The 58,292-nt window shown below is 52.7% G+C and overlaps 1 protein-coding gene across 4 annotated transcripts; it reads right to left on the reverse strand.

Moving 5' to 3' along the window:
* Positions 1-15,051: 15,051 nt before the first annotated feature.
* NKAIN1 (sodium/potassium transporting ATPase interacting 1) lies at positions 15,052-57,661 on the reverse strand. Of its 4 annotated transcripts, none has more exons than XM_045859181.1 (7): positions 57,279-57,661; positions 22,406-22,543; positions 20,486-20,566; positions 18,777-18,974; positions 17,816-17,876; positions 17,123-17,204; positions 15,052-16,973 (listed from the first exon to the last, which is right to left on the reverse strand). In XM_045859181.1, exons 1-7 carry the CDS (start codon positions 57,330-57,332, stop codon positions 16,964-16,966), a joined length of 624 nt encoding a protein of 207 aa, XP_045715137.1. In that variant the 5' UTR covers positions 57,333-57,661; the 3' UTR covers positions 15,052-16,963. The 4 variants fall into 4 exon arrangements, with proteins under 4 accessions (XP_045715137.1, XP_045715139.1, XP_045715138.1 ...); XM_045859183.1 differs by having other exon boundaries at positions 22,406-22,578; positions 57,279-57,319; XM_045859182.1 differs by lacking the exon at positions 57,279-57,661 and adding an exon at positions 56,809-56,861.
* Positions 57,662-58,292: the final 631 nt, after the last annotated feature.

The following is a 58,292-nucleotide window of genomic DNA, read 5'->3' on the forward strand; positions in this document are numbered from 1 at the left end:
GGGGAGGGGTGGGGGCTGCAGGCAGAGCCCCCTCACAAGTTTTCAATGTCTTGCTCTTCCTCTGCTCCTTCTGGCACCCCTATGATTCGGGTGTTGTCACTTTTGGAGATGTCCCAGAGTCTTCTTATACTCTCCTCATTTTTCTGAATTCTTGTTTCTTCATACTGTTTTGGCTGAATGTTTAGTTCTTCCTTATGTCCCAAATTATTGATGTGAATCCCAACTTCCTTCTCTTCACTGTTGGTTCCCTGTGGATTTTTCTTTATTTCACTTAGTGTAGCCTTTATTTCTTCCCTTATGTTTTTGCTGTACTCAATGATTTCTATGAGCATCCTCATCACCATTTTGAACTCTGCACCTGATTTTGGGGGGAGTTGTTCTGTTCTTTCATTTGGGCCATATTTCTTTGTCTCCCCAACTTGGCAGCCTCCCTTTGTTTATTTCTGTGCATTGGGTAGAACTGCTTTGACTCCCTGCCTTAGTCCACCAGTTAAAGTGTAAGGAGCAGAGCCTTAGGTATTTTCGAGGGCAGGGCAACACACCTCACTGCTTTGTGGTGCTGTGTGGTGGGGAGGGTCAGAAAGGGGACAATGACCCTGCCTGGCCCCTGGAGGCTTGCCCGGCACTCACCCTGTTTTGAGTCACTTCACCCACTTCCCGTATGCAACTGGTGCCCTTCTAGCTGCTGCCCTGGTGATGATTCCCAGAGGAGGTGGGTTTGCATATGTTCTAGGATTGTGCAGGCCCTTTAAACAGACTATCCTGAGAACCTGGCACTTTCTACCACTGCCCCAAATCCTACTGTTTTTTTTTTAAGATTAAAAAAATTTTAAATATATTTTTTATATAGAAGTTGGGAAGGAGAAAGAGGGGGAGAGAAACATCAATGTTTGGTTGCCTTTTGCATGCCCCCTACTGAGGACCTGGCTGGCAACCCAGGCATGTACCTTGACTGGGAATTGAGCCAGCGACCCTGTGTTTCTCAGGATGGGACTCAATCCATTGAGCTACACTAGCCAGAGCCAAACCCTACTGGTTTTTACAGCCAGCTGTTTTGAGGTTTTATCTTCCTGGCACTGGAACCCCAGGCTCTGTGGTCTGGGCTGGGGCTGGGATTGCTTGCCCCCAAGGTATCCCTTCTGAATTTTATCCACCACACCTGAACGTGGGACAACCCATTCCTCCACTGCCACTGCCTCTCCATGCTGCACAGATCTTCTCCACCCCGGCTCTGCCCGTCCTGCCCACCTGGATGAATGTGTCTTCTTCAAATCCTTGGTTGTCGAACTTCCATACAGTTTGATTTTCTAACAGTTCTGGGTGTTTTTTTGTTTTGAATTTAGTTGCAATTTTCCTTGCGGTTGTGCAAGGAGACATAGTGTGTCTACCTACACCTCCATCTTGACTGGAAGTTGGGCCACTCCTTTACTGAATAGCCTGTTGTATCTTTAGAATTGTGTACTAGTATCAATCATTTTTAAAATATATTGATTCATTATTTTAAAAGTAATGCCATAAGGAGATACACTACACCCATTAGAATAGCTACAGTAAAAAGATTGGTCATGCCACACCCTCAAGAGGATGTGGAATTACTGAAATTCTCATATTACCTGTGAGGATGTAAAGTGGTGTAACCACTTTAGAGAACTCTTTGACAATTTCTTAGAAAATTAAACATACAACTACCCTATGACCCAGCAATTCCACTCCTTTACCCAAGAAGAATAAAAAGTCATGGACACAGAAAGATTTGTGTGAGAATGTTCATAGCTTAATATTAGCCCCAGAATGAAAATAACCCTAACCTCCATCAACAGAAAACAAATTATGGTATAGTTGTAGAATGAAATGCTACTCAATTTTTAAAATTTGCTAATACACACAATAATACGAGTGAATAACAAGGACATTATGCTGAAGAAGCCAGATTAAAAAAAAAAACAGATTGTGTGCTTTGCATTATATTAAGTTACAGAACAAACAAAACTTCTCGGGGTGGCAGCAGCGGGAACAGGGGCTGTCTTGCGAGGGCGTGCGATGCGTGGAGAAGGAACACGGCGAACGGTGTGTGTCGCTGGACATGACCTAAGTCTTCACAGACGTGTGAGTTGCAGGGGTGTTTTCATTCGTCAAAGCTCATAGAGCTGCATGTTTAAGTTCTGTGCATTTCGTTAAACGAAATTTATACCTTAATTTTTTAAAAAAAGTATTTGAATAGAGGAAATTACTGCACATTATGGATATATGCAACAGGATACCTCCACCAGGGTGCGGGTGTACTGGAGAGATCAGGAGACCGCGAGGTTTGTCTTCAGGAAGAGACAAGTTATCCCTGAAGAGTAGGATGATGGAGGAGGGTGAACAAACGTTCACTTTATACCTGCAGCTTCCCTATTCGTTTTTGCATTAACTGTCACAATGACCCTTCGGTATCAGCATTTTGGCTCCCATTTTGCAAGTGAAGAAACTGAGATTCGGGGAGGTCAGAGGACTTGCTCAAGGCCAGCTACTAGGACGTGGCAGGAGCCAGGTTTTAGGGCTACAAATTCGGTGTCGGCTTCCGAAACAGAACCTGAAACCTTAACCGCAGTCTGTCCAGGTAGGGGGGGCTGGAGCAAAGGAATGCTCTACAGAACAAAAGAAGGGCTGGGCTGCTGAGCTCGCCCCTCCCACCTCCCCAGGCGCCAGCCTCCAGGTCTCCAGAGAGAGTGGGGTGGGGTTAGGGGCGCCAAAGTCTGGTTCCACTCAGCTGAGTCAGCGGCTCCCAGGCCAGCCGCACGTTTGCTCTAGAACAAAGAGTCTCTGAGGTTGAGGGTGCGGGGCCCGGTTCGAGGGGGTAGGGGCGGGGCTCAAGCCTGGGACTGGGGAGCGGCGGGGTCCCGCGCCAGTAGGTGAGAGACGGAACAGGAGGGGCGCTGGCGGGAGGTAGTGAAGGACCGGGCCCATCCCCGGGGCTAGGTGGGGCTGGGAAGGGGCACCCCGGCGCACCGGAGCGGGTCAGGAGACAAGCAGGGGTGGGGGTGGGGGCGGGGCCTGAGCTCTGGAAGAGAGGGAGGAGGCCGGCGGGTCCGGGAGAAGGTAGGGGGAAACCAAGCGGCTGGAAAGGGCGGAGCCGGAGCTGGGGCGGGGTGTGTGGGGGAGGGAGCGGGACCTGGCGCAGCGGGAGGGGCGGGAGGCGGGAAGGCGGAGTGTGAGCGTTCGGTAGCTCCTGGTGGCTGCAATTCCAGGCTCGCTCCGCAGCCCCGCCTGCCGGCCCAGCCAGCCAGGGAGCGAGTCGTTCCCCTGCCCGGACTCTGCTTCCTGTTGTGATACGACGATGACCGGTCTTGTTTCGCAGTGTCTTTGGACAGTGGGTTGAGAGCATGGAAATGAAGAGGAAGGCTTGTTGTTATTCCCATAACTAATGTATTTTGTACTTGCTAGGGAGAACTGCCTTCATAGCAGTACTAATACTTCATACTTCAGATATTTCCATTTATTCCACAAGTGAACCCCCCAAAATAGGAATTAGTATCATCCCTGTTTTACAACTGAGAGAACTGAGGCTCAGAAGAGCTTTTTGTAGCCCTGGCCTGCGTAGCTCAGTGGATTGAGCACGGGCTGGGAACCAAAGTGTGCCAGGTTCGATTCCCAGCCAGGGTACATTCCTGGGTTGCGGGCCAGAACCCCCAGCAACCACACATTGATGTTTCTCTCTCTCTCTCTCTCTCTCTCTCTCTCTCTCTCTCTCTCTCTCTCTCATCTCCCTCCCTTCCCTCTCTAAAAATAAATAAAATTAAATTAAAAAAAAAAGAGCTTTTGTAGCGTGTCCATGTTAACAAGCTAGGAAGTGGCAGAAGCACTTAAACCTGAAGTCTGAGACCGTTTGGGACGACGCTGAGATTACATGGAGAGGGGTCCAGCTGCGCTCCGTCTTGCTGCAGATGTCACCAAGGCACCAGGCTTGTGAGTGAAGCTTTGTGGATGTCTTGGCCTCTACGACCAGACCAGCCATCCACTAAACATGGCCAGGTGAGGTGACCCCGTTGATATCATACGGAGCAGAATGACCCAGCTAAGCCCTGCCTGAATTCCTGGTCCACAGCTTTGTGAGATGTATTAAAATGTTTTAAGCTACTGCATTTCGGTTAGTTATACAGCACTAGGTAACCAGAACAGATGGAACAAGTCCTTTGGGGAGCCAGACTCAGGGTGAGGGCTGGGCAACCACCAGGACTCGGGAGGGCAGGTGAGGGATACTCTGGTGGGAAGAGGAGAGCAGGGAGAGCCCACTTGCACCCTGGCAGAGTTGTGGCTGGAGGGACAGGCAGTGCCCACCTCTCCCTGGCTGGCGGTTAGTGGTCCATGCATGGCCTAGGCCTCACCTCGAAGGTGTTGATTAGCCTCACACTGATGACGTGGGGCAGGAAGGGCACAACAAATTGAACTCAGTGGTGCCTGGCTCTTTACAAACCCCGTGCAGCACACACACACAGGGGTACTGGGTCTGCATTTTACATAGGTGAAACTGAGGCTGAGAGAGAGGCAGTGATTTGTCCTTGGGGCAAACAGCTCCAGCTATGAAACTGTGGCCTGGCCGAGTCAGGGAGGTTAGAGGCCCCCAAAGATGTCATGGTGGTGGTGACCCCATGAGACTGGGTGGGTGGTCCACTAGCACCTATCCATTAACCCTGGGGGAGGAGCTTAAGTGCTCCCTGCCCAAAAATGGTCTTGTATACCAGGGAGAAGAAGGTGAGGGTGTGGGGAGCCCAGCAGCCCTAAAACCCAGGGAATTAGGCCAATTCTTGCTATGCCTGTGGATAGTGCAAAATGCTGCAGGGCTCAGATGAGGAGGCAGAATCTCCACAGGTGGGAGAGCAAGAACTTTAGAGTCCAGTCTCTGCTGTGTGACCTAGTGAGGGAACAGGCACTTTGCTTCAGGATGCCTCAGTTTCCTCCATTGTAGAAAGGTTTCAGGATCCCAAGTATCTACCTGCTATTCTTTCATGCCTTCATTAATTCATTCACTCATTCACTTACTCAACAAACACCTGTTGATCACCAACAGGACCAGGCTGGATATCTAAGGTGCACCCCTGGCAGTATTGTGCCCACCCATAAGGTCCAGACCCCTGGTCAGTCCCTGCAGGCCACAGGGGAGGGAGAGACAATGGACCCCGGACCCGGAACAATTCCTTTTCCTTCCTGTGGCTCTGTTTCCACCTTTAGGCAATGGGAGTTCTTGTCCAGTGGAGGCTTGGAGAGATTTCCTGGGGTCTCCGGGCAAAGGCTGCAGGGAGGGTGAGCAGATTGTAGAATCGAAGAAGGCAGGAGAGGGTGGCTGGTTCTCAGGGCCAAGTTCTGTGACAGTGAGCCGGGACTGCTGCCCATTGCCAGCCCAGGAGGGCAGGCTGGGGCTGCAGAGGCTAGTGGAGGAGGCGGGGTCTGGCAGGAAAATCTAAGCAGCCTCCAGAGCTGTCCAGGCCAGGGAAGCCTCCTTGACAAGCCATTTCTGGAGATCAGATCTGAGACTTAGGTCTTTCCAGGTGGCTCCAGAATTCAGTCTGGGAAGGAGGCCTCAGGCCACCCAAATTATAATGAGTTCTTCCCCTGTGTACAGCTTTTACAATTCCCAAAGCCCTTACTCTTAACTTCTGTGGCCCAAAGATACACATTATTGGGGTCATTTCAGAGGTGGGAATATTGAGGCTCAGAGAAGAAGGATAACCTGCCTAAAGTGACTCATTACACTGAGACAAGGACTCACCTTCCTGGTCATTCCCGTGTTCTATCTCAACCCCAGCTCCCCACCTACCCTCTTCTCAGGACCCTGAAACTCCTTATCCCCATCCATGGTGATCTAGGGGCTGTCCTCTTTCAGGAGGGGTGAGGGGCCAGGGAAGGGCCAGGATTCCGGAGTTCAGAGACTGGAGTCGAACCCTACGGTATTCCACTCTGGCCCTAGTCAGACAGAGAGGACACAGGCCTGCGTCCAAACATTCCGCCCTCCTCCCCCAGCCCCCTCCACTCCCCTGGAAGCAAGGGGAAGGGAACTCACACTTCATATTTTACCTTTACTACCACCCATGATTCTCACAGGACCATGCCTGGTAAGACATTTTACAAATGAAGCTACTGAGAAATGAAGCTTCTGAAAAATTGTAACACTTGGCCAAGTGGTAGAGCCAGGACACAGGCCCTAGTCTGTCTAACTCCAGAGCCTAGGACGTCTCTGAGACTGAGACCAAGAAAGGAGAAGGAGAGGAAGGGCACTGGCTGGGTAGCAGGATGGGCAGGCATGCAGGAGGACACCCTGGATAGGAAGTCTGGTGGTCTCTGAGTCTAGATGTTGGGAGCCTTGCAGATGCAACACCAGCCAGCAGGTGTCGCTGTGACAACCGCGTTCCTCAGTTCTGATGGAAGGCGTTCGAGTGAGATACTGAAGAACAAGATAAAGAGTGTGAAAACAAGGCAGAGACAGTAATGGGGAAACAGGGGCTGTACCTCTGCTGGGTACGGCGGGCAGGATGAACTGTATCACTGCTGAAAAGGGCCCAGCCAGGCGCTCAGCAATCGGACATTGTCTTCCCACTTTACCGCCTATGAAATCTTAATTTCTCTATGCCTCCGTTTCCTCATCTATAAAATGGGAAACACAGCAGTTGCTTTACAGGGTCGCTGTGAGGATTAAGAGAGTTATGTAATTCTGGCACATTGTAAGGACTCATGAGTGTTTAATGTCTATTCTTTTCCTCCTGTCGGGAGCAACCTGCCCTGCTGGGCCCCCAGGCTTTACTTCCCCTCATCCACACAGACCTGCAGTCACACCTAGGACCCTCCCTGCACACCAGGCTGGGATACCAAGAAGATGGACACAGACACATACAAGGTGTGTTCACCTAGAGGGTGAGAGGGTTTGGAAGTCAGTGTCCTCCGTAGGTGACATCATTCTGAACCTCAGTTTCCTTGTCTGGGAAACTGTGACAGTATCTGTGAATGAGCCAGCGGCCTACGGGAAACCATAGCCCAGTGCCTGGCACCGCAGCCGCGGGACTCCTGGTGCTGGTGTTGCGGGCTCTGGCGTCCCTGCTCTCTCAGAAATCACCCACAGATCTGTGATTCTTCATCTGGTATTCAGGAGTCTCCGATGGCAGAATGGGCTCCTTGTGCTGCCGTGCTATTTCTGAAGGCCAGAGGACCAGCCTGTGTGTAAGTGAGAAGCGGCCGCTCAAGCCGACAGAAGAGTCTCTATTCTGGGCTGGGATCGCCACCTTCCCAGAAGGTCACGTGGCGAGTCCTGCCCCCAGGGAGTCGGGACAGCTGTCTTGGCAAGTGGGAAACAAATTAATAATTAATCAGTGTTCTGTTTTCTAAAATGGGACCTGGATGGGAACGGCGAGTTTAAAAGTTGCGAGCCATGGATCTAGTTTCGTTCCTTTCTCCACCCTAATGACATTGTATGGGCAGAGGACACGCAGGCCTGAGTTTGGAGTCTCAAGATCACGGTCTTGGGAGTGGCTCGTGGTTTGGTGAGACGGGGGTCAGTGGCTGTCATTCTTGTACTACTCGGTGAAGGAACTAACATTTACTGGGGTCTCCTATGTGCCAGGCACTTTACAGGAGTTCTCAGTGATTACCACAATAATACTTTGAAATGTTATGTCATTTTACAGATGCGAAAAAGGAGGCCCGAGACTTTACCCGAAGTCTCACTCGTCCCCCTCGACGACTTTCCTTACTTTATTTCCTCTGCGTAGAGCAGTGGTTCTTACTGGGGGTGATGTTGCTCTTCAGGGACATCTGGCAATATCCAGAGACATTTTTGATTGTCACTACTGGGGGCAGCGTGCATCTCGTGGGTAGAGCCTAGGGTTGCTGCTAAACATCATGCAGAGCAAAGGACAGCCACCCCCCACCCAGGAGTTATCTAATCCAAAATGGGAATAATGCTGTTTGAGAAACTCGGATTGAGAGAGTTGCATGCACTGCCCTCTGGGTCACTCCAGGAGGCCCACCCTGAGTCCCCTCACCCGGGAGAGTTGCTCCTCCTGGTAGCCCCTACAGCCACTATCTGTTCTAATAGAGCGCTGACTGTGCTGCCTCTAACCAGAGTCCTCTGGGCAGGTGGTATTGGGCTGATGGTCACTCAATGCTTGTTGGCTTGAAACACAAGGTAATGCCTATCTTTCTATCACTCGCTCACTTTAACTAGACTGGTGGCCCTTGCAGGACTGGAGTGTGTGTGAAAGATACCACAGCCCCTGTGTGAGCCCTCTCTGCCAGCCAGAGAGGTGGTGTGCTTCTTGTCACGCCAAGTGTGCAAGTGAAGGTTGTGGGACCATTTACCAATGCAGATGTAGAACAACACAGAGATTAAAAACACAGGCTTGTATGTCAGAAGGAGCCTGATTCAAGTCCCAGCCCTGCAACTTACTCAATGTGCAAACCTGGGCGTGGCACTACTCTGAGTCTTGGTCTCCTCGCCTATGAACTGGAGATAGTAATAGGAATCACCTTATAGAATCTCTGTGAGGCTCAGATCTGACGTCCATCCCCACTGTTCAGCGTAGTGCCCGGCAGATGGCAGGCACCCTGACAGTGTTGGCTATTACTATTATTAGGAGATGCAAGCAGCAATGTGGGTTCCCTTACAGAATATCAAGGTTCCTTCTAAGTATGAAATTCCCCAAACATGTTAGGCTGTCTTACACTTCTCTGCCTTTGAACAAGCTGGAGGTTTTGCTTTTTGTTTGTCCGTTTGCTTGCTTTGGCCTAGAATGCTGTTCTCTCTGCACTTGTCTTCCAAATACCTGTCTCCTTTTTATTTTTCAAGTCTCAGTTCAAGTGCCACCTCTTCTGTGAAGCCGCCTTTGATTGTCCTCTTCTCCTCTGCTTCTGCCACAATTCTTCACCTCCACCTCAGATCATACTGCCATTACCGCATCTGCTCTGCCACGATACTTTTGTGGTATTACATTTTTTTGTGTTAAATTTCCCCCCATCCAGCCTGAGGGCTCCTCCCAGGAACAGGGACTGGTCAGATCTATCTTGGCAGCCCAGCACCAGAACACAGACATGTGGGAACAGCAATGAATATCCGTGGAATGAGCCCATTGGGTCTGGTTGTATGAGGTCCTCCAGCAGGCTTCTTCCACAGACATTTACCCAGTGTCCGCTGTGTCCCAGGCACCGCACTCCCCGCCAGCAAGCAGATCAGATCTGCTTTTCCCCAGTGTTCCCAGTTTTGAGCTTTTGAATGCAGACAGTCACAAGGAAGAGTGGAAGGAAGGAAACTGACCATCTATTTCTTCTAAGCACCTGTTTGGTTTCTTAAAAATAACATGAGTGTATAACAATCATCAGAGTCCCTGTAGGGGTTTTAAAGTATGTCCACAAATTCTTGGACAATCCTCCCCTCAAAAGGTGGAGATGAAATGCTAACCCCTTCAGTGTGGACTGGACGTAGTGACTCACTCCTGATGAACAGAATGTGGTGGCCGTGATGGTGTGGGACTTTCGAGACTCGGTCTTCCCCGTCTTCCTCTCTCTCATTCCCTCCCATCACTTGAGCTGGGGCAGGCTGGCTGAGCACGGTCGAGCAGCCCAATGGAGAGGTCTGTGTACAACGGCTCCCAGGCTCCCTGTCACCAGCCATGTGATTGAGCAATCTTGGGGGTGGAATCTCCAGTCCAGCCAAGCCTTCGTACATCTGCAGCCTTGGCCTAGGTCTTCAGCGCAAGCTCACGAGAGACCCTGGCCAGCGCCACCCAGCGAGGCTGCTTCCAAATTTCTGACCTACAGGAACTGAGACAATGTTTATTTAAGCCACTAGGTTTTCTTGCCAAGTCCTAGAGCAGTGGTTCTTAGCCCTGGCTGGGTGTCAGAATTCCCGTGAGGCGGTGTGTTCCGTGGCGAGAGAATGAGCCCAGGGGTCAGAGTGGCTGGGTTTAAACGCCTACCGCTGCGTGCTGGCTGCGTAACTTTGGATGCATGACCCAGCCTCTCTCCCCCTTTACTGGCTCCGTCTGTGTAAGGTGGTGGTAATAGAATTTACTTTTTTTGGATTGTTAGGAGGACTGAAAAAGAAAATGCATGCCGATTCTGCCTAGAAGATAAGCTGTAAGAGAGAAAGCTGGGGCCTAGTCTGTCTCATTCATTGCTATACCGTCAGTGTCTAGAACAGTGTCTGGAACCTAGGAGGCGCTCAGCGAGTGTTTCTTGACATAGAAAGAAATTCTCAGTAAACTGAGCAACGACTCAGAAATGCTAGTTCTTATCAGCAGCTTGGTTCCCGGCCTCAGCCTTCTCTGCTGGCTCCCCGATGTGCTCCAGCTGTGACTGTGGAAGTGCCCGGCTCTGGTCTTCAGCCCTCATCCCTGTCTGCATCCCCTGCTGGACGACTCCACCCACTGCGAGGACTTGAAACCCCACCCCAACACCGGGGAATCCTCACCCATTATCTTCAGCCCACACCTCTCAGCTGTCTCTTGACACCTCTGCTTGAATGTCTGGCAGGCATCTCCAATGTAACATGTCCAAAACCCAAATGTCGAAGTCGGCTCCCAGCCTTCTGCTGCTGTCACCTCCATCCCACTTGCTCCGGCCAGAAAGCATGGTGTCCTCTTTGGTCCCTCTCTCTCACTCACATCCCACATCCAGCCCACCGGCAGACCCTGTCGGTCTTACCCACAGACTGATTGGAATCCAGCCACTTCTCACGTCCTCCACTGCCGCCACCCTGATGCAACCGCCAGTCCCTGTCACCTGGATGATCTTGGTGGCGTTGGACCTGGTCTCCCTCTGTCACCCCTGACGTCCTATGGCCACGCTCCACGCCGTGTCCAAAGGGATTTCCCCAGCACTGTGCTCTCTTCCTCCCGTGGTTCCCCACCTCATTCAGATTAAAGGCCAACCCTTATGAGGCCCTTTAAGTGTCTGACCTGCCTACCCTTCCCCACCTCTCCCACTTTATCTCCTACCAGCTTCACTCTTCCTTGCTTTATTTTTTTTATAAAAAAATTTTTTTAGAGAGGGAAGGGAGGGAGAGAGAGAGAGAGAGAAACATCAATGTGCTGTTGCTGGGGGCCGTGGCCTGCAACCCAGCCATGTGCCCTGACTGGGAATCAAACCTATGATGCCTGGTTCGCAGTCTGCGCTCAATCCACTGAGCTACGCCAGCCAGGGCCCTCTTCCTTGCTTTAAACCACACTGGCCCACTTGCTTTTCTCCAATATCCAGGTGTGCTCCCACCTCAGGGCCTTTGCACTTGCTGTTCCCTTTGCTTTCTACCTGACTTTCTTCAGGTCTCGCATCAGAAATCCTTCTTAGACCTTCCCTAAGTGACCTGAAGTCCAATTTATAACTAGAATCGATTTCTACCCTGCACTTCCTTCCCTGCCTTGTGTTGCTGGCACTTGGGTGGTACACTCTACTGTGGTTCCTCCCACTAGATCTCCTTGAGAGCAGGGATTACTTTCTGTCTTGTTCACTGTTGTATCCCCAATTCTTGGCACATAGTAGATGCTTAATAAAGTTAAAGAATTAATTCAGGTGCTTGGGTTGAAATGAATTAGAACCTGGTATGTGAGTGGAGCCCAGAAACCTGTATTTTTAAAAAGGCATCCCAAGTACATTAGGGTTGAGAAGCCCTTTCTCAGAGTGTCATCACGCAAAGCTCAGCCCTCTCCTCTCACCAAGGCCGGAGGTGGGAGGAGCTACCCCAGGTCCCCAGTGGGTGGGGCAGAGGAAGAGGTGGGATTTAGGTACTGGACAGCCTGCACAGGGCTCTCTCTGCAGCTCAGGTCTGTCTGGGCCTGCCCAGTCTGATTCTGGAAATGCTGAGTCACTGGGACCCAGGCCTAGGGCAGGGCATGGCCCACAGCTCAGGTGGCTGTGGGGGCAAATCAGAGGTGCACTCACCTCCTGCTGGTGCCAGAGGCTGGGAGGGAAAGGCAAAGCATGGTCCTGCCTTTGCCCAAACTAACTTAGTGATGAAGTTATGTCAATGTTTAAGAGTGGATCACAGCCTTTCAAGTGTGCAACCCATTAAAAACATCTGTTAACAGTCCTGGATGGCGTGCTCAGTGGACTGCATGCCAGCCTGCAAACCAAAGGGTAGCTGGTTTGATTCCCAGTCAGGGCACATGCCTGGGTTGCGGACCAGGTCCCCCGTGGGGGCCACACAAGAGGCAACCACACACTGATGCTTCTCTCTTCTCCCTTCTTTCCCTTCTCTCTAAAAGTAAAAATCTTCAACTTGGGAGAGTTTTAAAAAAACAACATCTGTTAACCAAACGAAATGGAACTTTGGGGAGAGAACTGAGATCTAGCTCTGATACGAGGGAGCTGACAGGCTTAACTTGGTGCGGCCGCCATGACACGGGCGTAAAGGAAGACTCAAAAATGTTTGCTCGCCTCTCTCCCTGGGCCTAGGATTTACCCACATTGGATCACCTGGGGGCATGTGAAAAAAAAAAACAACCCCAAACGCAGATTCCTGTCATTGCCCAGGTGTTAGGTTCAGAAATTTGCATTCTAAGGATCCTCACGCCTGCAAGTCTGAGAGACACTGCCTAGCTCAGGCAGCCTGTGGAGTAATGAGTCACACAAGGCAGCGAGGCCTTGGTGTCAGGCCCTCCCTCACTGCTAATCTGCTTAGAAACCGCAAGACCCAACTCCAACAAGTTGAAGAAAACTCTAAGTGTGTCTATGAATCCCAGTGGACCATTGCGCTTGTCAAATGCACCTCGGAGAATTAAGATCGTATTGCTTCAAAGACTGCCGTGGCACCCTCCTGACTGAGCGGCTGCTGAAGAAGGCCTGCCCTATCTGGGCGTTTCCGATGTGCAGAGGTTGCTGGGAGATGGCCCCCGGGATGGCAGGAGCTGGGGGAGCTTCCCTGGGCTTGGAGGAAAGACCAGCTCAGCCGGTTGCAGAGTGATACATTTGGACCCAGGGATGCTTGACTTCCACATTTCACGTCCTTCATTACTGTACTAGCCCTCCCGAGTTCACACCGAGTTCATGGTCACACATGTCCCAAATAACATGCATCTACACGGCGAAGTGAGAAACCCTAGGCCTCTTCCAAAAAGAACACTGCTTCCTGCTTTCCTCCCCCAGCCTGCCTCTCTAGCCCCACCAGTTCCCTCTGAGGGAGAGCTGTAATTGGGCAGCTTCTATTCAAAATCTTGTAAGTCGCCACGTCAGGCTGATGCACCCCGGTTTGACATTCAGGGCTGCTATAACCTGGGCACAACTTCCCTGCGGAAGGCAGAATAACATGGTAGCTCCCAAAGTTTATCCAAGGATTAGCTCCACAATCTAATCCTTGGAGCGTGTGAATGTGTTACGTGGCAGAAGGGACTTTATAGATGTGACCAAGGACTTGGAGACTTTCCTGGACCAGGCGGGGGGGGGGCCCAGTCCAATGCCACACCACAAGACCTCAAAAGTGGGGAGCCCTTCCTGGCTCTTCTTAGAGAGAGAGAGAGATGATGATGGAAGGAGGGTCAGGCAGATGCAACACTGCTGGCTTTGAAGGTGGAGGAAGGCTGGCCACAGTCCAGAAATGAGCGCAGCCTCCGGACGCTGGAAAGGGTGAGGAAGCGCATTCTCTCCAGGGCCTTGGGAAAGAAATGCGGCCCTCCAGGTGTCTTGGTTTTAGCCCAGTGACACCCATTTGAACTTCTGTAAGGTGATGCATTTGTGTTTTTTAAAAGACACAAAAACTGTGGTCATCTATGACAGCAATAGGAAACAAAAACATTCCCCATGGAAGCTTCCTCCAACCAGTCAGTCTCTGGCTGGTCTTGCCCCAGATCCCGTGTGTCCTCCCTCCACAGCTCCCCTGTCAGGATGCCTGGGTCATCTCTCTCCCAAGCTCCTATGCACACCTGCCTTTCCTCTGCACTGTCCTTGGTACCGGCCACCTGCTAGCAGCACTCACTCTTCTGCCTGCCCATCCTGCGGGCTCCCCTCTAGACCGTAAGCTCCTTGCAGGTGGTGTCTGCGATTTCTTTTCCTCTGGACTCCATGACCAGGAGGGCTCCACAGAAGTTTGCACAGTGGGCCTGGGGTGTCCTTTTGTAGAAGCCCTGGTTCTTAGTCCCTAGCTACATAAGGATCACCTGGGAATCTCTACATACCCAGATTCTACCAAATCCCTGTGGAGGAAGGGGAGACAGGTGTGTGTGTATTACTGGGGGAAGACTTCCAAGATTCAGAAAGTGAAAAAAAAAAAACAGGGAGTTGAAAAATGAGTAGAATATGTTGTCACTTGTGTGAAAAAAGGGGAAAAACAAGTATTTATAGAATTTTAAAAAACTGACTATCACCCTGGCTGATAGCTCAGTTGGTTGGAGCATCATTCCAAATTGCCAAGGCTGCAGGTTCAATCCCCATTGAGGGCACATACTGCAACCAATGGATGTGGGAATAACAAATAAGTGGAACAACAAATTGATGTTTCTTTTTCTAAGAGCAATAAGTAAAAATTTTTTAAATTGACTATCTTTGGAAAGCTATAAAAACAAGAGAATATAACCCCTTGAAACTTTCTAATACATACATATTACCTGTCCACAAAAGTAAAATCTTAAAAATTCAAAATACCGACTCTAGTGTATCTCCGGAAAGGATCCAGGACACCCTGGGTGGGGCCCAGCATCTTTCTGAAGCACGGTCTGCAGTCGGGAGCTGCATTGTCAGGAAGAGGGTGGGGTCAAGAAGCAAAGGATATTTGGAAACATAAACTGAAAATGTCCTTCACCAGAAAAAAAAAATAGAACGCTCTCCAAGGGATTGGAAAGCCCTGGGAATCCACTGACTCAGTCCTGTCTCTGCATTTTATGGACCAGGAAAGAGGAGAGTAACTTGCCCAAAGCTACACAGCCAACCAGAGGAACAGGCCAGTGCCCCAGGAATGTTTGATAGTGACAATGACATTGACTTCCAGCCCCTGCCCGCCCTCATGCAGGGACCCTGCTGACTCACAGGGCAGGAGGACAGGAAGAGAGAGAAGAAAACACCATCTTTAATCAACCCACCTGCACAGAAACCAGGGGAACACTCCCTGCTGTGCAAGGCCCCGGGGAGAACTTGGCTGCCTTGCAAAAACCAAAAACCGCCTTATAAAAACAAAAGGCTTTCAAAGCACCAGTGGCTAAACCCCTTGAGTAGAAGGGGGTTTGGGGAGTGGGTGTGAGATGACAGCTGGCTGCGGGTGGGGGAAGGGAGGGCTGGAGGCAGGAGTTGGCCGGGTGGTAGGGCAGCAGCCAGGCCTGAAGAGAATTGTCCAGGCCTTGAGCTGCAGCCGTAACAGGGCTGACCGTCTGGGACTGCGGTGCCTTGGTGACTGGAGGAGTGCCTGGGGCTGGCTCCCAGGCACAGAACTGCAGTTGGAATGGTGGGGTGCGGTCTGAGCTCAGGATGTCTCAGCCTTAAACAGCAGGGAATACTAGATTGCAGGGCAGAGAGCACGAACAAAGTAGTCACCATGGTCGGCTCAGGTGTGCACTGTCCGCACTTCCCTCCGGTTCCCTGATGCCTCCCACCCTCCTTCCTCACCCAGGGCCTCTCCTGTTTCACAGACCGGGAGGCTGAGGCCGATCCTCCTGCCCTTGGACCCACCAGCCAGGGCACAGGATGCAGGGTGCTAAGGGATGTCTGTGGAAGCAGGTAGGGAGAATGAGCTCTCATTTCTGCTTGCTCTCAAGGAAGGGTGCTGGCCTTCCTGACCCCTCACCGTGCCCCGCACCTCCGTTCTGCATCTTCAGAACTCCTGGACATCGGAATGGTCATAAATACTAGTGATCTATGAGCACGGGTGACCAGCCGTTCTGACCAGCCCTTTTCCACTCTTAAACCATAGGTCTTCCAAATGACCAGGTAGATGGAGCTGTCAGGGGTTGGTGGAGCTGCTGAGGGGGTATGGGGTCATGGGGGTAGCAGCTTCAGGGACCTGGAAGGAGGTGTAGAGACTTAGTTTCGGACCCCCTTTCCTGGAGCTAGAAATGTCTGCCAAGGGTGGACAGAAGCCTAGCCCAGGAAGGCTTCCCTGTGGGTCAGGCTGGATTCAGGGCTCTGGGCTCTGTATGTCTGGTTCCCAACAAGAGAACGAACGGGTGTATTGCTTTAAGAGAGACATTGGCAAGTGGTGGCAGTGACGTGTATATGTAGCGTAGGTCACATGGGTTCTAGAGTGCCCAAACTAGAAAGGGGCTTGAAAATGGAATTCAGAGACCAGACACTGGGTTTTGGAGGCTGAAACTACAGAAAGTTCACTGTATTCAAGGCCTGCCTCCACCAAAAGCCTAGTTGTGTGGCCTCAAAGCAAATCACTTCACATCTCTGGGCCTCAGTTTCCTTATCTGCAAAATGGGAATTATAAGGATTATAATCCTAGCCTAACCCAGGGAACTGAGAGTCAAATGAGAGAGAAGGCTGGAAAGAGCTCCATCTGCTAAGGGGTGATTTTAATCATTTGAGGTGGGGAAACTGAGGACCAAAGAGGGCAAGGGCCTTGCCAGTTGTCACACAGAGTCAGTGATGAAGCTGCGACCGGAACCCAGAACTCCTGCTCCTAGTGCCCGGTAACCTCGCTCAGAGCTGGTGAGTGGGCGTGGTGAGATGGGATGCGTCTGTCCAGCCCGCCTTTACTCTTGGGCTGTGGACAGATGCTGCGTGACGGTTGAAAGGGAGAGGCTGGAGAAGGGAGGGAGGCCCCAGCCCACGCCAAGGCTGAGATAAAAAAAATATAAACCTCCAGATTCCCCTCCCTTGTCCCACCCCGCCCCACCCCTGAAGTCCAGGCTGTGAAGGGCCGAGTCCAAGTCCGCAGCAGACCTAGATCAAGCCACGCAAGCTGCAGTAGGCTCGCAAACCACCAGGGGGCGCGCCTGCCATCTTGGCCGGAGATCGTGGCCACAGCTGTCAGTCTAGCCACAAAGCACGCGGCGCTGGGGTGGGCGCGGGGCAGAAGCTACCCCGACCTGCAGGAAACAAAGGCAGGTTAGGAAAGTTGACCCCTAAAATAAGGGAGCAGATTGTTCCGGCTGCTCTTCCCATCCCCCTCCCCTTCCCCCCCCCCATACTAACGCCCAAGTCCCCCACCCCCGTCCTGCACAGCGCTTTGACCCACGTGTACAGAGGCTGCAGTTGTAAATGCGACGTCTTCTGGGGCGCCTGGTATCCGTAGGAATCAAAGCCACCGATGAAGTCAACTGCAGAAGGGGAGGTGGCACATGGTTAGGAATGGGCCTGCTGCGGGAGAGTTAAGAGGCTTGGTCTTTGAAAGGGGAGAATCTGGCGGTACACCAAATTAAGGGCCTTAGGGGTGGGCTTTACTGCTTGAGGGATGGGCCTAGGTAGGCGGGGACAAGGAGGCGGGGACAAGGAGGAGCTCGGCCAGTTCCCAACCTAGACCCTAGAAGGATAGAGAGAATGGGGGGCGGGACAGCCTTAAGGGAGAAGTCTGTTGGGGGGAGGGCTCGAGCCACTTAAGAGAAGGGAATGGAGGAGCGGAAACCCTGGGATTGGTCCGTGCCTCACAGGGACCAGTCCAGTGGAGCCTCTGCAAGGGGCAAGGCATATGAGAGGCGGGTGGGGGCGGGGCTGGGACCTTGAACTGGACTCTAGGATTTCTGGGCCTCAGCCGGGAATAGGCTGGCTATGCAAACCCTCACCCACCCCTGCCGCCGCTTCTTCCCTCCCCGAATGGCCGTCCAAGGGCTCCCTCCCACTGAGGCCGCTCGGGGCCCTGTCCAGGGTGCTGAAGGCGCGCGGAGGCTCACGGCCAGGTTTTACCGCGTCCCTAGGGGCGCCGCCCACTCACAGCTGTCCTCCTCCTCCAGAAACACTTTGCTCACGTAGCAGGCGAACACAAAGCCGAACAGCTGAGGGAGAAAGAGCACGAGGAGAGGGAAGCTCTTCCTGCACCCTCTGCCGGGCCCTGCCTATCCGGACTGGAGGGACAGGGTGCGCTAAGATGAAGGCAAACCTGTAACGACTTCCAGTTAACGACTGGGCCTTCAAGTCAAACATACTTGGTTCCAATCTCCGTTCTGGAAGTGTGAGCTTTGGGCAACTAATTCTTTGACTTCTTGGAGCCTCAGTTTCCCCAGCTGGATCTGGGCACCTTACTGGCTTGTTAAGGGGAAAGAGAATCATGTGACTTTGTACGTGTAAAGTGCCTTTGTATATGTAAAGGGCTGGCCCTATTAGAAATGAGAACTATTATTACCTTGGAACCATTCCTACTGTATTTTTACAACTCCTTTTGGTTGATATAGTCACCCCCCCCTTTTTGTAATACACGGTAAGCATATTTTATTTTTTAATTGATTTTAAAAAGAGAAACATAAATTTGTTGTTCCACTTATTTATGCCTTCAGTGGTTGATTCTTGTATGTGTCCTGACTGGGGATTGAATCCACAACCTTGGCATATTGAGACAATGCTTTAACCAACTGAGGTACCCAGCCAGGGCCTGTCATTCCTTTTTGACTAAGGAAACACACTTGGAGATGGCAAGGCCACACAGTGGGCATACTGGAGATTTAAACCCAGTGCTGACTCGTGGTTTGATGCCTCATCCTAGTCATTAAGTCTGCTCACTCCCGGAAGGGGGCTGGGGCAAGGGTGAAGGGAGGAGGTACAGGGTACAGAAACAGTCAGGCAGAAGCACAGGCAGGCTGGAAGACCTAGATTTGGCCCCTCTTAACTAGGGCTAAACAAAGGGGTTTGCAGATTCCACTTTTGGGGGTGTTGTGAGGTGGGGGGACAGGAATACTCACAGCCAGGAAGATCTGCAGGGCGCTGCTGAGGGCTTCAATGTAGGGATAGTCAAGGAGGCAGCCAGTGACGGAGATGACATGGTGGTCCTCCAGGGCCAGGCGGGAGTTCAGGACAGGTGTCACCAGGCAGCCTGGCCCGTTCTCCATCCACCAGGAGCGGTGTAGGGATGTGTTGAAGGTCATGATGAAGTCCCGGTCCTGGGGGCAGAGGCCTAGAATACTGAGCTGGGTGGGGGATCCTCCCCAGGTCCCAAGAGACTGTATATAAAGCCTACTTAACATCTGGACTCCCCTGGCTTGATTTGTGGAGGGCATGGGGTGGATGGGGAGTCTGCCCCTGCAAATCCACATCTGGCCAGTAGGTGGCGCCCGGTGACCACGCAGGCCTCACTCTTTCATCAGCGACAGAAGGGGCTGGTGGTACTCATAGGAACCCCAGAACTTCAGGGCTGGAAAGGACGTTCACAGTGACCGGGTGCAATTTTCCAGCCATTGCTGAAATCTTCAATACAGGTCCTTTGACAGCCCACTCAGCCTCTCCAATGCTCTCTGTATATGTGACCCTGGGCAAACTTCTTCCCTCTTTGGTCCTCAGTCTCCCCATTTGAAATGCAGAAAGGGCTGCCCTGGATCCGAAGCCGCTATGGGTGGTGTGCACCCATGCATTCATCAGTCGGTTCGCTCACACGGGCCGCTGACAAACAGCCACTGTGTGCTGACAGGTGTCGAGCGCTGAGATGCGTGATCTCGTTTAACCCAAAGGAACCAAAGGAAGCTGGAGTTGTTCTGATCTGCACTCACTGGATGAGGAACTGAAACTCAGGGAGGGTAAAGCACTTGCCCACGGTCACACAGCTAGACATGTGAGAGCTGGGATTTGAATCTGCTAGGGTCAAACCACAAACCCAATGCTCGCATTCCTATCTGCTGCCTTCTTTATATCTAAAGATGGAAGGTGTGCTCCCTGGGCTTGATCATCTCAGAGCTGAACACTCCTTCCTTCGATATTTCTCCACGTGACATGGTCTGCTCAGTTCTTCCTGAACAAACTCTCCCTACTCTCTTTCTCTTCTGAAAGATATTGTTTGGCACCGGACTCAAATCTCTGTGGTCTAAACAGTAGAAAGTGTGCAGGATGTTCCCTAAACGTGCATGGGACCTTACAGTAGCTTTCTGGGCCACCACAGACTGTTGGTTTCTACTGAGCTTGTGTTTTTGTTTTTGTTTTTGTTTTAAGATTTTATTTATTTATTTTTAAAGAAAGGAAGGGAGGGAGAGAGGGGAAAAAAAACATCAATGTGTGGTTGCCTCTCGTGCGCATCCCCACTGGGGACCTGGCCTGCAACCCAGGCATGTGCCCTGACTGGTAATTGAACCGGTGACCCTTTGGTTCGCAGGCCAGCACTCAATCCACTGAGCCACACCAGCCAGGGCTCTACTGGGCTTGTTATCAAGTGTGACCCCAGCCCATCTTCACACAAACTGATCTTCAACCTTATCCACTCCATCATCATTTGTGTCTGGGAAGTGTAGAGGGAGCCAGAAACAAAACCGTGGGGTGGGGGGTGGAACACAGATTATTTGGACATGTAAAAGGAGATTTTTTCAAGAAATGATACCCCCAGACCCACACCACCCTGGGAGCCCTTAGGGTGGGGGATGGGAAAGGTCAGGCTCTGCCCTCTGGCACTGCCAGGCCTGAGGCTTACCTGGGACAGCTGTCCAACCTCCAGGTAGAAGCAGATGATAAATGCATTCCAGCCGACCCAAAGCACTAGCCAGGCTGCATACTGGGGAAAACAGAGGTGCCGTCAGGGTGGAGCCTGGGGGAGTGGGTTTGGGGTATGTGCACGGAAACAGAGCTGGTGGACTGAGAAGACATTTGCAGGGGAAGTTACGACCATACATCACTCATAGAGCACTAAGAACAATTTTTATAACCATCCAGCCTTTACAACAACTCTGCAGGGAAGGCAATGTACTCTCTTCAGACGTGACTACTTTAAGGCCTAGAAAGGGTCTCTTTCCCAAGATCACACAGCTAGAAAGAGATAGGGCTGGCATGCAAACCAAGTCCTCGGGTAGTTAATACTACCTGCTCGGCAGAGAACAGTGGCCCCTAGACATGGCAAAGAGCTGGAGAAAAACTGGCTATTTCCATCTGAGCACTATGCCTGCACTTCCAGCGGCTGCCATTTGGCAGATAGGACTGTCAACATGGGTGCCTGGGGCTTCCAGAGAACTGGAGAGAAGCGTTCTTGAATTTCGCTCAGATGAGAGAAAACTCTGGAAAGGCTTCTGGGAGCCACACCCGTGGCAGGGGGGCAGAAGCCCTAATGGGGTGCTAGTGGTTTTGGGTGGTAGCGGGACACTGTGCATCTTTGTTGCTGTAGGGTTCAAGCATTTCTGTAGTAAACATAAAAAGCCTTTTCCCTCAGGAGAGGGAATAGACCACTGAGGAAGAGCAGGGGACAAAGGGGAGCTTAAAGTAGGAGTTCGACTGAGACCATCAAGGACCAGGACTTAGAAAAAGGAAGCAGGCAGAAGGAGCCATGGGCACCTTCCACTCTTGCGATGGGTGTGCAGGTACTGACCCCAAAGCCACTGTTGACCATATATAATTTTTAAATCCTCACCCAAGGATATATTTATTGATTTTAGAGAGAGTGGAAGAGAGAGAGAGAAACACCCATGTGAGAGAGAAACATGGATCAGGTGCCTCCCTTACGTGCCCTGACCAGGGATGGAACCCACAACCTTTTTGGTGTACAGGAAGGATAACGCTCCAACCAACTAAGCCACCTGGGTAGGGCTATACCATGTTCTTTTTTTGTTTGTTTGTTTTTTAAGATTTTATTTATTTATTTTTAGACAGAGGGAAAGGGAAGGAGAGAAAGGAGAGAAACATCAATGTGTGAGAGCAATATCAGTCTGCTGCCTCTCGCACACCCCAAGTGGGGACCTGGCCCGCAACCCCGGCATGGGCCCTGACAAGGAATCAGACCAGCAGCCTTTTGGTTTGCAGTCTGGCCCTCAACCACTGAGCCACACCAGCCAGGGCTGGACCATATTCTCGATGAAAACAATGGACAAAAGCCAAGTGTTCCTGAAACGACCTGAGGAACTAAACAAGACAAGGCCCCTCCCTCCCGCTGGCTTTCTGAGGCGGCATGGTGGCGTGGTAGGAGCCTTCACTCTGGATAGGATGCTCTAGTCCTGGCTCTGCCACCGATCAGCTGTGTGACCTCAGGAAGTGATGCAGCCTTTCTGAGACTCATTTCCTCATCTAGAGAATGGAGATGGTACGATACACCTTGCAGAGCTGTGGTAAAGATCCAATAAAACACGTGAGACTCTTAGCAGTGTGTGACCCATAGTAGGCACTCTCTTAATAATATATTGTATTAATATTCGGATTTTTTCCCTAGGAAATTCTTTAGGACAAATATCCACCTTGTCTCCTCTGAACAAAGAAGCCTTGGCATTTGGGCATCATACCCACAGGGCTGGTGGCAAAACAGAGCAGGGTCTGGGCATCCAGGGTGGGAGGCAGTTGTGGATTTGGGCGAGGGGGATTCGTGGGGGAGCGAGGAGAAGGGGTGGCTGGGTAGGGGCCACGTGAGCCATACCAGAATGAGGTACCGGGAGCGGTACTGCACTGTGCCGAAGATGCCCAGGATGACGGCCATGATGTGCAGGAAGTTGGCTAGGATGGGAGCCCACTGGTAGCCCAGGAAGTCAAAGATCTGCCGCTCCAGCGCCGCCACCTGTGGGAAAGAGCAGACTGAGGCCACCTCACCCCCTAAAAGGGAAGGACGGGGACTCCTCCTTGACCTTGTGGAGGAGGTTGCATCAGTTATAGCATCAATGGGGCACCACGGCCTGATTGCGCACAAATCTCAGAGCCATCCCAGCCCCGCAGTAGCAAACGGATGCTGGGAGGTGGGGCAAGTCTGTGGGGTGGCGGGGGACTGAGCCCTGATCATGACTTCGGGGAGCGCTGAAGGAAGATGGGAGCCAGGGTTCAGAACACCTGCATCCTTGCCAAGAGGCCCTTCCCTCTGGCACCTTCCTAATGTGGGGCTCTCAGTGGGTGGAGTCAGGATCCAGACCCCTCCCCCAGCCCTGGGCAAGGGCTGTGCCCTGGCCCTGGAGGCCCCGGGGGAAGCTGCTGGGTCTGAGTCACCGCTTCCAAGGTGCCCGCCCCCCCATCCAGTCTCGGGTGGTTGCCTGGGCCTATGGGATGTGTGGGCCACAGAGAAAGAGATTTATTTTTTACTTTCCTTCCCTGAGGGAGGTGTTAGGGAGATTGCAAAATTGTCCTCAAATTCTTCCTGTTTCCATGCTCTTTGGCAGAGCCCAGCCACACTAATGCTGTCCCTAGTCACGTGACTTGCTTTATCCAACAGGAACTAAGCAAACTCCAAGCAAGTGAAGGCTTGAAACATGCTTGTGCACTGGAGCTTGCACACTTGCTACACTTGTAACACAGAGGTGATCTGCTGGATTACGAAAGGCTGCATGGAGGGACACCAAGGCACCCCTGCTGGCCACCAGCCAACCACCATAGGAAGGCCACAGCGGCTCATTCAGGTGCTAGCCGACCCACCAGCAGAGCACAGACACATAGCCCAGCCCAGAAAAATCTCCCGGCTGACCCACAGAATCATGAGCTGAATAAAATGGTTCTTTTAATACATTTTGGAGTGATCTGTTATGCAGCAAAAGCTAACTGATACACAATGCAATCAACACTCCCTTTCTAGCAGCCCCTGGTTCAATCTTCCAGCTGATACACCTAGGAACAAAGGTGCCAAGGGTACTTATTGATCTTAACCGACAGAACCCATGTTTCTGTTTCGGAAGCTGCCTCCCTCATAGGCCACATGGCTTGGGTGGGGCTCAGCCCACTTCCAGCTTCCATAGTGGGCTTGTGACCAAAGCCTAACCAAACACTCCACACACGCTGATCTGTTCAGAGACGGGCACGCACTGTGTGCCCCGCTCCTGTGAGTCACCAAAGCTGAGGACGGAGAGAGAGTGAGGAAGGACGGTGAGCAAGCAGGGAGAGCGTTCGCAGTGACGTCACTAAGGATCCAGCCATGCCTAAAACGATTGCCCCTCTCTGTACTTGTGATTTCTGTCACTTGCCACCAAGAGTCTTGCCTAAAATAGAAGGGGAGAAGGAAGGGTCTGGGTGGGGAGAGGAGGAAGACTCTGACCAAGGAGAAAGACCCCAGAAGCTTGTTTCCTGGCAGGGAGGCAGGAGAGGGTGGAGCCGACGCTACTACACAGATGGCAAGGCTGGGCAGAGGCCCAGGAAGCCGCAGGCTCAACCCTGGCACCCACCCACGTGGCGCCAGCATGTCTCTTGTTGGTGACTCCCATCCCTGGGCCCTGCAGATTGTAACGAGCGTTCCAAGTTCATCCCTCACTGGATACTCCTTGGCAGAAAGGCAGAGCTGAGATCATTATCTCACTTTGGAGAAAGAGACCAGGGTGCTCAGAGGGGGGAAGCAACTTGCCCAAGGTCACACAGCAGGTTGGTGGCAGAGCCAGGCAACCATTCTGCCTTTCCCTGCCACTCGTCTCATCTTGGCACCAATACACAACCTTTCCCAGGTGGCAGTGGCCTGGGAGTTAAGAGGCATATTTCCGGCAAGAGTCTGACATTGACCACAGGTGACCTTGGGTAGGCCACCTTCCTGCTGGGTCTTCTATACATAGAGGTTGCTGGACATATGACCTCTAACAGCCCTTCTGGTTTTGACTCCAATGGCCTGCCGACCTTGGGGGAGAAACTCCCCAGGCTGCTCCCCCTGCCAAAGCTCCTGCCCTCCTTCCCTCTCCCTTTCTACCCTGACTCTGCTAGACCTTAGGGAGCCTGATGGTTTGGGGTCCGATGGGGCACCCGGTCCTGGCAAGGAACCATCAGAGGATAAGGGCTGAGACGGAGTTGCCCCGGCTCACAGTGTAGCTGGGGGACCCTCTGCCTGGATATGCCTGCCTAGAAAACACGACACCACCCCACTCCCGCCGGCCCTGCTCAGCCCTCCTCTGCGTTCTTGGGGACCTCACTGATGGAGTGAGCAGCGTGAAATAGTCACCCCCCACCAAAAAAAGAGAAGTTTTGGAGTCACTAAATCTCAGGTTCAAATTGTAGCCCTGCTGTGTGACACAGGGCAAATTACTTTCCCTCTCTGAGCCTATTTCTTCAACTATAGACAGGGAAGAGAGTCCCTCCCCCAAGAAGATGTGAGGATATGAAGACTTCACATAAACTATCAGACAATTAGACTTAATGAGTAGTGCTAATTAGTAGAAGACAAATAAGTAGTCAAAGCTTCTTAATTTGGTATCGAAGGTTTACTAGGGTCGGGTTCAATCCTTTACTCCAGGTCAGCCCCTGCCCCCAAGTCATTGAAATAGCAGTTGAAGACCCGCTTTCATCCCCCTCTTCCTATATCCAAGTCCTCCTTGGTCTTCAGAATGCAGCACCACTCCCTCCTTTCCTGGGAAGGCCTCCTCACCGCCCCGTCTCTTCCCTCCGAATACGGACCCACGGCTGTTCTTGCCGCTCGCTCTGGCTGACCCTCCGCCTCCACACACCGCGCCCTCACTGGTTCCTCTCCTCCCCCAGCACGCCCCTCGTCCGTCCTCCGACACCTCCCAGGCTGCGTCCACCCGGGCCGTCCCCGTCCGCCGCTCAGTCACGGGACGTCTGGTCGGTGGCAGGCCCTGTGCTAGCACCGGGTGCAGATGTGACGAAGTCGTGGCCCCTGCCCTTCGGCAACTCAGGGTCTAGCAGAGGAGATGGACGGAAAACTGGACAGTCACAAACGGTGCCGCCGGCATATAACCCAGGCCCGAACGAGGTCCCCTCTCCCTCCAATGGGAAGTGAGTGCAGAGAGACAGGCTGAGGTATGTGTATAGACTCATATGGACACATACATGTGTGGTATGTATTGTGCGTGTATATATATACATGCTATATTTAAAACTGAGATTCATTGTCTCACAAATAATCAAATATTCCCAAACTCCTGCTGTGCTGCATGATATGCAGCTAATTAACAAAAACTGGGAAGAACAACAAAGTAGGGGAAATAACGCCCCATCTGGTTGCGCCCCCTGAGAAGTGACATCTGAGGGCTGTGGCGATTGTCGGTCCTGACGGCCTTGGCGAGCCTTGTTCCCTTCGACGACAGGAACTGTGTGGAGACAACAGAAACCCTCGCAAAATTGTTAAGTGCGTGCACACTGAGGGACAAAATCAACCTGGGGCACATTTTTGCCTGGTCAGCCTGTAAGCCAAGTCAAGCTCTAGCCTCTCGAGTCTGTCTCCAAAGCGGGCCAGCACAGAAGCTTCTGTGGGCAACCGACGATGCAGCTCCTCCCTGGCTTCTGGGAGCGGGAGGCTGGCCGCCACCCCTGTGGAGAACCTTTTTCAAAGTACGAATCTGGGTCTGGGCGGGCCGCTCTGCTATAGAGGCGCCCGGAGAGTGTGGGGTCATCCCTGCAGTCTCGGAGTCTGCCAAGTCCCCAACCATACCGTGTCGCAGACAAGCAGATGGGTCCCCAGAACACGGTCCCAGGGTGACAGATGAGAACAAGAGCCTCTCTGGGTCCTACCCACAGAGTGAGCCCCACACGGCTGCCCCACGGTCCTCCCTACCCTGCGTCCCCACAAGGCTTTGTGCTGCTTCCTCTGACCCGGCCACCCGGCTGCAGCAGTGTCCCTGTAGCTTCAGGCCCCTCCCTGAGGGTCCCCAGCCCCTCACATGCTGCACCTTAGCATGCTGCTTTTTCTGTAGTCTTCCAAGTGACTCTGTTTCTCTTCTCTCACCCCATGTTCCCCAAGCCCAAACGTGAGGTTGGTATCCTCTGCGGTCCCCAAGCTGCTTGCAGAACCGTACAGCCCTGTGGCCTTGCCACCCTCTTCCGCCGCTGGCCTCCTCAGCCGCTGGCCTCCGGGTCTTGCCCCTTCTTTGAAAGCGAGTTTCATCCACGCATCATTCTGGTCGACTCCGACATCTGGGGCCACTCCATCTGACACCCCAATCTCTCGGTCTCTCAAACGCCTCTCCCATGACCTTTCCCTCCATTCCTCCTCACCTGTCATCACCCCTCGGACTGTGTCATCAACTGTAACTGCCCTGCCTCCAAAGTCACCAGTTCAACAGCCCCGCTCAGACCACCCCGCTGGCTCCCCAACATCCTTCACGAAGACGGGCCCCACCTGCTGCACCAGCCCCCAACCCCACCCCTCTACGCTGTCCCATCCCCCGCTTCTTCACACTCTAACTCTTAATCACATGATCCTCTTTCAACATCACCTTTGCCTGCAACCCAAACTCCCGTACTCCTCTGCCTTTTCATCCCACGTGTCAGGGAACTCCCACATCTTGAGACACTCAATGAATAGTTCTCTCTGCTTGCAAAGCATTCAAGCTCTGTTGGCCAAAGCCGCTGCAAGAAGGCAGGCTGGGTCTGCTGTAGATCTGTAATCACCGACCTCAAGAGGGGCCCGATGCTGTCCCACCAGCCTACTGGCCTTCTCTGGGGAACTCCCTCTCCTCAAGGACTATTTTCAGATCTCACTGTCCTCAACCCTCTTGGGAAGAACTGTCTCCACCTGCCTAACCTGCTCTATTTAAGGCACTGACCCTCCTAACCAAGGCCAGTTCCTCCTGCTGCACTACGAACCCTACCTTCCATCTTCTCAGGTGTCCACACCATCCACCGTTCCTTCTCTCCTATAAACTCAGCCCCTCCCTGCCCACTGGCTCCTAAACGTGCTCAAGCCTTTCCTATTAGACAAACAAACAAACAAACAGACAAACAACTGTCCTCTCACCCCCGCCCAGCTCCTTCGTTATCTGTCTCAACGCTCTCGTCTAAAGGTCACCACAGCCTCACTGCCACCCGCTCCCCTGCCCACTTGCTTCTGCAGTTTGGTCCAGAGGCTAGGAGCAGAGCCAGGGCTAGAATCTTGGTGCCACTGATTTTTATACAACTCTGTTAGGGAGAGTTACTTAACCTCCCTGTGCCTCAGTTTACTTACCAACAAAGTGGGTGTGATCCATAACACCTTCCTCATACAGTTGTGAGGAGTGTGTTATTTAAAATTACACACCCCTGCAGAACTCCCTGCCTCCCCACTTGTTTTATTTTTTCCATGGCACCTATTGTTGATGAACATGCTACCCACGGCTTATATACTGTCTCTTTCCTGCCTTAGAAGGCAAACTCCATGAGAGCAGGGATTTCTGGCTGCGACGTTCACTGCTGTGTGTCTAGTGGCTAGGGCCGTGCCCGGCACCCTGCAGGCGCTCGTTAAACTCACTCTCCGCCGTCCCTTGCACTCCAGCCCCTAAATATCAGACACCCGGCCCTTCTTCACGCTGCCCTAGTCTCAGCAATCACACGCCTACCCAAACCCCATTGGCGACCTGCTCATGTTTCCGCCTCCAGCCCCTTCATAACCAACCACCCACTGGATGGCTCATCATGAACTTCACATGCCCAAACCCAGTCCATTTCCAGTGTTTTTGGGTCCCGTGATGTGTCCAGCTGCATGAGCTAGAGAGCTCAACTCTAGGTCCTGGTTTCCCCGCTGCTCCCTCACTTCCACCCTGGGCCTGCCGTCAGGTCCCGGCTCTCGGATCTGCTGAACCTCTCCCACGCCCGGCCGCTTTTCTCCCTCCACGGTCTTCTCTCACCTGGCCATTGCCATGCCAGCACCCACGCGCCCTCTCCCCTTTCACTTCAAGCCTAACCCACCCTTCTCCCTCCAGAGTGAAGCCTCCTTGAGGCGCCCCTGCTGCCCCTCCCCCTCCCCTTCCCTCCCCTCCCCACCCCCACCCTGATTATTTATTTATCTGGTAGCTGCCAGCTGAGGGGGATGCAGTTGCCATGGGAACCTCCAGCCCAGAGTCAGGGCTGCCTCTGTTCTCAGTAGGATGCTCTTGTCTGTCTAGACGCCAAACCCAGGAGCCCAACACCAGGTGGGGGGCAAGGAATGAATAACGGAGATGGGCCCACCCCAGCCCCAGGAAGCTGGCTGGGGGAGAGGGCAGGGAGGGGGTAGGGCTTGGGGCCACAAAACTTATCAGAAGTCTCTTGTGCCCAAGCCCTCGCCAGCCAATCCTGCAAGTCAACTACTTTCCTGGCCAAAATTCCAGGCCCGTCACCTCGGGACTTAGACACAGAAGTCAGGCTGCCTGGGAAACAATGAGGGAGAGGCCCTTGACATCCCTAGAGAATGGTTTGGTCCAGCCATTCACTTAAATGGTTTTTTAAGTGACTTCAGTTCACAGAGGGCTGAGCTGGGAAGTGCTCCCCATTTGGGATCAGGCAGACCTGGGCTCCATCCCCAGCTCAGTCCTGGTGTGACCGGGGTAGGTTCTCAGCCTCTCTGAGCCTAGACACGTCCTAAGGATTCAGACAGCACACGTAAAGCTCTCAGCCTGTGGCCTGGCCCACGGTCGGTGCTCAGTATTTGGCACAGCCTCTTCTGCATCCCCAAACTAAAGCCCCCCTTTTCCCAATGGATTTCTGAGGCAGCTGACAAAATTAAACTCGACTCAGCCCCTCATCCGTGAAATGAGGGAGTGGGATTGAAGCCACAGACGCAGAGCTGGGGGGACCCCTGGAGATCTGCTGGCCCAACCCCCTCATTAGGGGATGAGCAAACTGACAGCAGAAAGGGGCAGTGACTCGTCTAAGGGGAGGGTCTCCTTGCCCCTCCCGAGCTGTGCCCCCACCTCCAGGGTCCATCTGGGGCCAATGCCCTTGGAGCAGGAGCTGAAATGAACACCCAGTGAGAGACTGAAAGGAACACGGTCACGGAGACCAGGGAGTCTCGGTCAGGGCGAGGGCAGATGGGCTTCGCAGGGATGCAGTTCATGGAGCAAAATGTTTCTTGAGCACCTGCTATGCGCCAGGCCTTGGGCAGGGTATGTGGTCATGAACAGGTTAGTGTGGCTGCTGCCTCAGGGAATTCAAGCCTAGAGACAGATGCCACAGTCCTCTCTCTGGGAGTCGATGACCGGGGTTTCTCTGCTGGGTTTCCCACCTCTCTCCACCTCTCTGTCTCTCTCCCCCATTGTTCTCCAGGTCCCACCGCCCTGCTCTGTCTGTCCCAGCCTGGATCCTGCTGGAAAATGGCCAAAGCAATAACTGTTAAGTGAAAAAAACAAAAAACAAGTTGCAGAACAATATGATTCCATTTGTGTAAAAAAAAAAAAAAAAGAGGTCAAAAGAAGCAAGAGAGACGCAATGTGTGTGACTGTAAATGCAGAGTCCGGAGCCAGGGAAACACAGCAAATGGTGATGAGTTAGTTCTCTCTAGGGAGCGGGCACAGGGAGCTGGGGAGACTTTTACTTTTAAAGATACGCACTTTCCCCTGTATTTTGGAAATGTTTTTTACAACAGAGTTATGGGGGTTTTTTTAAAGATTTTTTGTTTATTTATTTTTAGACAGAGGGTATGGGAAGGACAAAGCGAGGGAGAGAAACAGTGTGTGGTTGCTTCTGGCTCACAACCCAGGCATGTGCCCCAACTGGGAATCGAACTGGAGACCCTTTGGTTTGCAGGCCAGTGCTTAATCCACTGAGCTATACCAGCCAGGGCAAAGTTAGGGTTTTTTTTTAATGATTTTATGTATTGATTTTTAGACAGAGGGGAAGGGAGAGAGAAAGAGAGGGAGAGGGACAATATGTAAGAGAAACACTGATCAATTGCTTCTCTCACACCCGCAATCCAGGCATGTGCCCTGACTGGGAATCAAACCAGTGACCTGTTGGTTTGCAATACAATTCCCAACCAACTGAGCCACACACACCAGTTAGGGCAAAAGTTATGTTTTTTCAAAAAACGTTTTTAAATGTTGATTCATCACGTAAACCATGTAGAAGAGGTGCTGGAGTGACCCAGAGGATCTGAGGTCTCCACCTCTGAGCCCCGGTGTCCTCATCTGTACCATGGGGGCATCTGGAGCTCCACACCACTCGCTAGGCCTGGTGGTGCCTGCAGGGGGACGGGCCTTCGGGTCCCATGACCTCTGCTGAGAGCTGAACGGCCCTTCCCCTCAGAAGCTGTTTCTGCCGGCCTTGGTACAGACTGTCCCCAGGTTCTGCCGGCGTCCTCACAGCTCTGTGTCCCCTCTGCCTGACGGTGCTCAGACCCATCACCACCTGCATCCAGGTTCTACCAGCCACGGGTGGCTTCTCCCCACAGCCCAGTGCAGCCACCTCAGTACGAAGCTTCCCCTCTCACAGAAGGGGCTCGGCGGTCACCTGAGTCTCCTGAAATCACCCAGACAGGAAGAGGCAGAGCCCAGAGCTGAGTCCTTGTCTCTGCACCCACTGCTCTTCCCACCTGCCAGCCATCTCTCCAGAGTCAGGGGCACAGGAAGGGACAGAGCGGAAGTCAGGCGGGGCCTGCTCTGGATCGAGCGCCTCTCGTGGTCACCCAGCCCAGCCTCCCATGGGCAATGATGGAACAGCTAATATTTATTAATCTCCAATTAGTGCCAGACACTGTTCTGACTGCTTCACATCTGTTCATTCGTTCATTCCGCAAACAGCTCTCAAGTGCCTTTCGTAGGCTAAGTGCTGAGAGCTCAGTGGTGAATAGTGACAACCAGCTCCTGTCCTCATGGATGGCAGTCCCGCCTGTCCCTCAGGGCATGTACCACGACACCTGCCACAGCCCAGACAGCAGCGGAAGCAGAAGAGGGTGAGAAGAAGGAAAACTGTTGTTTCCCATTAGTAAACAAAACAAATTCTCCCCGAAGAAGATTAATACCCTCTCTCAATGGGTCTTAGAATTGTAGACTCATTTATTGAGCACCCACTATATAGAGCCCCTCATACGCAAATCACATCTCCCACTCCTACCCCCATTGACAGACAGGCCCGGAGAAGAGAAGGGGCCCGCCCAAGGACACGCAGAACAGCTGAGGCCCCAGCAGTTCATCTGGGGCCAAGCTCTGGCTCTTCCTTACCACGCGGCTCCCTGAGACTGCCCTGGAGCCTGTTTGCATGCCCTGGCATTTGGGAGTCTCACCCCTTACAGTGCTGCTCCCTCCTCCTCAGCACAGCTCGCCATTCCCCCAAGCTCCCACACTGCCCTCTGTCTTTCCTCACACTCTCCCGCTGTGGCCCAGCCCTCTACCTCGGTGGGGCCTGGGGAGCCAGGGAGCAGCTGGTCCCCACCTTCCGGGTAATTAGTCCTCAGAGACCAGCTTGGAGCTGTTACAGAGGCCCGGGACTGTCTCAGAGGGTTGATCTGGCCAGCCCTGGTCCTGTCAGGAGGCAGCCAGCAGGGCTTGGCCTCAGTTTCCATGGCAACCCCTCTGCAGTGACTGCTGACCCATCCCCAGCTGGAGGGCTCCTCAGGCCCCTTCTGGGCAGATCTATCCCACTGAACCTCTGAACTGGCAGCTCCATTAGAAAGAAGGGATTGGTAGTGGTCTAATTAGCATATATCTACATTAATTTACATAAACCCTGGGCCCGGTAGCCCAGGGTGATACCAAGGTCAGCCTAAAAAAATCAAAGGGTCCCTCCATCTCACAGGGCTTATCTCCTCATGCACCATCTGGCCACAGGCGGCACAGAGGGAGGCGGCGTGGGCAGTGCTGAGAAGGACTTGCAGGCCAGAGACTCTCTGTGACTCAGTCTCCTCCTCTGTAGGAGGGGACAGGATGCCTACTCCTCATAGGTGTTCAGAAAACTGAGGGGTCTTCTCCAGTATTCCCAAACCCAGACCCTGCTCTGCCCCCATCAACTCCCAATCCCCACTCCTGGAGCTCCTTGCTTTCTGCCTGCGGGCAGCCCCCTCCCATAGGCCCAGCAAAGCCAGCAGGAGCCCAGCAGAGCCTGCACCTTGGATCTGGGGCAACCACGCCACCCTCCTCCACCCAGGCCCTATCCCCCCACTAATGTCTGGGCTCTGGCAGGAAGCGGATTAGAAGCTGGAGGCTACCAGCTTTGGTCTTTCCTCACGCCTTGAGCTTTGCCCTTGTGCTGAAGTACAGCCAGGGAGCAGGGGCATCTGACCTGCAGCACCCAGCCAGTATGCCCTTTGGAGGCCACGAGAGGAATTCAGGGGGATGGGACAGAGGGGGTTCTCTGGAGTTGGACCGCTTGGGTTCATCATCCAGATGAGTCCCAGTCTCTCCAAATGTGGATAAACGTTCTCCACAATTCCTAGAGTTGGTGTGAAAATTAAATGAGATAATATACGCCAAATCCCTGACAGAGTATGCGCTCCATAAATATTAACTATTATTATTACAGTAATGACAGTAATGAGAAAAAAAAAACCCCGAGATGACCCAGAAGGTCAAGGAAGGGTTTATAGTGGAGGTGATATTTAAATTTGGCCTTGAACTGACTGTAATAATGAAACACTGGAAACACTGTGGATGTCCCTAAGAAGGACTCACAGTAAATGATGGTTCCTCCACAGGACAGAACGCAATGCAGCCAATTACAACGGGGGTTGGAAAGAGCGCCCAGCTGGGCAGAGTGAAAAGGCAGGCCATGGGGCTACCTGAGTAGTAGGGTCCTATTTCTGTGCATAAGAAACTGTTAACTCTGGAGAATGGGATTGGGGGCAGGGGTGGGTCTGTGAAAATCAGCCAAAGATATTTCTATAAGGTTTTACATGGAGGAGTAACACTTTTATGAGAAAGCAAAGTAAAGAAGAAATCACTAGGGAACAAGTGAGCCTGGGCAAAACCCTGAGGTGTGAACGAGGTGACTGACGGTCCTGATTTGCCTGGGATTTGCCTGGGACTGTAGAGTTTCTTGGGTGCACCACTTTAAAGGATAAAACCCAGAGTGCCAGGCAAAACCCTGGCCAGGTAGCTCAGCTGGTTAGAGCATCATACTGATACGCCAAGGTTGTGGGTTCAATCCTTGGTCAGGGCACACATAAGAAGTAGCCAATGAATGCATAAGTGGAACAACAAATAGATGTTTTTCTCTCTCTCTCTCTGTCTCTTTCAAGTCAATTTAAAAAGAAATCAAAAGTCCCAAGAAAACTGGGACAAATTGGTCACCCCAGATGTGGTAGGGTACGGACAGCTTGGGGGCCTGGGAGTGACTCTGAATGAATGATGTGAGGGGCGGCAGGGTGGCGAGGACCTGCGGCAGGCCGCAGACCCAAAGCTTTGTCCCACTGGCCCCTAGGAGCCGGGGAAGGTTTGAGCAGAGGGACACGAAAGCTGGGCACCACAGCTGTGGTGCTCGCTGGCCAGGGGGTGGGGGAGTGGAGGACAGGTTGGAGGGGGGACATCAGGTGGAGGCGCCCAGGCCTTCCTTGCTCAGGGCACCACTCCCCCAGGACTCCCACCTTCTCGGCAGTGTCCACTCTACCTCTGCCCATACCTCCATGTCCAAACTGTCGGGGCGTCCCCAGTCGCAGGCCCCAGAGACCGAGACTCCCAGCAGGCTCTGCAGTGGGCACTGAAGGCCTGGGAAAAGGGAGCCCTCCAAGAAGAGCATTTGAGACGGGATGCGGGAATAATCCGGGCAAGGAAAACCCAGCAAAAACCAGGCACTCCCAGGAGATGCTGGTTACAGACAAACGGCCATTTGGAAAAATAGGAAGGTGATGAATCAGATCTCCCCATTAAGTAGCATCAATGACACCATATAATTAAGCCAAAAATTCATGGTAGAAAGCATCTTTTTTTTTCTTTAAGATTTTATCTATCTTTAGAGAAAGGGGAAGGGAGGGAGAAAGAGGGAGATGAACATCATTGTGCAAAAGAAACATTGACTGGTTGCCCCTTGCATGCATGCCCCAAACTAGTGACTGGCCAGCAACCCAGGCATGTGCCCTGACCAGGAATCGAACCCATGGCCTTTCAGTTCACAGGATGACGCCCAACCCACTGAGCTACATCAGTCAGGGCAGCAGAAAGCATCTTAATGGAGCAGGCACGTAAGCAGGGAGAATTAATTAAGGAGGCATTGAGAGTTTCAGGGGTGGCTATAAGGATGGAGTTGGGGCAGAAAAACCCAGAAGGTAGAGAAAAACAATCAGGTGTTAACATCTTCCCAGCATGGGACTGAGGTCTGAGCCCAGTAGTTAGCAGCTCAGGCTCTGGGAGTCAGGCAGACCCGGGATGGAGTCCCAGCTCTCGCTTACCCACTTTGGATCTGGGAAAGTCATTTCCTGAAGCCTCGGTTTCCTCATCTGTAAAATGGGAATATTACTACTGATAATACCTGGGGTTGTGTGAGGATCCAATGAAGTAATGTGACTATAGGACTTTGCATATAGTGAGTGTTCAGTAAAGGATTGTTAATCGGACGAGCCACTTTCCCTCTCCGCATCTTGATTTCTCACTGGCAAAGACAGGATAATAATGTCCTGTCTTCTTCACAGAGAAATTAGAGATCAAAGATCACAACGACGAAAGCAATGTATATACCCTAATGTGCTTTTGAAACTGTAAAGTACTGTGCCCACATTACTAGGATAATTATTAAGTCCTTGGTTTCATACCAAGGTCAGATTCTACTGCTTTTCTGAGAAGCTATACAGTGTAGTGGTTAAAAGTGTGGCCTAGGAGCCAAGCTATCAGGGCTCCAATGCTACCTTTAATACTTATTAGCTGTGTGACCTTCAGCAAGGCACTTAGCCTCTCTGTGCTTTAATGCCTCCATATATAAAATGGGGATAACAAAAACAGTAACTATCTCATGGGGTTGTTGTGAGGCCTAAATGAGAGAATATGTGTATAATACTCAGGACTCTGCCTGGAGCCACGGCTTGAAGCCACGTCAGCTTTGATGATGTTACCCACAGTGAAGATTCTGGGCCTGCATCCCCACGGAGGACCCATTTCTGAAGGAGAAGAGACACTGCTGTCCTGGTGTGCAGGCCCCTTTGGGGGCTGGTGGGACTCCTCCCATCTTCAGCTGGGCCCTTCTCTGCCCTTTCTCTCCTTCTTCACCCACAAGCATTCACAGAACACCCCTCCGCTGGGGGCACAACAATGGACTCAAGTGTCAGCGTTGCACAGGCCCAGACAGCAAGGACCTCCCTTTGGGGACCGGCAGTGAGCCTGCCCTGTATGGGCTATGTCCACTTCACTTCCTCCTCTCCACTCTTGAGAGGTGTTTTTTCCACATGTGGAAACAGAGGCCCAGGGAGCAGAGTAAGAGAGCCTAGGTCACACAGCAGGTATGTGGCAGAGGCAGGATTCGAACACAGACATGTGGGCTCTGATGCTTGCCCACCACCACCCGACATTTCCCCATTAGCTCTTCTGGCCCACCATTGGCTGCTGGGCCCACACAGCATCCCCACTGTGGCCTGACCCCCTTCCTGCTGAAACCGGCAACCCTCCCCAGGAATCTACTAGTGCCATCGATGGTGCTGAGATGTGTTCTGTTCAAATCCACCGTTTACTAGCCATGTGACTGCCAGCAACTTTCTAAACCACCCCTATGCCTCAGTTTCCTCATCTATAACAAGGAAAAGATGAAACCTACCTTTCGGAGTTGACATTAAAGGATGCAAAAATATGGCACTTGGCCCAGAATGGGCACCTGACCAATGCCATTCTCTCATCAGCTGAGTCCCATTGTCCCCTGCTCTACAAGCCACTCTCCACTCCATGCTCCTGGAGACCTGTGCTCTGACCTAGCTCAGCCGCCGCTGAAGCTTTCTCGCTCCCGGCTTCCTCCGCTGGGGAAGGTTTCTTTTTCTGAAGGCCTTTCTTCCTCGCCCATGAAACAACACAGACAGGGGTTTTCCCGCAGCCCTTTTGCTATCTCCCCAAGCAGGGCTGTCTACCTGCTTCCCAACACCCGTGGAGACCTCTCACAAGGGGACACAGTTTTCTGGGCCTCAGGGCTCCCTCCCAACGCTCCCTGGAAGCTGACCGGGGCTCTCTCATGCCTGCCAGCCTTTGGCCGCAGTCGGCCTGGGCCTGTAGCAGAGACGCTCCAGCAGACACTGGGCCGGGTGCTGCCTTACCAAACTCTGCTGACTTTCCCTGGCTCTTCCTTACTGGGCTCTGGTGTGGGTCTGGGACAGCCTGTCAGACTCAGAATTATGTTGCTGAGACCTTAGGCAAATCACGTGGCCTTTTAGGGCTTCCGTTTCCTCACCTGTAAAATGAGAACTGTAATCCCTGCCCTTCTTGCCTCCTGGGTTAAAGGTGGATCCAATAGGGTAACTGAGATCGAGAAACCATCAAGTTGTCCCCTCATAGGGGAGACCCCCAGGGCTCCCACTTCCTGTTCCACCTGGGCCCAAAGTAGCAGCGCAGCAGTGTTCAGGCCCCACCTCCTTCCCACCTGAGCATCCCCAACAGCTAGCTGCAAGAGAGGACTCTTCTGCAAATCTGTTTTATCTGCAACGGACATGCACCCAGCATTCTACTCTGAAATAGAGCCTCCTCTTCAGTTAGCTTCCCTGGAAATCAGGATAGGATCGATGCTCTGCACAGATGCACAGCATCTGTATCCTGTGGCTTAATGTCCTCTGCCCCCAACCTGGCAGGTGCAGGATCTGCAATCTGAGATGCTATCAGACTGGGTGAGAACCCTGTCCCCACCACCTACAGGCCACACGGCTAGTAAGCCGCTCAGCTTACACCAGAACTTAAGTCGAGGCCAGCGTAAAGCTGAGAGGAGTGAAAAGAAAGGATCCAAGCCCGAGGTCAAGGACATGGCCAGTGGGAGTCACTGTAGGAAAGGTCTTGAGAAGACTGGCTCTACTGGCCGTTAGTAGCCACAATACTAGATATCGGAGCTACAGTGGTGAGCAAAAGCAAAATCAGACCCAGCCCCTTTCATGATAAAAACACTCAACAAAATGGGAACAGAGGGAACTTTTGCAACTGGTTAAGGGCATGTATGAAATACCCATAGTCAATGTCATATTCGATGGTGAAAAGTCTGAAGGTGCTTCCCCTAAATTCAGGAACAAGGCAAGACTATCCACTCTCCTCACTTCTATCCAACATTGTATTGAAGTCTAATTGTATTGACAATTAGGCAAGAAAAAGAAATCAATCAAAGGCATCTGGATTGGAAAGGAAGAAGTAAAACTAGATCTTTATGCAGATGACATGATCTTGTACATAGACAACCCTAAAGAATCTATAAAAAACTTAAAGCTACTAAGTTAAATCAGCAATGTTGCAAGATCTAAGATTAACACTCAAAAATCAGTTGTATTTCTATATATTAGCAATAAACAGTCCAAAACTGATTTAAGAAAATTCCCTTCATAATAGCATCAAAAAGAATGAAGTGCTTAGGATAAATTTAACCAAGGAGGTGAAAGATTCACACACCCAAAACTAGATATTGTTGAAAGAAAGTAAATAGATAGAAAGGCAGTCAGTTTTCATGGATCGGAACACTTAATACTGTTAAGTTGGCAGTATTCCCAAATTGATCTCATAGATTCAATACAAATGTAGTTAAAATTCTAACTACATTTTTTTCCTTTGCAGAAATGGTTAAGCTGGTCCTAAAATTTGTATAGAAACACAAGGGACCCAGAATAGCCAAAATAATCCTGAAAAAGAATAAAGTTAGAGGCCTATAATTTCTTTTCTTTTTTTTTAATTCTTTGGAGTCTTCAGTAATTTTTTTTAAAGATTTTATTTATTTATTTTTAGAGAGGGAAGGGAGGGAGAAAGAGAGAGAGAGAGAAACATCAATGTGCGGTTGCTGGGGGCTGTGGCCTGCAACCCAGGCATGTGCCCTGACTGGGAATCGAACTTGCGATGCTTTGGTTCGCAGCCCGTGCTCAATCCACTGAGTTACGCCCGCCAGAGCGAGGCCTTATATTTCTTGATTTCCAAACATAGATGGCACTGCAGTAATCACGAGAGTATGGTATGGACATATAAGGTTAGGTATATAGATTAATGGGACAGAATTGAGAGTCCAACAATAAACCCGTATATTTGGAGTTCATTGATTTTCAACAAGGGTGCCGAGACAGCTCAATGCAGAAAGCAGTCTTTCCTGCAAACCGTGCTGCGACATCTGTGGATCCACATGCAAAAGAATTAGGTTGGACCCCTACCTCACACCACATAGAAAAGCTAACTCAAAATGGATTGCAGACCCATCGTAAGAGCTACAACTATAAAACTGTTAGAAGAGCCCATAAGCATAAATCTGAGGGACCTTGCAATAAGTATACTATGTTCTGCCGTGTATAATGCATACTTTTTTTGCCCAAATTTTTGAGGGAAAAGGAAGGATGTGCATTATACATGGGCAATACTAACTCTATATCTATGTAAATGTTTTTCATTCTTTTTAAAACTTCTTGTACCTTGTATCTGTTCATACATTTTATAATTGTTACATAAAATTTCTTGTACCATATGTTCAAAACTAAATTCCTTTATAACACAAAAAACAAGTATCTAAATATAAATAAATAAATAAATAAATAATTGAATTTAAAAATTAAAGTGAAAGATTTTTTTTTTGGAAAGTCTGGGCCAAAAAACCTGGGCATGCATTATACCCGGGAAAATGTGTCATGTCTTAGATATGATACCAAAAACACAAGCAGCCAAAGAAAAACTGTATAAATTGGACATCGTCAAAATGAAAACTTGAACATCAAAGGATACTATCAAGACAGTAAAAAACCAACCCACGGAATGGGAGAAAATATTTGCAAGTCATAGATGTGATAAGGGTCTAGAATCCAGAATATACACGAACTCTTACACCTCGACAATAAACTAATGAACAACCCAATTAAAAAATGGGCAAAAGATTTGAATAGAAACATCTCCAAAGAAGATACACAAATGGCCGATAAGTGTGTGAAGGAGTACTCAACATCATTAGTCAACAGGGAAATAAAAATCAAAACCACAGATACTATTGTACACCAAGGAGGATAGCTAAGAGAAAAAAGGCAGATAACGACAGATCTGGGAGGGAACGTACAGAAAGCGGACCCTCATGCACTGCTGGTGGGAATATGAAATGGCGCAGCCGCTGTGGAATCCAGGCTGGTCGGTTCCTCGAAAAATTAAACACAGTGATCACAGGGCCCAGCAGCTGCGTTTCGAGTAGATGCCTGAGAACTGAAAACAGTTCACGCGGAACTGCCCCAGGGGTGTTCACAGCGGCGTTATTAGTTATTCGCAGCAGCCAAAAGGTGGGAACGACGGGCTAATGGACAAACTGTGGCCTGTCCACACACGGACTGTTAGCCACAAAAAGGAACGGAGTACCGCCACACGCTGCAACACGAGTGAATCTTAAAAACCCCATACTACGAGAAAGAAGTCGGTCAGAGAGGACCACAGGTTGCGTGCTCGCACCTCCACACGATGTCCGCACAGGCAGACCCAGGGACACGGCGAGCAGACTCGTGGTGGCCACAGGCTGGCAGGAGGGAAACTGCAAAGACTGTGGGGAGTGGGTTTGACACTTTTTTTGGAGGATGAAGATGTTCTGGAGTTCGGCAGTGGTGATGGTTGCACATATTCTGTGAGCATACTAGAAACCACTGACATCTATACTTTTAAACGGTGAATTTTATGGTATATAAATCATACCTCAATAAAGAATAAGGATGAACAACAATAAAGTAATTTAAAAAAAAAAGAATAAGGAGAAGGAAGAGGAGGAGAAGGAAGGGGAAAAGAAGAGGAGAAAAATCCCAGACACAGCTCTTGTCCTCGTGGGGCTTTCATTTGGTGGGGGTCGGGGAGAGGAAACCACACACACACACACACACACGCAAAACAAAATACTGTTGCACTGACTGCTCGGAAGGAGAGGCACCAAGGATGAGAGCCGTGATGAAACTGGTCAAGGAAGATGTTCTAGAGGAAGCAATCTGAAGGAAGAGGGGTTATCCAGGGGAAAAGGTTGGGGAGGAGGAAAGAGTGTGTGCCAAGTTCTTGTGGTAGGAGGGAGCTTGGCCAGTAGAAGGATCCAGAAAAGATCCCGGTGGCTAGGGCAGGGGAAACGGGAGGGAGAGGGGCCACAGAGGGAAGGGTGGGAAGGGTGGGAAGGACATTCGTGACCCATGGCCAGATGACAATGTGGCAGGGTCGGAGGCTGAGCAGGAAGACAGCTGACCGCTGGGGAGGGGGCACCAGGCCCTCGAGCATCAAACCAGAGGTGTCAGGTCAGTGCTTCCAGTCAACATCTGGAAATGAGCTGGGAGGCCCCTTCTCTGGGCTGAGCCACTCTTGCTGTGACCTGATAGAGAGAGAGGAAAAAATCCAATTCCCTGACTTATTCAGTGGCACCTCCTGTACTGAAGCTCCCAAGAAGGAAATACTGCTGAAAACCAGCCCCTTTGCTATGGCAACAGCAAACACTTCTGGCTTCCCTGACTAAAGGCCAGGTGGGGAAGTCTGCCTAGCAACAGTGGTGGGCATCAGGAGCTCCTCCCCTGGGGCTTCCGGATTCCCCTTCCATTATCCTCCCAGCCTTGGCTCCCATCCCAGCTTCCCCGCTTCCCCTTCCAGTGGAGAATCACACAGCTACGGGCGTCTAAACAGGCCCTCACGGCCCAGTTTGTGGTTTACGCCGCCACTGTAAGGTGGGATTATTAGCCCCATTGGACAGAGAAAGACACTGAGGTTCAGAGAGGTGAAGCGGGGGCCTGCCAGCGCGGTGCCCGTTCCTTGACATGGCCCTTGCTCTCCGGTGTGGTAAAGGTCGGCTCACGTGTGCAGGTCTCCTGCTCTGCTTCACCTGGGGCACAAAGGGATACATGAATGGAAGGAATGGCATCCCTCCATCCTTTTTTAATTTTTTAAAGATTTTATTTATTTATTTTTAGAGAGAGGGGAAGGGAAGGAGAAAGAGGGAGAGAAACATCAATATGTGCTTGCCTCCTATACACCCCCTACTGGGGATCTGGCTGGCAACCCAGGCATATGCCCTGACTGGGAATCGAACTGGTGACCCTTTGGTTTATGGACCACACTCAATCCATTGAGCTACACCAGCCAGGGCTCATTTCTCCATCTTGTCTTCCTCTTTCTTTCCTGGTCATCTACCAGTTCGGGGGCATAGGTCTGCTTTTTCTGGTCCAGCCCAAAGGAGGACCGGGGGAGGCCTCATTGGGACCAGGGAGAGCCAGGGCAGTAAGAAGGGGTGAAGGAGAGGCCCTACTCAGGGTCCAGCCCTGGCCCCTGAGAGGGTACCCCCTCCCCAGGGACTGGGCTGAAGTATTTCCCTTCAAAATGCCTGCCTCTGAACTTTAATGCTGGTATTAATGACGACGGCTAATATTTTGTGCGCACTTACTGTTTCAGCTCTGCGCCAAGTGCTTCGTGTGCGTCATCTCATTTAGTCCTCAACCACAAGCGAGGGAGGGGTCGCCGCCCCAGCTCTAGAGAGAGGAGCACAGCCTAAGATCTCAGAGCTGGAGAGGGGGCAGAGCTGTGGCAAACCCAGGAGGGTATGATCCCAGAGCCCAGGCTCTCACCAGACACTGCAGCCTCCCCTCCCCATGCCTCTGCCCCCAGGCCGGCTGAAGATTACAGGGAGGGCAGAGGAGCTGGGAGGAGGGAGTGGAGCTGACTCCCGCAATCATTTCCTGGCCCTGGGCCAGAGCCTGCTGGAGGAAGAGGTGTGCGGTGGAAGCGAGGGTGGAGGGATGGCCCCTCCTGAGAACGGGGTCCCTGCCTGATCTCCAGGCCTGGGGTTCACAGGAGGAAGGAAAAGGAAGAAACAGTTCATAAATGCCTACTATGTGCATATGCTGAGCATGGCGCTTTGCAGGTGGGTGGCCTTTCGTTTGATCACCAGAGATAACAGCTAACACGTTACATGCCGAGTATATCTTGACTGCTTAGCAGGCTTTGATTCATTTAATCCGCACAGAAAACACGCCAGGTAAAGGCTGAGGTCATCCTGGCTTCCCGCCTGGGAAACCGAAGCCTGTGGAAGAGAACTGCCCAAGGTCACACGGCTGCTAGGGGTTTGAACCAGGTCTTCTGGCCCCAGTGTCCACGAGGAACGGACTTACTAGCCTGCTGGGGGAGCAGTGTCCCCATTTTCCAGAGCGGGAGAGTGACGCCTTTTCTTGAAGTTACCAGGTGTCAGAATGGGGTCCGAGCCCCATCTCCTGGGAATGCATGTGGCATCACGACGTTAGTGGCACTCCCTGGACTGATGGGTCCCTTTGCCACTGCCCCCTCACCATCTGCCTGGAAACCTGGAGACCATGGGGGAGGAGGGCTCTAGCTGCAGACCTGCCGCGGCTGCCCAGAAGGGAGCAGAGGAGTGGACCACTCCCACCCACCTGGGGGTGTTTATTTTTGCTCAGGGTATTTTTGTCTGAAATCACACACCCAACTGTCATCCTTTCCAGAAACGGCATCAGTCCACTTCCTAGAACAGTCCACGAAGGGCCCTCATGCCGGGCCTAGGGGTTGGGCACAACAGGCCCCACGGCCTCCCTGGGCCTCTGTGGACCTGTCTGTTCAAACAAAGGGTCGGAGGGATGTTCTCTGGGGACCCTCCTGGCTTCCGAAGTCCAGGATCCTCTGCCTGGGAGCTTCCCACTCGGCAAACAGTCCTGACTGTGTGTCTTCTACACGCACCACCTTCCAAGGGCCGGCTCGTGGCTCCTGTTAGCCCTGATTATAGCAGCTACCCCGTCCTAAGCACTGGCGAAGGGCCAGGGGCTATGCCGAGTGCTTTTCGTGGGTTCTCTCACTGAGTTTGCTCAGTAGCCCTAAGAGGCCTTTTACAGAGGAAAAAACTCGACTCAGAGAGGCTGAGCAACCTGACTGAGCTCGCACTCCCAAGGAGTACCAGAAACAGGGTGTCTCATCATCGCCTGGGGCAGGCCTCGATAAAGCTCGACCCCCTCCCTCCCACTCCAATCCTGTCCCATCAGGCCCGGGGTGGGGGCAACCAGCCCAGCCTGTCACAGCTGACGACCACAGTGTGATGGCCAGGATGGGCCCCAGATGGCCTCTCACTTTTGTGGGGGATCCCTGCGTCCCCGATGGCCTATCTTGGGGATGACAGCTTGTGGCAGCTTGGGGACAGCAGCCTACTCAGATGGCACATGGGGCCGCTGACAGCAGACAAGCAGTGACAGGCTGGAGCAGCCAGAACCACCAGAGGCTGCTCAGGCACCTGGAAGCCCCTGCCCGCACCCCACACCGCGGCCAGGCCCTTCTCTGTAACACAGGGGTCTCCAGGGCCGAAACAAGTGTGTCTAAATATTTAAGTTACAAGCTAAGCTAACAAACTCTTCAATAAAATATGTTCTGTCTTCTCCCCAGATGTAACGGTGGAAGGCCAGGCTGTGAATTTAAATTTCTCTGACTCCTTCGAGTTCTGTGCGAGAAGACAGTGTAGCCTCTTCCAGCTTCCTTCTGGGCGGGGGCCTCACACGCAGGTCTGGACACACACGTGGCCAACACCCACACCTACCCCTCTCCCCCACAGCCACTTTTTGTCCATGGGCGGGGGTGCACACACCAGCCACCCAGGCTGTCCTCAGGAGGAGCCCTGGCAGGTCCTGAAAGCGGGCTTGGGGCTGACTGGACAGGGGACTCTGGGATCTGCCGCGAGTAAACTGGTAAATCCTCAGTGAAGACAGGTTCCCAAACCAGTGTCTCAGGCCTCACAGGTGCCTGGGCACTGCGGGCTGCACGGAGGGGGGCGGGGGGGGGGTGAAGCTTGGGATTTGGCGTTGGAATCCCACAAACCACAGCCCCGCCACGTGGCCCAGTGAATTCCCCTCTTGGGTCCCATCGGCTCATCTGTAAAACGAGGATGACAATTCTGCCTGGCAGGGCTGCGGTGAGGAGCCAGTGCAGCAAGGTCTGCGCACAGGTCCGTCCGTGCTCTGCGTGCAGACTGCTCCGCTCCGCACAGACCGCCGTCTCCGAGAAGCCCTCTCCGTCACACCCGGATCCTGCACCGCCTCTTCTCCTGTTGGATCGCTGGTAGCACCTGAGCCCACAGGTGCAGGACCCGTGCCCCCCACACCACTGAGTGCCCAGCACCTAGCACAGTGCCTGCCCCAGAGTAAGCAACAACGAATGCCTGACCGGCTGGGTAAACGAGGCTTCGTGACCCTTCACCTGCGTTTTCCGTCTGCTCGTGGGGTTCATTCAAGCTCCACACATTCACTGAGGGCCTTCTGAGGGTCAGGTGGCTCGGACACCTCTCCGGGCCTCAGAGGACTCAGTCAAGGGAGGGAGAGTCCCTGTGGGAACAGGAATGAATTCCAAGCATGTGGTGTCTGCCATCATGGAGTTGGTGGGGGCAGGGTGTAGCCAGAGCCCGCAGGGAGACGTCAAGGTGTGGTGGGGCTGTAGAACACAGAGAAGCTCCAGAGAGGAAATAACGGGTCAGCCAGCCTTAAAGAGACGCAGAGGGGGGAGGACTTCTGGAGGCCAGAACGGCAGGTGCAAATGCACCCAAGTGTGAGGCGCAGCTGGTGGCCAGAGCTCAGGGACTGGAGGTGGTTAGCGTCAGGGTTGGCGGGCCAGCTGGGCAGCCCGGTGCCCCACTGGTTAGACCACTAATTCTAACTGTGTGATCACCAGACCAGAGCATCAGCAGCACCTCGGAACTTGTTAGAAAAGCAAATCCTCAGACCAATTAAATCAGTAACTCGGGGCAAGACCCAAAAATGTATTTTAATAAGCCCTCTGGCTGCTTCTGATGCACGCTCAAATGTGAGATCCCACCCCTACCCCCAGGTAGCCCTCCCCCTGAAGGCAAGGAGGAGCCATAGACAGGCTATAAACCGGGCGGGGGTCAGGCCAGAACATCAGGACCACACTGGATCATGATCACTGGGCCGCCCCGGAGGGGCTGGTAAAGGCCCACAGCTGAAAGCTGGCCCCGCTTGGACTTTCCCTCCAACTGGACAGAGCTACTGCCTGTGGCAGTGAGGGAAGAGGCCACTGGGAAGTCAGAGACCCCTGCTGGGCACAGGGCCTGTTGCCAGGGTAACCACCTGTCACTGGGAGAAAGAGGACAGCTCCTTACAAAGGGTCAGTGAAGGGGAACTGGTTATCATGGCAACGTCCGTCCCCTCAGGTGGGGCAGGGTAAGAGAAGAAGGAAGCCTGGTTGTTCCCAGGTACCCGTCCCCACTCCCAAGAGGGAGCCCCACTGGTCCCACAGCCCCCTCTGACTGTGTTTGCCCTTCACCCCCTCCTCTGTCCATTTGGGCCCCCCCCCCCCCGGGGGAGGCAGCTTCCCATCATGAAGCCACACCTTCCTTGTCACAGCCTAAGGGCTGGGGGCTATCTCCTTGGTTACAGCAGGGGCTCCTGTATCCATGGCGACCTTCTCTCAAGGGGCCTGAGACCCTCAGCTGCCAGGCCTTCCCTTTCCGTTGCCAGGCTGGTTCTGGGGGCACTGACTTCAGTCTGGGGGCGGTGGCCCAGATCAGTGGTGAGCCTCTCTCACTCTCTTGAGCTGACACAGTGAGCAAAGGAGGAACAAGAGGATTCAATGTGTTACCTGCCGCCAGGAGACGGGCGCACAGGCCACACTCAACAGCCCAACAAGGAAGCTCAGAACGACTCAGGCCCAAACGGCAGCTCAAAAGAGAGCAGAGTGCCCTCTCCAACCTGGAGGAGCACAAAGCACGAGGCTTCTAGACTCCAAGGGGCCTGGATTTGAGTCCCGGACCAACACTGCATAACCTCGGACGGGCTTTGCCACTTCCTGAGCCTGATTCCTCACCTGTACATCGGGGAAAACACTAGTATCTACCACCCAGGGGTCTTGCCCGATCGAGGAAATTCACCTGAAGTGAGAAACACAGTGCCTGACACCTCCCTGCGTCTTTTGTCTTCCTCTTTCTCAGGGAGAAGGGACCGACAGGGCTCCTGGGTGACCTCTCTCAGCTGGTGGGACACGTGGTGGGGAAGAGCAGTGGCTACGGGGTCAGAAACAGTCCATAAACACGGACTGCTGGTACTGTTATTATTACACTAATCACCTGGCCATGAATGGAGTCCTGTCTGGTAAACTGCTCCCTCCTGGTAATTTACATTTCCCGTTGTCATTGCAGTCGTCACTCACTGCAATCCCACACAGGGATGTTTTCGAGAAAGCAGGAGCCATGAGCTTCTTAGTTTTCCTGCAGTGCCCAGCCCAGGCCCTGGCCGGGAGCACCCAAGCTCAGCACGGAAGGGACTTAGAAGTCATCTACTCTAAGGTAGTATGTGAGCAGAAAGCCCTCCTCCCTAGCCTTATCAAGCGCTTGGATACCCCTGGGGATGAGGTCCTCATTTCCTGCTGCAGGTGGACTGGTGCCGAGGACTTCAGGGAGGCTGAGCGCCAGGGGGGTGATCAGAAGCTAAATGGGCAGCTGCTGGAGCTGGGACTGGAGGGAACTCCGGGGGCCACCCCCATGCTCTAGCAGCCTCCCTTCCCCTCCTGCTGAGAGTTGATAATAGAAGTGATTCTAATTATGCTCTAATTGCTTTCTTCCAGGCAGTTTCTCTGGAGCCAAGGAGTTCAGAGTTCATGAATAAATGAAGAGGGAGGAAGTGGGAAGGGATGTTTATTGATCCACAAATCTCAACGTGCTGGTGTCTGCCCCACAAACGCCCAGGCACGGAGCTGTGTGCAGTTTTGAGTACATACACGGAAACACAAACATGCACACCACAGTCCCCAAGCCTTTCTCTCCAAAGGATGGGTGGGGGTGTAAAATGAAGCTAGCAAGTGCCCTAAGTTGGTTCTGGGTCCCAGTCCCAACTCTGCCACTGACTCACACCATGGCCTTGGGCATTTCCTAGTTCTCCCGGCTGCACAGAGCAGAGGCAGTGGTAGTGTCTGGCAGCCCCCCTCAGAAAACCAAGACGTCAGGGTGTCGACGGTGGGGAATCATCCATCTGGAGAGAACCCTGAGCAGGGCCAGGTGGGCACTGTTCCCCTTACCCTCTGATCGCCCTTTCATCCGGATGCCTCATTCTCTCTCTAAGAACCAGCCAAGCAGCTGGGGGCTCTAGGGAAGTGGCAGGGGGCGCACCCACATCTCCATGCTGGCGGACACCCGGTAGGAGAGAGCAGGGGCTCTGGGCGAGGATGCCTGCTCCACCACTCGCCAGCTGTGAGGCCCTGGGCAATGCCCTTGAGCTTCTTGAGCCTCAGTTGCTTTATCTGTTAAATGGGAATGACAGACTATATGTTATGAAGGTTCACCCAGAGCAGTTAGAATGAGACCAGAAGTTCTTCAAGGTCAAAGCAGTGTGCTGGGTCTGGGGGACCTCAGGATTCTCTGCTTCCTCAGCAGCTGTGGCCAGACCAGGTGGGAAAATGGTCATCCTTGGTATGTGCTTATAGAAGGAAGTCTGTTTACCCCTTCCTGACTTCCACTAAGAAACCAAAGTTAGGAATCTTGGCTTTGGCATTAAGCAGAACCTGTTCTGCCACGGCACTGCTGTGTGGTTTTCAGCAAATGATCTCAGTTCTCTGAGCCTCAGAGCCCTCACCCAGGACACAGGCAGAACAATGGTCCACCTCTGGGGCGGCTGCAAGGCGGATACGAGATGACATGTGTGAGGCCCTATGTTAGATAGTGCGAGTGGCAGCCTCGAGTCAGACTGCCGGCAGCACCAGGCTCCGCCTCTACAAAAGAGGGGCGTGGTGAGGGTGGGTGAGCCACCATAGGTGAGGCCCTTACAGCAGCAGGCGGTGTGCCGCAAGCGCTCAACGAATCTCCTCTACTAGGAGGCACCACATGCAGAGACCCTGCAGTTCGTTTCACATATGGAGAGACAGAGCCCCCAAGAGGGGTGAGGACTTGTCCAAGGTCCCAGAGCCGGTTCACAGCAGACCCAGGCCTATGTGGCAACCAGCTATATGCAAGGCCCGTCCGGACCTCAGCTGGCGCGATGACCACAAGACCTTTCACTGCACCTGGGCCATCCTACTCCAGGCTTGAGGACTCCAGGAGGTGGGGGGAGGCTGATGCTGCCCTCTCCTGTCCTCCCTGGCAGCTCCGAGGCTGGCTCGAGCCAGTGGGGTGTGTCAGAAGGAAGGGAGGACTGACCCACCTTCCCAGCCCACCTGGCTGGCTGCAGAGGCCTCAGAAACAACCCAGAGACCCGGACCAGAACACCATTTGTCAGCCAGGCATGGTGGTGGCGGGCTCATCTCCATGGCAACAGTGCAGTGTGAAGGCATCCTGGCATCATTAGGGAGCGCACTGAGTAGTATAAACAGAGGCTGCAGTAGATTACACGCCTATTATGAGCAGTCTCGGGCTCTGAGCACTGGTAATTATGTCTAATTGTGCATTTAATTGTGTAATTGAAAACCCACATCTCTGGTTCAGGCTGGGGCTGCAGAATTTACCCCCCTCCCAAAAAAAAAAGAGCCTTGGAACTATCCCTAACCTGAAAACCCCAGGGCTGCCTTCCCTTCCAGGTCAAAGGGCAGCCAGAGCAGTCACTGGGAAAAGTGCCTATAGATCCCCATTTCCCCCACTTACTGTGCCGGGTTTTGTGATTTGGGGGTGGGGGTGGGGGTAGGAGCATGCTTAAGGCAAAGGCACTTGGTTACAGCACAAAAAATGCTCACAATTTTAATTATTCATACTAAATACCATTTTACGCTATTGTCACTGTCCTCTCAGGACTCAGAATCACATCTGGAGGCTCCAAGGGATCCATGAGATCCATCATGTGTCTGAGTGGTCATCCGACCCATATACAAGTTCTTCACCACTTCCGGGGACAGGGGACTCCCCACCTGATCGTCAGTCCTCTACTGCAGGGCCTCTGTAGCCAGTGTGAAAACCGCTGTCACACTCTCTCCTCCACGGCACGGCGTCACAGACTGGAGAAAATGAGACTCAGAGAGAGGCGGAGCCAGCTCAAAGCTGCACAGCAAGTGGGTACGAGAACCGTGGGATTTTTGGCTTGCAGCATATCCTAAGGTGAATCGGCAGTTAGGACTGTGTCCGGGACTCTGTGGGTTCTTCACCAACATTTGCTGAATGCAACACCCAGTAGGGATGGCTGGTGGCAATTCTTACTCTCTCACCCAAAAGTATGTACCTTTTCTGGAGTTTGGGAAGCTCACCTATGGTGACCAGGCGCTCTGTGGCCTGAGACTTTATTTTACTACCAAACATACCATGTGGGCATTTGGGATGGGGCCAGTGTGAACACTCATTCACACAGAAAGACGAAAGGTGTCACCTGAGTCTCTGACAACCTGACACCCAGATGCAAAGCCTGGAGCAGGCCAACCAAGGCAGACTCTCCTCCTCTCCCCAGAGCCTGGTACTCCCACCGGTCACTGCTGCCCGCAGCAGCAGCAGCAGGACAGGCCAGCGAGGCAGCCACTCTGATCTCCATGGGGAAGGCCAGAACTCACCGATGACTCAGAGCTGGAGGCCAACCTTCTCCCTTTACAGAGGGGAACACAGGGGTCAAACCTTTCTCTCTGATTCCCTCTGAGTGAGCGCCGGGCTCTGTGCCTGGGCCCTCCCTGCATTATCTCAGGTTGCTCTCACTACAGTCCTCATGTTATGGAAGAGAAAACCAAGGGGCAGTCAAGGCCAAGGTCACCAGGCCACCATGTCCCATTTCCTACCCTCACAGTATTCAGATTCATAGAACCTGCTTTCTAATTTCCAGGACATTCAAGAGTATAAACCTTTTATGAGCTCCTATTCAGCATATATATTTTTTTAAAGAGAAAGAAATATCGATTTGTTGTTCCACTTATTTATGCGTTCATTAGTTGATTCTTATATGTAACCTGATCAGGGATGGAACCCGCAACTTGTATCGGCCAGGGCATACTCAGCATATCTTACCTCAGAGGAGCTTCCTACAACTCTTTGAGGCAGATGATTATTATCCTGATTTAGAGAAACGCAGGTGGAAGCTCAGAGAGGTTAAGTGTCCTGCCTGAGGTCACCCGGCTACAAAGAGGCAGAGATGGAACTCAAACCCCAGCCTGATGCCAAAGCCCAAGTTCTTCCTCGTCAACCTCCCTGCCCCAGGATTCTCCAGCCGCTTTGAGCGGCAGGGGTCAGGAGGCCATGGCAACCCGTTAAAACCTGCAACTACAGAGCAGACCTCCTGAAACCTCGGTGTTTGCTGGTGGAAGCATGCGTCTCAGGGAGACTTGCCTGCTGCCTGAGACTCTCCCTCAGTCTCCGAATCACCGTCCCCCTGCCTTTCCAGATGGAGGAGGGAGGCCAACGGCAGTGGCACTGGGATTCCCAGGGCTAAGGCGGCTCCACTCCCTGTGGCCTGGAACCAGCTTTGAAAAAAAAACGCAAACACATCTCTGCTCTCAGCCTGCTCTCCAGCACTCACCCCTCCCTGAAACTAGAGGAAAGAAGAGACTTCAATGATTGCAGCTTGGTTCAGATTGCACAGCTGCTCAAGTCCTTACCCCTTGGTCACTCATCTGAGGCCTACCTACACTGTATCTTGTTTCCTTGGTAACAAGTGACTTCCTTCTTCTGAGCCTCAGTATGCCCATCAGTGAATAGGTATAAAAACCATATCCACGAAGGCTGATAAGTCTTCAATACAGGTTAATTTCTTCCCTGGGTAACTTTTTCTCTTTCTTTTTTTTTTAAGATTTTATTTATTTAGACAGAGGGGAAGGGAGGGAGAGAGGCAGAGAAGCATCAATGTGTGGTCACCTCTTGCACACACCTACTGGGGACCTGGCCCGCAACCCAGGCATGTGCCCTAGACTGGGAGTCCAACCAGTGACCCTTTGGTTTGCAGGCTGGCACTCTATCCACTGAGCTACACCAGCCAGGGCCCTGGGTAACTTTTTCTCAACCTGCATCACAGTTTCCTTAAACCCAACACAGGCTTTGGGATGAGTAGAAATGGGTATGGTTGTGGGGGGTTGGTGGAACGTTTGAACAAGCAACTCAGAATATCTGGCATCTAGTAACAACCCCTAGTGGCTGAGGAAGGATTTAGATTTCTCCACTGGCTTCCACATCCCGCATGCCCACCACCTTCCAGGGGGAGCAATGGGCCATGCAAGGTCGAAGCTAGGAGCCCTAGATCTAGGTTTGAATCCCCATTCTGTCCTTACCATATATGTGGCCATGAATAAGCCAGACAGTAACAAGGGACAAGTATGCAAAATGCTTACCACAATGCCTAGCTCCTAGAAGACACCAAACCAAAAAAGTTGTTTATTGTTACTGTTGTTTTTGTTATTATTATTTCCCACTGAACCATACATTTTCCATATAAAGAAACTAAGACTTGCCCTGACTGTTGTAGCTCAGTGGGTTGGGCGTCATCCGGCAAACTGAAAGGTCACTGGTTCGATTCCCAGTCAGGGCACATGCCTGGGTTGCAGGCCCGGTCCCTGGTTGGGGGTGTGCAGGAGGCAACTGATCGGTGTTTCTCTCCCTCTCTTTCACCCTTCTTTCCTTTCCCTCTAAAAATAAATAAATAACATGTTTTTTAAAAAAGAAATTAACACATGAAGAGCTTATGGGCATGACTGATCACTAAATCCCTAATCCACACAGACATGGGGACAGAAGTGACTTGTCCAAACCTCAAGGCAAATAGGAGCTAGCCACCAGCAGTATATCCCCTCGGCCAGGCACTGTGTTCCTCGGGCACTGTCCCATGGAACCCCCCAAACTGCCATGGGGTAGGGGCTGCTGTTCTGACCACTTTATCGGAGAGAGGCAGAGGCTCAGAGAGGGTAAGGGACTTTCTGGAAGTCACAAATCAAGGCGGCGATGGTGGTCTGACCTGAGAGGTATTGCTCCTAACCCCTGTGCCAACTTTCACAGCAGCTGCCATTTATGGGGAGCTTATCTCAAAATCACCCACCCACCCCCACAACGGAGAACCAGGGCCATCACCCCATGCCCCAGAGGCCCCCTTCTCCATTCCTTCCTGCTCTGCCAACAACCCAAGGGTCTTGAGAGCTGTTTGGCCTCAGTCTGTTCATCTGCAAAAGGGAGTTGACCACCCCAGCCCACACCTGTCTAAAGGGGTCAGTGGCCCGGACAATTTCATGCCCCTGGCTCTGAAGCCTGAAGCACCCACAGCAGAGCCAGCCGCTCCCCAGAAAGCCATGAGCTTGCAGGCGCAGCTGCTTCAGAGCGGGAGGGCCCCCACAGGAGCTGTCTCCCTCCAGTCTTCGCCATCACTGTGGCTAATAACGACATCAATCAGGTTGACCACGTTTCACACCATTACTCGCAGCTCGGCAGGAAGCTACATATTTTCCCCCTCACCCACCACCTTCCAGAAAGCAAAGAGTATTCCAGGAGGGAAGAGAATGAAAACCGACATTTTTCTGGGTACTCACTATGTATATGGCACCTGGCTAAGCCCTTTTTGCAGCTGAGAGGTAGGGAGAACTCTCGTTGGCAGAGGAAGACACTGGGGTCCAGAGGAGTGAATGCACACGTCCAAGGTCACAGAGAGCTGGGACAAGAACAATCATGGCAGTGATATATTGCTGAGCACTCACCAGCTCCCGGTGCCGGGCATATGCACGAACCTATTGAAACTGTATAATTTCCATTTTCAGATGAGGAAACTGAGGCTTGAAGCAACGAACAGACTCGTCTAAGGTCACACACTGCTTAAATGAGAGCCGCAGAGTGGCACAGGGCGGAGAGGGTGGCTCTGTGCAGACAGAAGGGTGCCCGCCTCCTGGTTCTGCTCAGTGGTCCTGGGCAAAGCTCACTGCCCCTCTGAGCCTCAATTTCGTCCCCTGAAAAGGGGGAGAATAACATTTCTCCCATTGTGTGGAATAAAATATAAGAAGGATAAAAACAGTAAAACAGCTCACACTGAGTGAGTGTTGAACATGTCCCAGGCGCTCTGCCAAGCACTTTATATATGTAAGCTCATTTGGTTAAATGAGGTAATGCATATAAAGTGCTTAGCACAGGACTCCAGAAATAGGAGTAATAATGGCAATGATGAAGAAATTGATGATGACTCCCTTGGGTAAATCTCCTCGGTGCATCCTCTTACGGGAAGAATAGAGAGGCCTGTGAGGTTTCAGGAAGGAGGTGGACGAGGAAAGAAGGGCAGGGTCTGGACAGGAGAAGGCAAAGGGGAACACATAAAAATCAGGGTGTGAATAGCATTGATAATGTCAAGATCATACATCAAGTAGAAGCCAGGGAAGCGGGGGACCCAAGAGAGTCTACAGAATGGAACCTCCAGGCCAGCCCAGATCTCACCCCTGAGTCCCAGGTGGGCAGAGCTGGCAGGACCCTGGCGGCATAGACTAATGGTTCTTCCCATTTCACAAATGGAAAAACCGAGGCTTGCAGTGAGGAGAAGAATTGCCCAAGTTCACAGGATGTCAGTGGCAGAACCAGGCTTGAACTCCAGGCCTCCTACCTCTCAGCTCGGGGCCCAGGACTTGCTGTGCACCCCGAAGGAAGAGTGCCAGGGGCCCCCGGGTGCGTGGGCCGCACCTCCAGGAGAGCATTCCATGGTATGACACGGTTAAGATGCTACTGTTCACTGAATCTCGTTCTGTGCCTGGCACACTGCTAAGTTCATGAGAAGCATTTAATCCACACAACCCTAAGAACTGGGAACATTATCTCCCTTTAACAGAGGACAAAACTGTGGCTCAGTGAGGGTAAGCAACTTGCCCAGGACCCCAGGGCTAGAAAGTGACAGTCAGGACTCAGACCCAGGTCTGACTTGTCAGACTCTGGGGCCTTGTCCCGATACTAGTTCACCTGAATGGGACGGTCCCCATCTGCTTCTCCTACTCTCCAGTACGCCCACACACCCTGCTCCCTCCCCCAGAACAAGTCTGCCCCAGTGGCAGAAGAATGTTTAGAACTGGTCAGTTTTACTGTAATGATCAAACCCTATTTAAAAAAGAAAAATGACATAGCTCCTTTTATAAAGTTTTCAGTCAAGAAACCAACAGCTTCTTCCTTCTCAGTTCCTTTCCACTGGATGACAAAATAGGCTCCCTTCTCCCTGGGATGACGTCAGGCTGGTGAATTCCAGCATCCGGGAGCACATGACGGAAGCTGCCAGGTAGCAGAGGCTCCTGGGGCTGACCACGGAAGGGACCCACTCTGCAATCAGCCCACACAGAGCAACGGAGCCAAGAGGCCAATTTTCAAGTCCCTCTTTCGAGCCCTTCCCCAAGGTATCTCCTGGAACCTTCACAAGCTGTCCAAAGCCACCCAGCCAAGACGTAGGAGATTCAGAGTCCCAGCCAGGTCACATCTAAGTCCAGAACCCCTTGTGCTGGCGAACCCTCAATATGGAAGGGTGGGTTTACTTAGCTGGTGAGAGCTATGGAGGCAGGGAGGTTGCCTCCACCTGCCACCTTCATTTCTCTACAGAGAGTAGCAAGCATGTCCCCTGGGACCCCTGACTTAATCAGGGCCAGAGCTACTTGCTTTATAATTAAGAAGGCAACAGAGGATGCTGGTCAGCTGCCTGGCTGGAAAGCCTGGCTCCTAACTGTAGAACTTTGGGCAAATCACTTTATAGGGGCACCATGAGGATTTACAAGGAAAAGTGCTTACAAGGGTACCCAGCACCTAGTAAGTGCTCCCTAAAGCTACCTCTTGTTATTATCAGTAACAGAAGGAGCATGGAGCAAGCTATTAAGGATGCTTACCTTTGGGGCATGGAACTGGGCACAGAGGGAAACTTAGCTTTATCTTCTGCTCTGTTCGATTTACTTATGGATTTGTTCACTTTTACGACATGTGTATATTACTTTTCTAATAAAAGAAAGTCCCAGTTGAAAATTTAAAAATGAACACAGAAAAAAAAGGATCCTCTGTTTCAGCACTTCTTGGCATTTTATGTTCCTCAAAGTAGTACATAAAGAAGGGCGTTTCTGCCGTGAGCCAGGAGTTGCCAAAATAACTGATTCATTCATTTATTTTACAAATATTAATGGAGTGCCAGGCACTGTTCCAGCTGCTGGGGATTTAGCAGGGAACAAAACAGATCATTTCTACCCTTCTGGAGTTTCCATTCTACATGATCTTAATTAATCTCCTCTGTAACCCTCAAGGATGAGCAATTTACAGAGAGGCGGACCAAGGCAGCCCAGGGAGGGGGAGTCACCGACCTGCGTCCCACAGCTGGGAGCAGGGCTACAATCATCTAGGCTGGGCTGTTTCTACCGCTGCCCAAGAGGGCAGGTCTGCGGACGGCAGGTTTGGGGCTGGTGTCCCCAAGAGGGGAGAGGCAAGATGAATGGGGAGGTCTGCACACCCAGGCTCACAGCTTCACTCTGTGTTACTGTAGACACCTATGGTGGAGCAGGGGCAACGGTGCAGGGAAAGTGGAGACTCAGATCACGGAGGCAGGCACAACTCACACTCAGACTCGAGAGCTTTGCCCAAGGAGGTCCCCATGCATCTCTGCCTAGAGGAGCACACAGCTTCAAAAACCTCTTGTGGTCGAGCCTCGGCTGTAGGGAAGGCAGGTGACCCTGACCTCTCCTTAACCACCTTCCCAAATCCACCTGCCAGAGACTGAGTTGAAGGGCAGTTGGTCCCGTTCAGCTTCTGAATTCACTCCCCTGGCTTCCCTGAGACAAGAGCCTGAGTTCCCTAGGCCGGGGTTAGGCTAGTGTCCTCAGATGCTTCCGTCCTCCCCAGAGCACCCCAGTATCCCCACGGCCATCAGCGCCAGCCCAGGCAGCGGAGCTGCTCTGCCTGCCCTCACCCGGGGTGCTCCGGTGGAACTGACCACTGATGGAACGCCCTCGGCCGCAGTGGCCACAGCCAGAGCAGGAGGACAGTCTAGCACCCGGGTCTGTCAGACTGGCTCAGTACCCGGCAGCTCCTTGTGACCCTTTCCAGGGAGGTGGCTCTCCATTCCCCGGCCTGCCCAATCAGGAGGGTGAAGGGAGGCAGAAACAGCACAAAGGAGTGAACGGTTCCTGGAGTCTAGTATCCCAAGATCCCAGCACAGACGGGTGAACATGGACCAGAAACGGTCAGAGACCTAGAGACAAGCCGAAGAGAAACCCGAGAGAGACACACACAGGGGCAGAGACTTTTGTGAGAAACACTCACAGGGGCGGAGACCAAGCGGCAGAAACCCAGAGGAAGGGAGACCCACGCAAACGAGTGATCTAGAGGAAAACAAACGGCGGGGATCTCAGCGGATCCATAAACCAGCCCCGGGGCACACACCCCGCCCCAACCAGCCACAGTCCCACAGCGCACCTCCCAGCAGGAGGGCCCTGGTACAGTGTGGGCCAGATGCGTGGAGCCCCAGGCGCAAGGCGGGCCGGGGACTCGCGCACAGGGCGCACTCCAGGACTGGGGAGCGCCGGGCGAGAAGCGCACACAAAGAGACTGCACGGCCAGCAGGAGCAGGCTCCGCCCGTCCATTCCTTGACTCTAGACACCCCCCCACCCTACCCCGCACTCTCACCAGACACACACACACACACAGGGACACAGCACCCAACCCGCACGCCCTGGGACCCCGCCCCACCGCGCCCCACCCTGCTCCGGCCGCCCGGGAGCGCGGCGCTCACCAGCTGCAGGCAGCAGAAGGCGACAAGCGTGCAGCGCCCGCTGCACTTGCCCATGGCTCCAGGGGCCGCGCAGGCCGTCCGCCGCGGCGCCCCTCTAGCTCGTCCTCCGCACCGCGCGGGCTCCGCGTTCTTCCCTCTGGGCGCCGCGGGCGGCGGGGCCGGGCGCCTAGGGCCGGGCCCGGGAGCGCCGGGTCCTCAGGGCTGAGGCGGGCCGCCTGCGCTCTGAGTCCATGGTCCTTCCACCCGCGCGCTGGCTCTGCCGATCCGCGCCTTCTTTGTCTGACCGGCCGGCAGCTCGGCGCGCCTCCTGCCCCGGGGCGGCTGGCGCGGAGCGCGGAGCGCGGAGCGAAGGCACCGAGCGCAGCGCGGCGCAGAGCAGCACTGCCCAGCTGGGGCAGCCGCCCGGGCGCTCCGCGGCCGCCGCTTCCCGGCCCCACCACGTGGCTCCGCCGCTGCCGCCGCCACCACCGAGAGGGAGGGTAGGAGGGAGGGTGGGAGGGGAGAGGTGGGGCGGGGCGGCCTCGGGTGTGGAAGGGAGGTAGGAAGGGGTAGGGAAGTGGAGAGTTGAGGGGATGCGGCCGGGAGTGAAGTGGGAAGAGTACAGGCTTGGAGGCTGATAGCCTTCGGTCAAACCCGAACTTCCCTGCTTGCTCACTCGGTGTGACCTTGGGCAAATCGCGTCACCTCTCTGGGCTTCAGTGTTCTTAAACAAAGTAGGAATAATCACGTCTGCTTCAGGGTTGCCACGAAGACGAAATGCATTTACGTGAACAAAGCGCTCAGCCCCTTGCCCGGCCTCCCGAGTGTGCTTGCTCCGGCACCAAACTGTCCATCCCGTCTCTCAGGACTTAGTGTTCAAACCCTGGCCCTCCACTTCCACTCCAGTTCCCGGACCCGCTGCTCCGCATCCCAGCTTCCCTCCCGGGTGCCTGGTGACATTGTCTTCCTTCCTTCTCCTCTTCTACTAGCATTTCTTGAGCCCGGACTGCATGCACATCCTGGGAGTCCCGGGAT

The sequence above is a fragment of the Phyllostomus hastatus genome, unplaced genomic scaffold, assembly GCF_019186645.2.
Source record: "Phyllostomus hastatus isolate PE091 unplaced genomic scaffold, TTU_PhHast_1.1 phas_scaffold_182, whole genome shotgun sequence".
NCBI classification, from domain to species: Eukaryota; Metazoa; Chordata; class Mammalia; order Chiroptera; family Phyllostomidae; genus Phyllostomus; species Phyllostomus hastatus.

Bases quoted from the DNA above. Each gene is read 5' to 3' on its own strand.
- NKAIN1 (XM_045859181.1), bottom strand. From the start codon at position 57,332: ATGGGCAAGTGCAGCGGGCGCTGCACGCTTGTCGCCTTCTGCTGCCTG. The intron at 22,544-57,278 runs GTGAGCGCCGCG...TCTTTCCCACAG, and splicing joins CCTTCTGCTGCCTGCAGCTG to GTGGCGGCGCTGGAGCGGCA. The intron at 17,205-17,815 runs GTGAGTGGGCGG...CCCCTTCTGCAG, and splicing joins TCTGGAGGAGGAGGACAGCT to TTGACTTCATCGGTGGCTTT.